The 72089-nt window shown below is 33.9% G+C and overlaps 1 protein-coding gene across 1 annotated transcript; it reads left to right on the top strand.

The window, feature by feature from the left end:
* The first annotated feature begins 2376 nt into the window (after positions 1–2376).
* On the top strand, positions 2377–54185 carry LOC148949500 (MAPK regulated corepressor interacting protein 2). The gene is made up of 5 exons (XM_089092993.1): positions 2377–2477; positions 11615–11723; positions 36730–36839; positions 37675–37773; positions 53973–54185. Exons 1-5 carry the CDS (start codon positions 2432–2434, stop codon positions 54044–54046), a joined length of 438 nt encoding a protein of 145 aa, XP_088949119.1. The 5' UTR covers positions 2377–2431; the 3' UTR covers positions 54047–54185.
* The last annotated feature ends 17904 nt before the right edge of the window (positions 54186–72089 follow it).

Here is a 72089-nt window from a genome sequence, read left to right on the forward strand (position 1 = left end):
GCGAAACTTTACCCCGGACAATTACCCATAACACCTCCACGCCTAAAATTGAATCGGTAAAGAAAAAGTAAGACATATAAAGACATTTCGTATAGGAATTCTGGCCAAATTTACCAAGTGTAAAATTTCCCCTCAAAAGTTCACCCCTTGGAAACTTCCCTCTCCATAGAAAATTCTCTCCGTGAAAAATCCTCCCAGCAGAAAATTCTTCCTTCCCTCCCCACCTGAAAAATGTATGCATATTCCCAATAACAAATAAAACAATGGGTACATTTTATAGCTTAAAATCCTTTCCCCAGGGGCTCTAGAGGGTCACTTTATCTCTAAAGACATAGTTATTGGGCCTTTCAACTATACTGAAGAAAAAAGCTATTTCACAATTTTGATCGGACGATTTTGGGAAAAAGATAGAGTGGGTGGGGGCCTAGTTGCCCTCCAATTTTTTTGTCACTTAGAAGAGCACTAGAACCTTTCATTTCCAATACAATTAGCCCTCTCTCGACGGTCTTGGCCCACTGGGTCAATACGATCATCCCTGAAAAAAAGCAACAAACAAATAAACACGCATCTGTGATCTTTCTTCTGGCAAATTTTCGTAGGTTAGAGCTTGAAACCTCTACAGTAGGTTTCTTTGATATGCTGAACCTGATGGTGTAATTTTCATTAAAATTATATGACTTCGAGGGGGTCTTTCCCCCTTTTTTTAGAAAATCAGACAAGGGGGACTGCCCCCTTCTCCACACCTTGCTCATTAAACAAAATTGTTTTAAGTGCTTTGAAAAATTTTACCTTTCCAGTTCAAATTATCTGAAAAAAATTGGAAAAAGCAATCCTTCAAAATAAAGAGTAAGAAGCTAAGGAGGAGATAGTCCCCTTCATATAAAGAATAATCGACTCAAATAGCTTTCAAATCTGTTCCTTGCTCTCAGTTGAAAAGCTATTTTTTTTATTTTATTTCTGATTGTTTTCCAAATCGTTCCCAGGTCTACCCAAGACAAAAGTTAAGTTACCTCTCCCTTCAATCCCTGGCTAATTACTTTTAAAATGCGTAAATCACCAAATGTGCGTGCTTTAGTACCGTTCTACATTTAAATTTACAATTTAAATTTGGGATAAAATTTGAATATACTTAAAAAATTGGCGATGAATAGTTTTCGGAAAAAAAAGTCCTTGTTAATATTACTACAAAAGACTTTAGGTTGGATTAAAAGAATTCATATTGTTTGTATGGATGGAAATTCTGTGAAACTTGATCTTCTACATAACCTAAAGCCACCACAACCCCTGCAATAGGATTTTCTTATCAATAAATACATTACATACATTTTGCTTAAATACATTGAAGTACTTCATATAAATAGAAAAAGAAAATAACACCATTTAAAATTTCAGAAAACTAAGTTCCTTGCAGTATTTGCCACCCCAAAGAAATTTCCTGGCGGGGCTGATGATGAACTGCCTTGCCTTTTCCACATTTATCTGAAACCTCCTGAAGAGTAAGCACTTGGTTGAATCCAGTGCTGTCACCGTGTGGCATTACTTCTTTTATAACGAAAAAGCCCAAACTATAATTACTTATACTTTTGAATCAATCAGCTTTTTCATAGTTTTAACTTGGCTGCACATTGATACTCTTCAGGATAGTGTCGCAATTCTGCCCCCTAAAACAGAAAGAAACAAAGATTTTTCCCTAGTTCAATGTGCATGGTCCCTTAGAAAAAAGAGCTTTAAATTTAAGTTTGAATGAGCTCCCTCTCAATTATCCAATTATCTCCCTCCCTTTAGTTTGATATAATCACCCTTGGGAAACAACAAAACAAATAAACATGCGTCGATGATGTTTCTTCTGAAAAAAAAGCGAAATTCCACATTTGGAAGATGAGAGCTTGAAACATCTACGGTCTGGTATGACATATCTAATAAAGAGATTTTCAATAGGATTGCTTGCTTTTTTTGGAGAAGGGGGGGGGGGGGTGTTTTGTTTCATTTTGCATGCAATTTAATTGCTCTTTTTATTGGAGAGTTTTTCGTAAAAGTATTTAATATTATTCCTGCGAAAAAAAACCCTGAAATATATTCCTTGTAACCCAACCAACACTAATATTTTGGCGTTTGCCCCCCCCCCTGGAAAATTTTCTGCCGGTGCCCTTGTTTTGTAGTATATTCCATTATGATTAACCTAGCTTCCTTACTTGAGTCTAGTTGGAAGATTTAACAAGTAGGCCTACCCTGAATCCTGAAAAAAAATTTAAATTTGCTATAAAATGATGTCACTCTAGAATCCATTTCTAAGATTAGAATTTGACGCGATATTTACGCGACATCTATTTTAAACTTACAAGGTGCCGCTATTTTAGGAAAATTACACTGGAAAATTTTTGTTTCAAACCAGTTGTAATTAGGAAACCCGACAAACAACACAGTGCAAATAATGTATTCAATACCTAAAAGACCTTTGATGCGACAAGCCAAGTCAGGTAAGAACAAAAGATAAATATTTACGAAGAATAATTATGGACCAGTCAATCGGCATAGTTCCAAGTTTCTTTTTAGAACAGCGGTAAATCTTGGAAACGTATTACGGACTATAAGAATCCGATGAATTTATCATACAATTTTTAGTTGAATATTGAAACTAGAAATTCATTTGTGCCTTGCAAATAGAAAAATTGCTTTGACCGACAGGTGGTTTTTCTTCAGGCTCTATGTATAAATGATATTATATGTATATACATGTATTTTCATGTGTATCCGCATATAAGTAGCCAGGGGCGTCCCAAGTGGGGGATGGGGGGTAAAATTTTCGCTAGAGGCAAAAATTTCGACATAAATTTTGCAACATCGGCCGATATTTAGCAACATTCCTGATTTCTGCAGAAAATTCGGCATAAATCAGGTAGCGATTCGGTAAAATTTACGAAGATCACACGATGGCTAGAGCAGACTATAATTGACCTTAGGAATTTAGTTTTACATATCTACGCCTATGTTATTTTTTCGTTAGCCGAAGTTTTTGAAGATAACCTAGAACTCACAAATAGGAACCGATCCTATCACATTGGTTTGCTCAGTATCCATAACAATATAAGTGTGGATTTCTTTCTGATTTTTGGATTGTTTTTAGCTGACCAATAAAAGACAGTTTTGCAGTAGTACATCAAGAACCTTATGCTACAGAAAGGAAAATCCAAATCACTATTGTTCTGTGGAAAAGCAAACATCATTATGTAATAGTGTTTACGATTAATATTTTCTAGAGCTATGTCTGTCTATTTATGTTTTATAAAGAGAATCTTGTTATTATATAATTTTAAAACTAACTTTTTTAAAGCAGTAACTGTATTAATTGGATTATGATGCAAGACCAAGTAAATAAACCTTTTCTTGCGTATTTCAACAAGAATGGATCAAATAGTTAATTACGTAACACATTTTGTTGTTTGAATGCGTAAATCCAAAGGCTTGAAAAACCTCCTGAAGATGCAGGCACGTGCGCCATGTGTAGCTGCAGAAACTTTTAGAGGAGATAATTCAGATCCTCACGGGATAATTGATCTCAGAAGCAAGGGCGCACATAGACTTAATTTTAGGGGGGAGCTTACCTGGTCTAATCGGCACCTCCAGTGCTGTATAATTGAAATCTCAAGACAAAATATCATAGGCAGCGCGATAGCGCTGCCTAAGTAAAGAGCAATATGGGCACAATATATTGTTTCTTTTTAGACCAGGGCACTTCTTACAGGAAGAAATGTCATAGGAACTTCAAAAGAACTCATGGAGGGCAACCAGCTCCCCGTCCCCCACGTCAATCACTTCCCCAAACACATCCCATCAAATTTTTGAGATAACCATTTTGTTCAGTGTAGTTTTAAGGTACGAAAACTATGACTTTGAGAATGACAACCCCCCCCCCACAACCCTCAGAGCAAGGGTTGTAATTTATGTCCTGTGGGGATATAAGGTTTTTATAGAAAGGTTGGTTGTATAAACCTCAAAGGGGGCTCATTTTATTGGTAATCAGAAATTATACTGGCCTTTTAACAGTCAAAAGTGATTGGAGGTCATCCAGCCCCCCCCCCCCCCATACACCAATCATTTCCCCAAACACATTCAATCATAATTTTTGAGATAACCAATTTGTTCAGTGTATTTGAAAGGTCCAGAAATTATGTCTTTGAGGATACTCCCCCCCCCCGCCATATAGCCGTCTGGTCAAGGGTTGTAAGTTACACCCTGCAGCATATAAGGTTTTTTTTATACAAAAATGGTGGTCGTATAAACTTCAAAGAGGGCTCAGTGGTTTGGTAATCAGAAGTTGTAGTGCTCTTTTTAACAGTCAAAGTGATCAAAAGGCAAATAGCCCCCCCCCCCATACACACACACGTCGTATTTTCCAGAAACGCATCTGATAGAAATTTTAAGATGGCTATTTGTTGTAGTAGAAACTTCGAAAAGGACTCAGACGGTTGGTAATTGAAGGCGCTAGTGCCTTTTTTAATAGTCAAAAGGGACTGGAGGGCAACGTACCCCCCCCCCCATGCCCATCATTTCCCCAAACACTTCCAGTTAAAATTTTGGGATAGTTATTTTGTTTGTCGTAGTTTAAAAATGTAGAAATTATGTCTGAGGATGAGAATCCCCTCACAGCCCTCAGGGAAAGGATTGTAAAGTATGCCCCGAGGGCATTTACGGTTTTTATGGAAATGGTGGTCGCATAAAATTAGGAGGGGGCTCATTGGATTGGAAATCGGAAGTTGAAGAGCCATTATAAGAGTCAAATTTATCGGAGGGCAGCTATGCCCCCCCCCCGTCGTATTTCCCCCCAATGAATCCGATAGAAATTTTAAGATAGCCATTTGTTCAAAAATAGTCCAATGATCTCATAACACGGCCTTTGGGGTTGAAAGATCCCCCCAAAGTATGGGGATAAGGGTTTTAAGGTATGCCCGGGGGGGGGTGCAAGGTTTTTATGAAGTGGGGGTCTTGTGAGCTTTAGTGGAGGTTCATTTATTTGGAAATGCATACTTCTTGTTCCATTTTAAGATTCAGTCGTTATGGAGTTAATATAGCCCCCCCCCCTCTCCGTGATATCTTCTTTTAGCCAAACACATTCGATCGAAATTGTGAGACAGCCATTTTGTAGCCAATAGTCTAAAGAGAATATAACAATGTCTTCAGTAATCAAATATAAAAAATATTTAGGTTGACGTTGAACTAAATCAAAACAAACTATGAGCATTTGAACTTTCAAAAAGGTGACAAAGCAATATCTCAAGAAAAATTTATATCATTAAGTTAGACCTTTAAGAGGAAGTTGTGGAGGATTTTAAACTAGCCAGAAGGCACTATGTGTTTACTTTTAGTACTACAACTACAGTTGCTGTAACTAATAACGCTTAGAGTATTAAGATGAAACTTCTAGGAAGTGTTTAGGGGGCGTTCCAATTAAAGAAAAAAACTGTATACATGTAGGTTTTCAAAAAGGCATATAAGCAATATCATAGGCAGCACCACTCTAATAGCTAGAAATATGATTGAAACATTTAAGGAAGTTCAATTCAAAATTAAAAGTTATACCATCCTTTCTATGAGTAGAAAGAGACAGAAAGGCTATCAGGTAATCTCTTATGCTGATTATCTTCCCAAACAAACTTATAAACATTTTTAGACAAACGATTTCTCTAGCAAAATGGACTGGCCAAGCAGATAAATCTTTAGGGATATTGGGCATGTCAAACGCTTACAATTATGCCAAACTATGGATTCTTATAGAAAAAAAAACCAAAAAGATAAAATATATTATTTTTTTTTCATGAGAATGACTTTGTCAATAAAAAACGAACAGAAATTCATCTAAAATAACTTTTTCCACAAAACCAGCTTTTCAAAGAAAAATAAAGAGCTCCATTAAGCCAAAAATAGGCAGAAATGAAGTCAAGTAATCATCCAAGCGTAAAACTACTACAAATCACTATCAATAAATAAATGAAACTCAAAATGAACAGAAATTAGAATAAATAGCCGAGTCAAACTCGAAACGAGCAAAAATTAACATTAGTAGGGCTGATAAACCCCTTGTCTTCTCAAGACCAGAACATAAGTTGCGCTTTACGGAAAACAAAATATGTTTGAATGTTTTCACTTTTTACTACTTAAATAAGTAAAAAAAAATTTACTCTCTTTTTTTACCCATTTTGTATTTTAAGGAATGAACATCAGTATAGGTAAATTTAACTGACAATCCACGGTCATTTTTTTTCAGTAAAACCTAAGTTATGTTCTGGTCTTGAGAAGGCATGGGGGTTGTCAGCCCCAGTAATGTTAATTTTTGCTCGTTTTGAGTTTGACTCGGCTATTTATTATAAATTCTGTTTGTTTTGAGTTTCACTTAATTGTTGATAGTGATTTGCGGTAGTTTTACGCTTGGAAGATTATTTGACTTTATTTCTGCCCATTTTCGGCTTAATGGACCTCTTTAATTTTCTTTGAAAAGCTTATTCTGTGGAGAGTTTTTTAAATTAATACAAATATAGGACACCGTCATTCAGCCAGAGGGGGAGGAGTCCGGTGCCCCCTTGCCTCCCTCCCTCCTCTCCCTATGAGCGCCCGTGCTCAGAAGGGCAAGCAGTTGAGAGAGGGACGAACTTGAAAAAATAGACAAGTGAATCATGTAATAAATAGAGGAAAATTGTGAAAATCTGTAGATTTGGAAGGGAGCATGAACTAAAACCCCCCACCTCCTTGCAAAAGTGTCAGTAGAAAAGCACAAATTTTTTTTTTTTTTTGGGGGGGGGAGGGGTGAGGTTTGAATATCACATGTTTTTCGCCTGAAAACGGTCGCGTTTTCTTAAGTTTTACCAAATATACCCTTATATTTTTTTTGGGGGGGGGGGTATAATACCTGTTTGATCCTCTCATCCTTGTAGGTCCCCAAGAAACTCATATGTAGATGAACTGGAACGGGGGAGGGGAGGTAATTTTATAGTAACACCAAAACACTAGATATATGATTATTTTGAGAAAGACAAGCCATTAGATCTCCAAAAAATCATGATTTGTTTGGGAGCTTAGTGTCGTTCCCCTCTTACGCATCATCCTGAAAAGAGGTAATACCCTCTTTTCCAATTTATCTGAAAAACAGCAGTAGGCTAAACATAAAGTAAAAAAAAAAAGAATAAATAAAAATAGAAAAACTCTCGACATTGCTATATGTAGTCGATCTGCATGGGAAACGGAGCTTAACACTAAAATTATTACGTTTGAAAATTAGAAATTGAATTCAGGCAAGTCTGAATATATTATTACTTGCAAAGATTATGGTTAGCTTTCAAAATTGTGGCATGTTCTATATTACTTTAGGTATAGTAAATGGGAACCGGTTGGAAATCTTAGTTCCATGTTTTATGAACAAAACTTGAAAAAAACATGCGTTCTTGAAATAAATTAAATAAAAAAAAACAAGTTTTTTTAACTGAAAGTAAGGAACGACGTTAAAACTTAAAACGAACAGAAATTATTCCGTATATGAAGGGGGCTGTCCCCTCCTCAACGCCTCGCTCTTTACGCTAAAGTTTTTTTATTGTTGAAAAAAATAGAGTTGTGAGAAAGTCAAACTTTAGCGTAAAGAGCGAGACCTTGAGGAGGGGACAGCCCCTTTCATATACGGAATATGTTCTATTTGTTTTAAGTTTTAATGTCGCTACTTACTTTAATTTAAAAAAACTTGTTTTTTTTATTTAATTTTTTAAATTTTTCTAATTAGTTAAGGTTTGTATGTTTTCTCACCGTAAAAGAATAATTAAAAAAAAATTTACATATTATATTTGGTTAAATGGCTTTCTCGAAACTTGTTTAATTTTATTTACGAACGTTTTTATTAGTAATAAATATACATAACTTAGAATTAACTTACGTAACGAACTTCTATATTCATAAATTTTTAACACGTATATTAGGGGGTTCGCCCCCTAGTCAATACCCTGCTCTTTAAACTATAGTTCGAATTTTTTTTCCAGCTCTTTAAAAATGACCTCTTAATCACAATCAGTTGATCAGTTGAAAAACTTGTTTTTTTTTATTTAATTCCTGATCTTTTTCTTTAATAATGCTGGGAAATCCGGCGCCCCCTGCATAGCAATGTCCCGTCCCCCATGAAAACTTCCGGCATGGAAAGATCCTTCCATATAGCCCCCAACCCTCTCCGTCCCCCACCTACCAGAAAAAATCTTCTCTGAAAAAGTCTATATACTTCCCAATAACCAATACTATATGTTAAAATTGAGTAAAGTTCATAACTTTCAGCCCTCCCCCTGGGGACTTTGGGGGATCAAGTCATTCTAAAAGACATAGTTATCATATTTTTGACTATCTTGAACAAAATGGCTACCTCAACATTTGGACTGAGCGACTTTGGGAAAAAAATAAGTGTGGAAGAGGGGCTGGTTGCCCTCCTTTTTTTTGGTCCATTTAAAAGGGCAATGTAACTTGTATTATCCGTTCCAGTGATTATTCCAGCGTCATTCTATGACCTATGGGTCGGCACGATAACCCATGGGAAAAAAAAAAAACAACAACAACAAACAAACAAACAAATAAACAGGCATCCGTGATCTTTCTTCTGGCAAAAAATGCAAAATTCCACATTTTTGTAGATAGAAGCTTGAAGCCTCTACATTATAGTTCTCTGATACGCTGAAGATGATGATGTGATTTTCATTAAGGTTCTATAACTTTTAGGGGGTCTTTCCCCCCTTTTTCGAAAATCAGCCAAATTTTCTCAGGCGCGTAACTTTTGATGGGTAAGATTAAATTTGATGAAACTTATATATTTGAAATCAGCATTAAAATCTGATTCTTTTGATGTATCTATTGGTATCAAAATCCTGTTTTTAGAGTTTCGGTTACTATTGAGCCGGGTCGCTCCTTACTTATAGTTCGTTACCAGGAACTGTTTGATTGAAATGTACTTGTGAATATTTGTCTAAAAAACCGAGAAATTGAGCATTTATGTAGAGAGAAGAGCTGAAAAATAAATTTTTCTACAATTCGTCGAAATTGGTGGTACAACTTTCGTAAGGATCACATCCCTCTTTGGAGGTACCCACCCCTCCTCCCTTTTTCTAAAATTATCCTGTCAATAAATTTGGATGGTTAACTCTAGAATGTTGCATTTTACATATTTAGAGCCAGCATAACAAACCCATGTTTTGACATGCATTTTGGTGATAAATTTCTGTTACTATTGACAAAGGTCACCCTATAGTTACTATTTATAGCCATGAACTATTTGCACCCGAGATTACTGTGAGCAAAATTTTTGCAAGATGGTAGCTTTATCAAACAGAAAGGTCTCATGAGCTAAAGAAGGAGCTTCTATCACCTTTGACTTGTTTGTGAATATTGTTTGTGCCATGAACATTTCCTGAAGTTTTAATTTTGGAAGCGATATGACAACGCTCTTCGACTTAGTGCCTTTAAAAATGTTGATAACAGTCTATAATTGTTTTTGCAAAAGTATCAGAAAAAAGCGCAAAGATGATTTTTTTTAGGGGGGAGGGGGAGGGGAGGTTTGAATATCACATGTTCTTGGCCTGAAAACGGTCGCTTTTTCTTAAGTTTTAAAAGATATTACACTTTTTGCATTTTGATGATCCTTGTTGAGGGGGGGAAGACAAATACCTGGTTTGATACTCTCACTTTTGCTGGTCCCCAAGAAACTCATATGGTAGGTGACCTGGAAGGGAAATGGGTAACTTTATAGTAACACCAAAACACCAAATTAATGATTATTATTAGAAAGACAAGCCATTAGATCTCCAAGAAAATCATGATATTTTTGGGATCTCAGTGTCGTTCCCCTCTTACGCACCTACCTGCAAAGACGGTATACCCTATTTTCCAATTTCTCTGAAAAACAGCAGTATGCTAAACGTATAGTAAAAAAAAAACAAATAAATAAAGCCCTCGGCATCGCTGTATAGTCGATCTATATGGAAAGCAGAGCTTAACACTAAAAGTATTACGTTTAAAACTTAGAAATTGAATTCAGGCAAGTCTGAATATGCTATTACTTGCAAAGATTATGCTTAGCTTTCAAGATTCTGGCATGTTCTATCTTTAGGAATAGTAAATGGGAACCGTAGCAGCTATTGTTTCCATGGAAATCCTAGTTCCATATTCACGAAAAAAACTTGATAATGGCAGCAGCAACAGCGTTTTTAATACAAACACGAAAGTCACAAATGAACAAATAATATCAAATGTGTTTCTAGGGGACGTCGGGGGGTTTAACCCACCCTGCCATAGAAGAACTAAAACATATAACGCGTGCAAACATGTGCATTCCGGAGACATTTGCCACTATTCTGACAAGTTTTTCAAAATTCCTCCTGAAAACGTTTTTGCAGCCCTCTTCCTCATCTATCTATGCCCGGAAAAGAATGGTAATGGGAGGCCTTGAATCATGCTGTCCTTTTTTTTCCAAATGTTTTGCAAATTATTTTTCTTAAGGATTAGATAATGGTTCAGGCTATTGTTCTATTTGTTCTTACCCAAAGGTAAATTTCCTTATTTTGGTTTCTTTTTATTTTTTATTTCCTCTCTTGTTCCAATGAAATAATACAGTCAATTGAAGTGCCCGTCAAATTGACTTAATTCAGTCATTATAGGAAAAACAATTCTGTAATACTTTTTGGACTTCGAGTAAGTGGACATTTTGGAGAGTATTCACATTTTGGACTACAGTTGAACATTCGAGTGTTTTACCCTCCGTAGTCTCAGCACCTCTGATCCTTTTACCTTCGAACTTTAGTTTAATTTTTGTAACTACCGTAACTAAGCCGAGTCAGCGAGCGATCACATAGGGGTGCTAGGAATTTCCTTTGCGGATTTTGGAGTGTTTAAGAAAGATGGCGTTGGAGTATTTAAAATGCTTCATATAAATTCCTTTGGAAATTTGGCTTGAAAATCTGAAAATTGCCTTACTGACTAAGTGAAAATATTCAACGTTAGAGCCTTGTCAAAACTTCAGTTGACTTATCTGTAATTCAGTTAACTAAATCCAACTACCATAGTTAAGGGATAGAAAGTAAGCTTGCTCTTTAACATTTGGGTTTTGCCTTTCAATTGAGAATAGTGAATCGACGCATTTTTTGGCGCTAATTTCAAATTTAGTAATTTTATGCTATCTAAAACTGAATGAAGTAACTTTCAGGTCATATTCAGTCAATTATTTGGTTCTACTGCCCCTTGCCAATCTTGGACGCAAGAAACCATCTTTTTTTTGTACCATCTATCACCTTCTATTTTAAATTTTCCGCTTCAATTTACAGTTCCTGTGTTGACAAGGAAACCACAATTTTTTTTTCAATCTCTGTCGACATGATGTCAAAATTTCACAAGCCAAATGCCCGTTATTTCGACGTAAAATTACATAAAACGGCAAAATTCCTTGCCACCTTGACTGAGATGCTAAATTAAACAAGGCTTAGGGTTCCATTTGAACGGTAGGCTTTGATTTTCCACCATAAAACATTTTAAACTTACTTTTTGAAATTTTATTTGAGATTTGTCTTGGAACTTTTATTTCCTTTTCCTTATCTACGGATTTTTACAGTCATAGAGACGTCCAAGGTTAGTGCAAGCGAAGACAAGGGTAACATCAGAAGTAAGAAACTATCCCATCAGGTAGCTGAACAAGGAATAACTGGGACTGACAACCAAAGGTCTGTTGTTTTTTTGTTCTGTTGATGTACTGTTATCGCAACTGCTCTGTTAATGCGTTTGCCAAAAATGGGCTAAATTCAACCTAATCCTGTCAAAAGATAACCATCGACCTGATAGGGTTTTCATTATTGGAACTGTAGGCTACATACACTGGACAGTCTTACAGGTCCTCACCCCATCAAATTCTCTTGAAATCTCAAGATTAAATGTTTTTCCTGTATTTTTTGTTTTTCAATTTTTTCAATACAGTTGATACATTTTTTTGCGTTCTTGAAATAAATTGAAATGTATTTGTGAATATTGGTTTGAAAAAACCGAGAAATTGAGCATTTATGTAGAGAGAAGAGCTGAAAAATAAATTTTTCTACAATTCGTCGAAATTGGTGGTACAACTTTCGTAAGGATCACATCCCTCTTTGGAGGTACCCACCCCTCCACCCTTTTTCTAAAATTCTCCTGTCAATAACTTTGGATGGTTAACTCTAGAATGTTGCATTTTACATATTTATAGCCAGCATAACAAACCCATGTTTTGACATGCATTTTGGTGATAAATTTCTGTTACTATTGACAAAGGTCACCCTATAGTTACTGTTTACAACCTAATTTTGGCTAGATAGCTTTATCAAACAGAAAGGTCCCATGAGCTAGAAAAGGAGCTTTTATCACCTTTGGCTTGTTTGTGAATATTGTTTGCGCCATGAACATTTCCCGAGGTTCTAATTTTGAAAGAGATGACAACACTCTTGTACTTATCTAATTTCGGAAAAGGACAATTAGTCCCTTCAAAAATTGTGATGTAAGTCCATAATTTTTTTTTTGCATAAAAAGTAAAGTGTTCTTGTCCTGTTATTGCTGAGAATAAACAACAATAAAATTCGCGCTGTTTCTCTGTGTTACTAAATGTTTAATTTATTCTGTCGTTGCCAAGATAAATGGGCGCAGTGGCGTAACTAGGGTGTGCGTAACGTCCTGGGCGGCACTTTCCGGGGGCAGGATGGAGAGAAAAAAAGAGAAGAACGAAAGGAGTGGGGGTCACTTCTAAAGAATATTATTTACCACGGAAGATCGATCTTCGATATATTAAGATCTCGAAACAAAAGTTAGAAATATTGTGATAGATCGTGGTATGGATTCACAAGCGAAAATTGTTCGTGCCAAAGTTCAATATACTACTCTGGAATCCTCAAGTTCTCCTGGTCAACCTTTGTTGTAAAAATATCCACTGAAAATTTAAAAACCGCGGATAAATTCAATATAATTCCAGAGTTTTAAGTTAAAGAAAGTGAAGGATCGTCGAATTTCAAGGACCTGAAGGATGCTAGACGAGGGTTCATAAGAATCTCAGCAGTGATTGATACAACCTAATAAAGAGTGAACCAAGGCTTATGCTAGCCCAAATTTTAAAAGGCGTAAAAACTGTCTTGTGAGAAAGATATGCAAATTGAAGTAAATTCAGGAAACACTCCAGTCGAAACACTAATTCACATCAGTTCACGCCCCCCCCCCAAACCCAACTAAATGCACCCGCCTTCCTACATCTCACACACTCCGCTGGAATATCCATCCCTTCTAAACCATGCCATATCTATTCCTCCAATCACAATTGTCAAGAGACAAGAAGCCACAAACTTGGAGTTCATAGTATGCATTTATTTTCGTAGACGTAACCCAATATTTTATTACACTTTGTTGTTTGTATGTATAATAGTTCCACTCTGTTGTAAGTCTTCTCACCAATAAATCTATAAACAGTTTAATGGTGTCAATGTTGCGCTCATCACTTTCTAAAATAGTCCATTTTAAAGAATAGAAGGGGATGGTTATTCATTAGAATCAGAAAGAGGGTGACACGGGTGGCAACCATGCTAGTTACGCCGCTGAAAGGACGTAGCTTAAAGTATCTTCGATAGCGAGCCGGAAATTAAAAAAAAATCCTATAGTACATCTTTATCCACTAGATGTATTTGCATAGACATGTTCAGTTCATAAAATATATCGGTAAGACTCGTTATGATTGGGTAAAATGTTCCAATACCTCTAGCTAAAAAAACCTGCTTAGTTACATATACTATCTATCAAAAGTAAAGCACAATTCTCAGATATAGATTGTAAATTTTTACAGATTTTGGAGAGAGGGGGCCCGCATGCGTATATTAAACTCGTCCATAGCAAAACAATTGCAATCTTAAGCCTACAGTAACCGCCAAGATTGGGTTCAGGTAAACTCCAGTGTGTGTGGAACCTTTTATTATGTGAAAGTAAGCAAGAATGACGAGGAGGAGGGGAGGATGAAAGACATATTTAGCTACAACAAATATATTCTGTCAAAGATCTTCCCTTAGCTGAAAAAGAAACCCTAGTTTCCAAATAAGAGATAAATATACTCAGATATAATGTAACACTGAGGTCGATTTCATAAGGCAGATAAAAATCTCAGCAACTCAAATTCATTGTGTAGTGGGAAAAGCTATCCAGAAATTTGTTCTTCTTGTTCGCTACCATCGTCTTCAAGGTTTCTGGCAACAACTGTTTCACAGTTAAACATCTTATTCCTTTACAATTTCCAGTTCATGTTCCTTCGCCATACGAAAAATGTGGTTCGATCCTATTTTCCAGGCTGTAATGAAAGAATGGTCATGATGGCTGGAGGCCTCTTTTATTAATAAAGTGTCTCTCCAGTTCGTTACTCAATTTCTATGTTCTATGTTTCAATTTCTATGTTTCTGTGTTTTCCATGTACAATTAAACACCTGATTTGCCGCTAGTCTTTCATCGAGGTTTTTAGATGACTATTAAATCTTCTTTTGAAAGAGTCAACAGAGAAAGTTTTGGGGATAACTTCTTCAGGATGATCATTCCAGATCGAAGTGTCACCTCGGATGAAGCTATTCTTTAATTGCTCTGTTCTTGGCTTGCCAGCCTCAAGATAATCGGAACGAGCTGTGTGCCTTCGTGTCTGGCTTGTTGGTTGGATAATTGGAGACACAATACGAAATAGCTCTAGAGAAGGAGTTGAATTCAAGTACTTGTATAAAACAACCATCGACGCTACATCAAACCTCTCAGTAACAGACTGGAGAGAGTCGTGGGGAATAACTAAACCTGATTGACATTATTTTGGATCTTTTGGAGTGGTGCCAGCAACTTTTTCGGAGCACCAGCATACAGTGGGCCTCCATACTGGGCAACGGGTGTGATGCAAGACTTGTAAAGCGGGAAGATCCAGCTGAGCAGTAGAAGGTTTTTGCGGCGAAGGGTTATCCCCAGCTTTCTTACGCAGGATGTGATTACTTGATCAAGATGGGTGTTCTAAGAAAGATTAATTAAAAAAAACTTTCCGAAAAATAAGTTTTTCAAAGAAAAGTAAAGGCCATTTTAAACTTAAGCTCAGGAGATACAAATACCTGTTAAAATTCAAACTCAAAACGACCAAAAATTACTATTAAAGAATAAATGAAACCCAAAACGAACAGAAATTAAATAAACAATCATAGCAAAAAACACACAACAACTAATAATATAAATGAATAAATAGATCTTAAAGCGAGTAATGCTTAGATTGAATATGAAAATCAAGCTTAAAACGAAAAAAAAAATTTTGCTATTAAAGTATAAATGAAACTTAAAACAAACAGAAATTAAATAAACAGTCAATGCGAACAAACACACAATATACATCAATGTAAATGAATAATTCAACCTTAAAACGAGTGAAACTTAAATTGAATATGCAAATCAAGTTTGAATCGAATAAAAATAACTACAAACACGAGTTTGGGTATCGCCTCATTACAGAAGCCTAAAACCCACTGCGTCATTGGCGTTTTACTGAAAACAATTCTTTCATTAATTAAGATTTTAGGGAATAAATATCAGCATATGTATATTAAGTTGACAATGCACATTTTTTTTTCAGTAAACTCATTTGAATTTTTTTTAAGTAAAGTACAAATTATATTCTGGCTGTTAAAAAGCAAAGGGGTTTTGAACCCTAATCATATTAATATATGCTCGTTTTGAGTTTGACTCTAATATTTATTTTAATGTTTGTTCGTTTTAGGTTTCATTTATTTATTGATACTGATTTGGGGTGGTTGTATGCTTGGTAGATTATATGATAGTCCGGACGCCAGGTGTTGAAATTGTGAACCATACCACGACGGAATGGGGCTGCTACGAGAATTAGCCTACCCTCCACCCCTTAAATTGACAATGAGGATTCAAAATTACCAATGACACTTGCTTGCGAGTGGTGAAACACTCCGAAACTTGACATTTTATTATATTTTGGTGTTTCATGCAAGAAAATGCATGTTCCACAAAGTTTGAGGTGCAGTTTTCCGCTCAAATAGAAATGCCTAGAAGCCATAAAATGTTTTCATAACAAACCAACACGATTAGTTACAAAAAATGGCAGAGTTAAAAAAAAACGGCAAAACTTTATGAGTCTTGAACAGTCTTGGAAAGTATAAACCAAATCAAATTGAATATTAGATATATAATGATATTAATTGTTGAAAGATCCATCAGTTCAAGATTTTTTTTCACTGTAATTTGATTTTTATTTTCAATGCTATAAAAGCTGGAAAAGAATAAATATATAATATACGAGTAATTCGTTTTCAGTGAAGCACCAATGACGCAGAAGGCTTTAGGTTTTTACAGTTAAAGAAGGGGGCAGTATCCAAATTTTGTTTGTAGTGAAACTGTATTTGTGTCTAATCTTGAAAAGAACTAATAAATTAAACTGAATATTTGCTGCATAATGATATTAATTGCTAAAAGCTCATCAGTTCTAACTTTTACTGTAATTTTAATATTCATTTTCAATATTAAGTACAAAAGAAGACATTTGTAATATAATTCGTTTTCAGTAAAGCGCCAATGACGCAGTAGGTTTTAGGCTTCTGCAGTGAGACGATTCACAAACTCTTGTTTGTAGTTATTTTTATTCGATTCAAACTTGATTTGCATATTCAATTTAAGTTTCACTCGTTTTAAGATTTATTTATTCATTTACATTAAAATATATTGTATGATTGTTCATATTGATTGTTTATTTAATTTCTGTTCGTTTTATGTTTCATTTATACTTTAATAGCAAAATATTTGTTTTCGTTTTAAGCTTGATTTTCATATTCAGTCTAAGCATTACTCAATTTAAGATCTATTTGTTCATTTATATTATTACTTGTTGTATGTTTTTTGCTATGATTGTTTATTTAATTTCTGTTTGTTTTGGGTTTTATTTATTCTTTAATAGTAATTTCTGGTCATTTTGAGTTTGAATTTTAACAGGTATTTGTATCTTCTGAGCTTAAGTTTAAAATGGCCTTTACTTTTTTTTGAAAAACTTATTTTTCGGAAAGTCTTTTTTAATTAATTCTTGTTCGTTTTGATTGCAAAAAGTTTCAAGTTTTTATGGCGTGGGGGGGGGGGGTGCTTACTGTCCGATTATTCTTGACTATAAAAAACGGATCTAGAAATTTCAATTTAAAACGAATTAGAGTTTGTTCAAAGTCAGAGCGATAATATCTTTTAGATAAATCTTATATATGAACAATAGACCAATTGCGATATGCGTAAACTGCGATTGACAACAAAAAGAGGGTGTAACACACTGCTACAATAAGGGGATTTAAACTATTTTAGTTGCCGACAAAAAGAGATCACGACTGTTCAGAATTGACCTTAATAGGATTTTGTGTGCCAAGGCAATTTTACATCTATCTCAGAGTATGTATTTTAACCTTATAATTGGATAATTATAATAGATTTCCTATGTTTTCTTCCCATACAAAACCCCTTCCCATAAGTTATAAACCCCCTTTAATAAGTGGTGCCCCAGGGCATAACTTACAACGCCTACCCCTGGGTCCTGGTGGGCTGTGTCGACACCGGAGTTTTTTGTTATCAGAACTTTGAATTATTTTAACAAAATGTCTATCTCAAAATTTTTATCTGATGCATTTAGAGCGTGGAGGAGGGGGGGGGAGCTAGTCATCCTCTAATCTCTTTTGACTCTTAAAAAGTGAACAAGAACTTTCAATTTTCAGTCAAATGAGACCTCTCCAAAGTTTATACGAGCATCCCCTCCATAAGAAATAATGGGAAGTATTCGGAGAATCCTTAAATTACAACTTTTGCTTTGAGGGCTGTGGGGGAGTTTTCATCCTCAAAGACCTAATTTCCAGAACTTAAAACTACGTTTAATAAAATGGCTGACTCAAAATTTTTATTGGATGTGTTTGGGGAAAAGGTGGGCGTGGGAGGGGGGTTAGTTGCCCTACAATCACTTTCGACTATTAAAAAGGGCACTAACCCTTTGAATTTCCAATCGAATGAGCCTTTTTTGAAGTTTCTACGACACCGCCTTCTATAAAAACCTTATATGCCCCCAGGGCATAACTTAAAACCCTTGCCCTGAGGGTTGTGGGGGATTGTCCTCCTCAAAAATATATTTTCTATCTGGAAATCAACTATGCTGAACAAAATGGCTATCTCAAAATTTTGATTGGATGTGTTTGGGGGAATGATGGGCGTGGGGGGGGGGGGGCTAGTTGCCCCCCAATTATTTTCAACTATTAAAAAGGGCACTAGAACTCTTTATTTCCAATCGAATGAGCCCCCTTTGAAGTTTCTACGACGACCCCTTCCATATGAAGTGCCTCTGGAAAAAAAAAATAAAAAATAATAAAACATTGGAGCCGTATGGCCTTTACTATAGGCAACGCTACAGCGTTGCCTCTGAAAAGATATGTGAAAAAGTAGATTCCAAAGAGATAGCTTCGTTCAAGAAGGTGAAGCTGGGGTGTATTCGTGATACTTTTTATCAGCTCTTTTGTTTTCGATGCGTCGAATCTGATGTTATCGTTAGCTAGAGAGGAATCGGCAGACTTTTACGTTCTACTAGGGATTGATTCTTTCCCTGTCCAATCAAATTGAGGAACGATAAAACTTTTTACTGGAGCAAGTTCTTCCCATTCCTTAACTTGATTAAACAGAGAAGGATTATTTGCTTATCATGTTTTAATAAAAGAAGAAAAGTTTGCCCTTTTCTCCTTAGTTAACTGAAGTTAACATCACTCGTTAATAAAATGTAGAAAGTGGGGAATAAATTAGAATGATTTTTTCTTAGTAAAGCAGCCTTTAGGTTAAGTTTTCTGGGCACTAGAAGTAGTAGTAAGTACATATTGAATTTGCGTACTGCCCTAGCAATTTCTATGTTATTTGCGTACTGCCATAGCAATTTCTACATTATTCTATAGAAGTTCTACACCTTTTCAAAGAGAGTGATTATCCCCATGCATATAGGTAATACTTCTACAGGGCTTCTAAACCGGTATTTCCTATAACTTAATAAAGGGTTAAGGTTATTAGCGATTACGAGCGAGGATAGTACGAATTGCTTGTGAAAAACCCGGATGAATTAGTTGAAAATAAAGTTTTAAGAAGAAATGTCTGAAAAGTAACGATAGAATGACATTGTGACTTGACCTCGCTTTACCACTCCGATGTGGTCTGTATAATACATATGTAACGTTTGAAAAGTATTGTCAATTTAAAAAGAAATGGCTGAAAAGTGTTTTGAGGGAGATGGGTTGCATGGAGGGTTGAGTTGCACGAGGGTTCAGTTAAAGGGGGTACACTTACACGGGGGTTTAGTTAAATTGGGTTGAGTTGCACGAGGGTTCAGTTAAAGGGGGTATAGTTACACAGGGGTTTAGTTAAATTGGGTCGAGTTGCACGAGGGTTCAGGAGCACGAGGGTTCAGTAACATGGGGATTCAGTTGTACAGGGTTTCGGTTATACAGGGGTTCAGTTACATGGAGGGTTCAGTTGCACGAGGGGGGATTTGCAAATTGGAGGAGATGGGATGATACTGTACTGTATAATACACAAGTGATGTTTTGGATATACATGAAAAAATACATTGGAATTGGGCAAGGAAAACCCATGCGTGGGACACTGTATTTACGCGTGAACATTTTAAAGGTTGGCCCACTGAAGTCGAGGTTTTTTTTTTAAACTTGGCAAAGTATATTGTAGTCAAGCATGTTTTGCTCGTAATAATATAGTTTAAAGCAAACAGGTAATGGTACTTATTTAATATCCCGGTAAACATACGACTAGAAATGCTTCAGGAGAAATAGACTACTGCTTCTTTCTGAACTAATCAATATTCCTTGACAAATATTTTTTTTATTTTTACTGCATTGCTATTATTCAAAACATTGCATTGTCTATGCCACATCAAACTAGCGAATAATTATCGTTGCTTTTTAGGTGTTCAATTTTTTTTTTAATTTTAATTAATAAAAAAAAAAAATGATGAAAATTAGATTTGGCTAATCTCTATTTTGACTACTTTATCTGAAGTGAGGGGGGTGCGGGCAAGTATCCAGTTAACATAACGCGCGGCAGCGGCCCAGGAAGTTTTGAGGGATGGGTAACAATTCTACTTATTTAATACCCCTGTAAATACTTGAATTGAAATACATCAAGAAAAATAGACTAGTGCTTCTTTCTGACCTGTCTGGGGAGTGGGCTGGGGCAAATATTTAGTGAAAATAATGCTAAAAAGGGGGAAATTAAGTTTTGACGAGGGTGTAAAAATGGTACTTATTTAATATCCAGGTAAACATACGACTAGAAATGCTTTAGGAGAAATACACTATTGATTCTTTCTGAACTAATCAATATTCCTTGACAAATATTTTATTTTTATTTTTACTGTATTGCTATTATTCAAAACATTGCATTGTCTATGCCACATCAAACTAGCGAATAATTATCGTGGCTTTTTAGGTGTTCAATTTTTTTTCAGTGTAATTAATAACATAAAAAAATGATGAAATTTAGATTTGGCTAGGCTCTATTATGACTACTTTATCTGAAGTGAGGGGGGCGGGCGCAAGTATGCAGATAAAATAAAGCTAGGAAGGGGGAAATTAAGCTTTGAGGGAGTGGTAAAAATGCTACTTATTTAATACCCCGGTAAACATTTGACTTGAAATGCTTCAGGAGAAATAGACTATTGCTTCTTTCAGAACTGTCTGGGGAGTGGGGGGGGCAAGTATTTAGTGAAAATAATGCTAAAAAGGGGGAAATTAAGTTTTGAGGGGAGGTGTAAAAATGGTACTTATTTAATATCCCGGTAAACATACGACTAGAAATGCTTGAGGAGAAATAGACTATTGCTTCGTTCTGAACTAATCGCAAATCTTGACAAATATTCTTTTATTTTTACTTTATTGCTATTAGTCTTCACGATTACATGAATATACAGTGTATTTTCACGACTACAAGCCTGAGGCATGAATATACAGTCTGGTTTGATGATTACATTACAAAAAGCGAGCAATCCTTTTATATTATATACCTATAGAGTGAACAAACACGTTTTGAGAGTATAATTGAGATTATATGACGCAGCCAGATGGGTTTTTGAAGCACTTTCATCATAACATATTTTTTTATTTTTTTTTGGCAATTGACATTTTTTTCTGATAACAAGTACCATTCATTGCGATCGTAGCTCTATGTTGGCTCGTTTTATATGCTTCAGCCTGTCTATTCATTTGTGTTAAATACAAATCTTGAATCTGGAAAATGAAAAAATAAGTATTTAAACAAAATGTACGATGCCGCTAATTAAAGAAACATTTGACTTGAAATTCTTCAGGAGAAATAGACTATTGCTTCTTTCTGAACTGTCTGGGGAGTGGGTGGGGGCAAGTATTTAGTGAAAATAATGCTAAAAAGGGGGAAATTAAGTTTTGAGGGGGGTGTAAAAATGGTACTTATTTAATATCCCGGTAAACATACGACTAGAAATGCTTCAGGAGAAATGGACTATTGCTTCTTTCTGAACTAATCAATATTCCTTGACAAATATTTTTTTATTTTTACTGTATTGCTATTATTCAAAACATTGCATTGTCTATGCCACATCAAACTAGCGAATAATTATCGTGGCTGTTTAGGTGTTCAATTTTTTTTCAGTGTTATTAATAACATAAAAAAAATGATGACATTTAGATTTGGCTAAGCTCTATTTTGACTACTTTATATGAAGTGAGGGGGGTGGGGGCAAGTATTGAGCTAAAATAAAGCTAGGAAGGGGGAAATTAAGTTTTGAGGGAGGTGTAAAAATGCTACTTATTTAATACCCCGGTAAACATTTGACTTGAAATGCTTCAGGAGAAATAAACTATTTCTTCTTTCTGAACTGTCTGGGGAGTGGGTGGGGGCAAGTATTTAGTGAAAATAATGCTAAAAAGGAGGAAATTAAGTTTTGAGGGGAGGTGTAAAAATGGTTCTTATTTAATATCCCGGTAAAAACACGACTAGAAATGCGTGAGGAGAAATAGCCTATTGCTTCGTTCTGAACTATTCGTAATTCCTTTACAAATATTCTTTTATTTTTACTTTATTGCTATTTTTCTTCACGATTACATGAATATATAGTGTATTTTCACGACTACAAGCCAGAGGCATGAATATACAGTCTGGTTTAACGATTACATTGCAAAAAGCGAGCAATCCTTTTATATTATATACCTATAGAGTGAACAAACACGTTTTGAGAGTATAATTGAGATTATATGACGCAGCCAGATAGGTTTTTGAAGCACTTTCATCATAACATGTTTTTTTTTTGTTTTTTTTGGCAATTGACATTTTTTTCTGATAACAAGTACCATTCATTGCGATCATAGCTCTATGTTGGCTTGTTTTATATACTTCAGCTTGTATATTCATTTGTGTTAAATAAAAATCTTGAATCTGGAAATGAAAAAATAAGTATTTAAACAAAATGTACGATGCTGCTAATTAAAGAATAGTAGGCTACACTCAGAATTGTTTGATTGACATATTCTGTTAAATCACTTTACGTAAAAAGCTAACTATATTTACAAAAAAGGAGTAAGGGATTCGTGAATTGGACTATACGAACGATCTTATTTGAATAATAGTGAAAAAACAGAGCTAGCTTAGGTTGGAGTTGCACGGGGGTTGAGTTGCATGAGGGTTCAGTTAAAGAGGGCTCTCTTGCACAAGGGTTCAGATGCATGGGGGTTCAGTTGCTTGGGGTTCTGTTACACGGGGATTCAGTTACAATGGAACCCACACAAAAACAATGGGGCACGCACTAAAGCCAAATTAGGGCAGTGGCCTATGAGAAATCGTAAATTACCCGAGACAATGAACAAGTCCCGATATGGCAAGTATTTAGTTAATATAATGCTTGGAAGAGAAATTAAGTTTTGAGGGGGGGGGTGTAAAAATGGTACTTATTTAATATCCTGGTAAACATAAGACTAGAAATGCTTCAGGAGAAATAGACTATTGCTTCTTTCTGAACTAATCAATATTCCTTGACAAATATTTTTTATTTTTACTGTACTGCTATTAGTCAAAACATTGCATTGTATATGCCACACCAAACTAGCGAATATTTATCGTGGCTTTTTCGGTGTTCAATTTTTTTTCAGTGTAATTAATAACATAAAAAATGATGAAATTTAGAATTGGCTAAGCTCTATTTTGACTACTTTATATGAAGTGAGAGGGGTTGGGGCAAGTATTCAGTTAAAATAAAGCTAGGAAGGGGGAATTAAGTTTTGAGGGAGGTGTAAAAATGCTACTTATTTAATACCCCGGTAAACATTTGACTTGAAATGCTTCAGGAGGAAAAGACTATTGCTTCTTTCTGAACTGTCTGGGGAGTGGGTGGGGGCAAGTATTTAGTGAAAATAATGCTAAAAAGGGGGGAAAATAGAAGCTGTTTCCAAAAGATTTAGGATTCATTAACATTTTTCAGCTTTATTTATTTTTTTCTTGTTGTACATATCTTAAAATGTCAAAATATGCTTATGGTTCTAATAATTGTGCTCCATGATTGGTCAGAGACACGATGTGGCTTTCCCACTGGAGGTTTTATGACTCCTCTCCACAATGAATTCAGATGGTTTTAGGACTCATCTCACTACCCATAACTCCATTCAACCTTGAGCGAAGGTATAAAAGTTTGATGAAGTATTTTTCTACTTAACAGCTACATTAATAGCCTCCAAGATGATAGGACTGTATGACACAGAATTTATTGGATTAAAAAAATAATCTTGTGGTTTTATATTTGAATGTGCTTTTTTATTATTGTCTATGGATTTCGAAGAAATTGACTGTTATCATTGGACATTGAACTATAATCTGTTTGCGTATGATAAAAGCTTGTGGGGTACTACTTTACGTTATATGAATAGACTGGGATTCTATGATAGAGCGATTACACCAATTAATAATACTGGTCAGGAACCGAGAAATGTTCAGGAGAAAGTCAGTGAAATTTGCAGCTTTTTCGGGGTTGAAGCACTCTACGTAAAGGGTAATGTACCTACAGATAAAGTTTTAATTCAAAAGTGTGACCCTAGGATTCCACTTTTCAATCTAGAAGAATTTAAGTGTCCTAAATTTGAAGGGGGTTATCACCGTCCTGAAGACGAGGTTAGGTTCTTCGCGCAGTGTATACCTAAGGACATACCTGATCGTGATAAATCCATAAGACATTGTAAAAAAAAACTATTCTATATCATGGATATCATCTTTTCTGGATGTTTAATTGTTAACTATAAGTACTATTTTTATTTAAATTTTTGTTTTTTTTTGTTTTTTTTTTATCAAAAAAAAAATCTGTTAATACGTTTAAGCAATAAATATATTTAAGCCTAACCCGTCTTTATTCTTTAGAATAGTTTTATTCATTTTATTTAAATTATGAAGAAATTGTAAGTAGGTAACAATGGCTTTCTTGAATTGGCTTCCTGAACACAATACAGATATTTAATTCAAGAAATCATAATAAAATCGCAAGTAAGTAATAAAGTCTTTATTGTTTTCACCTATTGGATACACAATACTGAAATTTCATTCAAGAAATTATGAAGGAATTGTAAATAGGTAACACACCCATTCTTGAAGTCACCTCTTGTATGCACAATTCAGAAATTTCATTTAAGAAATTATCAAAAATTGTAAGTAAGTAGCAAATTCTTTCTTGAATTTGCCTCCTGGATAAATAAAAAAGACATTTCATTCAAGAAATTATGACAAAATTCTAAGTAAGTAACAAACTCTTTCTTGAAGTTACCTCATGGATACACAATGCAGAAATTTCATTTAAGAAATTATCAAAAATTGTAAGTAAATAGCAAATTCTTTCTTGAATTCGCCTCCTTTATCAATAAAAAAGACATTTCATTCAAGAAATTATGAAAAAATTATAAGTAAGTAAAAAACTCTTTCTTGAAGTTACCTCATGGATACACAATCCTGATATTTCATTTAAAAAATTATGAAAAAATTTTAAGCAAGTAACAAAACTCTTTCCTGAAGTCACCTCGTGGATACACAAGGAAGAAATTTCATTAAAGAAATTATGAAAAAATTGAAAGTAAGTAGCAAATTCTTTCTTGAATTCACCTGCTGGATAAACAAAAAGACATTTTGTTCAAAACATTATGACAAAATTCCAAGTAAGTAATAAACTCATTATTGTTTTCACGACTTAGATACACGATGTAGAAATTTAATTCAAGAAATTATGAAAAAATTCTCAGTAAGTAACAATTTCTTTCTTGAAGTCAACTCTTGGATACACAATACCGAAATTTCGTTCAACAAATTATGAAAAAATTGTAAGCAAGTAAAAAACTCTATCCTGAAGTCACCTCTTGGATACACAATGCAGAAACTTCATTTAAGAAATTATCAAAAATTGTAAGTAAGTAGCAAATTCTTTCTTGAATTCGCCTCTTTGATAAACAAAAAAAAGTCATTTCATTCAAGAAAATATAACAAAATTCTAAATCAGTAACAAATCCTTTCTTGAAGTTACCTCATGGATACACAACGCAGAAATTTCATTTAAGAAATTATCAAAAATTGTAAGTAAGTAGCAAATTCTTTCTTGAATTCACCTCCTGGATAAATAAAAAAGATATTTCATTCAAGAAACTATGACAAAATTCTAAGTAAGTAACAAACTGTTTCTTGAATCCTCCTCCTGAATGCACAATACAGATATTTCATTTAAGAAATTACGAAAAAATTGTAAGCAAGTAACAAACTCTTTCTTGAATACACCTCGTGGATACAAAATGCAGAAATTTCATTAAAGAAATTATGAGAAAATTGTAAGTAAGTAGCAAATTCTTTCTTGAATTCACCTGCTGGATAAACAAAAAGACATTTCGTTCAAGAAATTATGAGAAAATTCCAAGTAAGTAACAAATTCTTTATTGTTTTCACGACTTAGATACACGATGTAGAAATTTAATTCAAGAAATTATAAAAAAAAGGAAAATAAGTAACAAACTTTTTATTGATTTCACCTCTTGGATACAAAAAAAAAAAAATTTCATTCAAGAAATTATGACAAAATTCTAAGTAAGTAAAAAACTCATTCTTGAATTCGCCGTTTACATGCACGATACAGAAATTTCATTCTATGGGACCTCTCAACATGATTAAACACGTTTTGAAACTACATGCTATTTGCTTGCCTTTCCTTGGCACCTTTCCAAACGTGCGGGGAGTCCCCACTGGCTCCTACACATTGCAAAAAAGTGACCAGTACGAAAACTCCACGTTTTCAACCAGAATGGGTTTTTAGACAACACCCATTGTCAGATTGACCGAGTGGTTAAGGCGCTAGACTTAAGATCTGGTCCCCATATGGGGTCGTGGGTTCGAGTCCCACACCTGACAATTTCCTCCAAAAGTCGACAGGAATGCCCCCCCCCCTCCAGCGCTTTCTCGGATATGTTGAATAAAATATGCAAAGTCGACATAGCTTTATTTCATTTTTTTAAGGTTAATTTAGACGATGTTACCTGCGTGCACGTAACCTCGTCTAAATTAACCTTAAAAAAATGAAATAAAGCAATGTCGACTTTGCATATTTTATTCAACATATCCGAGAAAGCGCTGGAGGGGGGGGGGCATTCCTGTCGACTTTTGGAGGAAATTGTCAGGTGTGGGACTCGAACCCACGACCCCATATGGGGACCAGATCTAAGTCTAGCGCCTTAACCACTCGGCCAACCTGACAATGGGTGTTGTCTAAAAAACCAGTCTGGTTGAAAACGTGGAGTTTTCGTACTGGTCACTTTTTTGCAATGTGTAGGAACCAGTGGGGAATCCCCGCTCGTTTGGAAAGGTGCCAAGGAAAGGCAAGCAAATAGCATGTAGTTTCAAAACGTGTTTAATCACGTGTAGAGGTCCCATAGACTGAAATTTCTGTATTGTGCATGTAAACGGCGAATTCAAGAATGAGTTTTTTACTTACTTAGAATTTTGTCATAATTTCTTGAATGAAATGTCTTTTTTTTTGTATCCAAGAGGTGAAATCAATAAAGAGTTTGTTACTTACTTTCTTTTTTTTATAATTTCTTGAATTAAATTTGTACATCGTGTATCTAAGTCGTGAAAACAATAAAGAGTTTGTTACTTACTTGGAATTTTCTCATAATTTCTTGAACGAAATGTCTTTTTGTTTATCCAGCAGGTGAATTAAAGAAAGAATTTGCTACTTACTTACAATTTTCTCATAATTTCTTTAATGAAATTTATGCATTGTGTATCCACGAGGTGTATTCAAGAAAGAGTTTGTTACTTGCTTACAATTTTTTCGTAATTTCTTAAATGAAATATCTGTATTGTGCATGCAGGAGGAGGATTCAAGAAACAGTTTGTTACTTACTTAGAATTTTGTCATAATTTCTTGAATGAAATGTCTTTTTTATTTATCCAGGAGGCGAATTCAAGAAAGAATTAGCTACTTACTTACAATTTTTGATAATTTCTTAAATGAAATTTCTGCGTTGTGTATCCATGAGGTAACTTCAAGAAAGGATTTGTTACTTATTTAGAATTTTGTCATAATTTCTTGAATGAAATGATTTTTTTTGTTTATCCAAGAGGCGAATTCAAGAAAGAATTTGCTACTTACTTACAATTTTTGATAATTTCTTAAATGAAGTTTCTGCATTGTGTATCCAAGAGGTGACTTCAGGAAAGAGTTTGTTACTTGCTTACAATTTTTTTCATAATTTATTGAACGAAATTTCCGTATTGTGTATCCAAGAGTTGACTTTAAGAAAGAAATTGTTACTTCCTGAGAATTTTTTCATAATTTCTTGAATTAAATTTCTACATCGTTCATCTAACTCGTGAAAACAATAATGAGTTTGTTACTTACTTGGACTTTTGTCATAATTTCTTGAGCGAAATGTCTTTTTTTTTTTATCCAAGAGGTGAAATCAATAAAGAGTTTGTTACTTACTTTCTTTTTTTTATAATTTCTTGAATTAAATTTGTACATCGTGTATCTAAGTCGTGAAAACAATAAAGAGTTTGTTACTTACTTGGAATTTTCTCATAATTTCTTGGACGAAATGTCTTTTTGTTTATCCAGCAGGTGAATTAAAGAAAGAATTTGCTACTTACTTACAATTTTCTCATAATTTCTTTAATGAAATTTCTGCATTGTGTATCCACGAGGTGTAATAAAGAAAGAGTTTGTTACTTTCTTACAATTTTTTAGTAATTTCTTAAATGAAATATCTGTATTGTGCATTCAGGAGGAGGATTCAAGAAACAGTTTGTTACTTACTTAGAATTTTGTCATAATTTCTTGAATGAAATGTCTTTTTTATTTATCCAGGAGGCGAATTCAAGAAAGAATTTGCTACTTACTTACAATTTTTGATAATTTCTTAAATGAAATTTCTGCGTTGTGTATCCATGAGGTAACTTCAAGAAAGGATTTGTTACTTATTTAGAATTTTGTCATAATTTCTTGAATGAAATGATTTTTTTGTTTATCCAAGAGGCGAATTCAAGAAAGAATTTGCTACTTACTTACAATTTTTGATAATTTCTTAAATGAAGTTTCTGCATTGTGTATCCAAGAGGTGACTTCAGGAAAGAGTTTGTTACTTGCTTACAATTTTTTCATAATTTATTGAATGAAATTTCCGTATTGTGTATCCAAGAGTTGACTTTAAGAAAGAAATTGTTACTTACTGAGAATTTTTTCATAATTTCTTGAATTAAATTTCTACATCGTGTATCTAAGTCGTGAAAACAATAATGAGTTTGTTACTTACTTGGAATTTTTTCATAATTTCTTGAACGAAATGTCTTTTTGTTTATCCAGCAGGTGAATTCAAGAAAGAATTTGCTACTTACTTACAATTTTTTCATAATTTCTTTAATGAAATTTCTGCATTTTGTATCCACGAGTTGACTTCAGGAAAGAGTTTGTTACTTGCTTACAATTTTTTCATAATTTCTTAAATGAAATTTATGCCTTATGTATCCATGAGTTAACTTCAAGAAAGATTTTTGTAGTTACTTAGAATTTCATCATGATGTCTTTAATTAAATTTGTTTTTTATTGATCCAGGAGGTGAACTCTACAAAGAATTTGCTACTTACTTATAATTTTTGATAATTTCTCAAATGAAATTTATGCATTGTGAATCCAAGAGGTCACTTCAAGAAAGAGTTTGTTACTTACTTAGAATTTTGTCACAATTTCTTGAATGAAATGTCTTTTTTATTTATCCAGGAGGCGAATTCAAGAAAGAATTTGCTACTTACTTACAATTTTTGATAATTTCTTAAATGAAATTTCTGCATTGTGCATACAAGAGGTGACTTCAAGAATGGGTGTGTTACCTATTTACAATTCCTTCATAATTTCTTGAATGAAATTTCAGTATTGTGTATCCAATAGGTGAAAACAATAAAGACTTTATTGCTTACTTGCGATTTTATTATGATTACTTGAATTAAATATCTGTATTGTGTCCAGGAAGCGAATTCAAGAAAGCCATTGTTACTTACTTACAATTTCTTCATTATTTAAAGAAATGAATAAAACTATTCTAAAGAATAAAGACGGGTTAGGCTTAAAGATATTTATTGCTTAAACGTATTAACAGATTTTTTTTTTATAAAAAAAATAAAAACAAAAAAAAACAAAAAAAAAACAAAAAAAACACATATTTACATAAAAATAGTACTTAGAGTTCACACGTAAACATCCAGAAACGATGATCCCATGATATAGAATAGTTTTTTTTTTTACAATGTCTTATGGATTTATCACGATCAGGTATGTCCTTAGGTATCCACTGCGCGAAGAACCTAACCTCGTCTTCAGGAAGGTGATAAGCCCCTTCAAATTTAAGACACTTAAATACTTCTAGATTAAAAAGTGGAATCCTAGTGTCACACTTTTAAATTAAAACTTTATATGTAGGTACATTGCCCATTACGTAGAGTGCTTCAATACCGAAAAAGCTGCAAATTTCACTGACTTCCTCCTGAACATTTCTCAATTCCTTACCAGTTTTATTAAGTGGTGTAATCGCTCTATCATAGAATCCCAGTCTGTTTATATAACGTAATGTAGTACTTCACAAGCTTTTATCATACTCAAACAGATTATAGTTCACTATCCAATGATAACAGTCAATTTCTTCGAGATCCATAGACAATAATAAAAAAACACATTCAAATATAACACCACAAGATGATTTTTTTAATCCGATAAATTCTGTGTCATACAGTCCGATCATCTTGGAGGCTATTAATTTAGTTGTTAAGTAGAGAAATACTTCATCAAACTTTTATACCTTCACTCAAGGTTGAATGGAGTTATGGGTAGTGAGATGAGTCCTAAAACCATCTGAATTCATTGTGGGGAGGAGTCATAAAACCTCCAGTGGGAAAGCCACATCGTGTCTCTGACCAATCATAGAGCACAATTGTTAGAACCATAAGTATATTTTGACATTTATAAGATATGTACAAAAAGAAAAAAATAAATAAAGTTGAAAAATGTTAATGAATCCTAAATCTTTTGGAAACAGCTTCTATTTTCCCCCTTTTTAGCATTATTTTTACTAAATACTTGCCCCCACCCACTCCCCAGACAGTTCAGAAAGAAGCAATAGTCTATTTCTCCTGAAGCATTTCAAGTCAAATGTTTACCGGGGTATTAAATAAGTAGCATTTCTACACCTCCCTCAATACTTAATTTCCCCCTTCCTAGCTTTATTTTAACTGAATACTTGCCCCCACCCCTCTCACTTCATATAAAGTAGTCAAAATAGAGCTTAGCCAAATGTAAATTTCATCATTTTTTATGTTATTAATTACACTGAAAAAAAAATTGAACACCTAAAAAGCCACGATAATTATTCGCTAGTTTGATGTGGCATAGACAATGCAATGTTTTGAATAATAGCAATACAATAAAAATAAAAAAATATTTGTCAAGGAATATTGATTAGTTTAGAAAGAAGCAATAGTCTATTTCTCCTGAAGCATTTCTAGTTTTATGTTTACCTGGATATTAAATAAGTACCATTTTTACACCCCCCCCCCTCAAAACTTAATTTCTCTTCCAAGCATTATATTAACTAAATACTTGCCATATCGGGATTGTTCATTGTCTCGGGTATTTTACGATTTCTCATAGGCCACTGGCCTAATTTGGCTTTAGTGTGTGCCCCATTGTTTTTGTGTGGGTTCCATTGTAACTGAATCCCCGTGTAATAGAACCCCAAGCAACTGAACCCCCATGCATCTGAACCCTTGTGCAAGTGAGCCCTCTTTAACTGAACCCTCATGCAACTCACCCCCCGTGCAACTCCAACCTAAGCTAGCTCTGTTTTTTCACTATTGTTCAAATAAGATCGTTCGTACAGTCCAATTCACGAATCCCTTATCCCTTTTTTGCAAATATAGTTAGCATTTTACGTAAAGTGATTTAACAGCATATGTCAATCCAAAAATTCTGAGTGTAGCCTACTATTCTTTAATTAGCAGCATCGTACATTTTGTTTAAATACTTATTTTTTCATTTTCCAGATTCAAGATTTTTATTTAACAAAAATGAATAGACAATCTGAAGTATATAAAACGAGCCAACATAGAGCTACGATCGAAATGAATGGTATTTGTTATCAGAAAAAATTGTCAATTGCCAAAAAAAAAAAAAAACATGTTATGATGAAACTGCTTCAAAAACCCATCTGGCTGCGTCATATAATCTCAATTATACTCTCAAAACGTGTTCGTTCACTCTATATGTATATAAAATAAAAGGATTGCTTACTTTTTGCAATGTAATCGTCAAACCAGACTGTATATTCATGCCTCAGGCTTGTTGTCATGAAAATACACTATATATTCATGTAATCGTAAAGACTAATAACAATAAAGTAAAAATAAAAGAATATTTGTCAAGGAATTGCCATTAGTTCAGAACGAAGCAATAGTCTATTTCTCCTCAAGCATTTCTAGTCGTATGTTTACCGGGATATTAAATAAGTACCATTTTTACACCCCCTCAAAACTTAATTTCCCCCTTTTTAGCATTATTTTCACTAAATACTTGCCCCCTCCCACTCCCCAGACAGTTCAGAAAGAAGCAATAGTCTATTTCTCCTGAAGTATTTCAAGTCAAATGTTTACCGGGGTATTAAATAAGTAGCATTTTTACACCTCCCTCAAAACTTAATTTCCCCCTTCCTAGCTTTATTTTAGCTGAATACTTGCCCCCCCCCCCCTCACTGCATATAAAGTAGTTAAAATAGAGCTTAGCCAAATCTAAATTTCATCATTTTTTATGTTATTAATTACACTGAAAAAAAATTGAACACCTAAAAAGCCACGATAATTATTCGCTAGTTTGATGTGGCATAGACAATGCAATGTTTTGAATAATAGCAATACAGAAAAAATAAAAAAAATATTTGTCAAGGAATATTGATTAGTTCAGAAAGAAGCAATAGTCTATTTCTCCTGAAGCATGTCTAGTCGTATGTTTACCGGGATATTAAATAAGTACCATTTTTACACCCCCCTCAAAACTTAATTTCCCCCTTTTTAGCATTATTTTCACTAAATACCTGCCCCCACCCACTCCCCAGATAATTCAGAAAGAAGCAATAGTCTATTTCTCCTGAAGCATTTCAAGTCAAATGTTTCTTTAATTAGCAGCATCGTACATTTTGTTTAAATACTTATTTTTTCATTTTCCAAATTCAAGATTTTTATTTAACACAAATGAATAGACAAGCTGAAGTATATAAAACAAGCCAACATAGAGCTCCGATCGCAATGAATGGTACTTGTTATCAGAAAAAAATGTCAATTGCCAAAAAAAAAAAAAAAATATGTTATGATGAAAGTGCTTCAAAAACCCATCTGGCTGCGTCATATAATCTCAATTATACTCTCAAAACGTGTTTGTTCACTCTATAGGTATATAATATAAAAGGATTGCTCGCTTTTTGCAATGTAATCATCAAACCAGACTGTATATTCATGCCTCAGGCTTGTAGTCGTGAAAATACACTGTATATTCATGTAATCATGAAGACTAATAGCAATAAAGTAAAAATAAAAGAATATTTGTCAAGAAATTGCGATTAGTTCAGAACGAAGCAATAGTCTATTTCTCCTCAAGCATTTCTAGTCGTATGTTTACCGGGATCTTAAATAAGTACCATTTTTACACCTCCCCTCAAAACTTAATTTCCCCCTTTTTAGCATTATTGTCACTAAATACTTGCCCCCCCCCCCACTCCCCAGACAGTTCAGAAAGAAGCAATAGTCTATTTCTCCTGAAGCATTTCAAGTCAAATGTTTACCGGGGTATTAAATAAGTAGCGTTTTTACACCTCCCTCAAAACTTAATTTCCCCCTTCCTAGCTTTATTTTAACTTAATACTTTCGCACAACCACCTCACTTCAAAAAAATTAGTAAAAATATAGCTTAGCCAAATCTAAATTTAATAATTTTTTTATGTTATTAATTACACTGAAAAAAAATTGAACACCTAAAAAGCCACGATAATTATTCGCTAGTTTGATGTGGCATAGACAATGCAATGTTTTGAATAATAGCAATACAGTAAAAATAAAAAAATATTTGTCAAGGAATATTGATTAGTTCAGAAAGAAGCAATAGTCTATTTCTCCTGAAGCATTTCTAGTCGTATGTTTACCGGGATATTGAATAAGTACCATTTTTACACCCCCTCAAAACTTAATTTCCCCCTTTTTAGCATTATTTTCACTAAATACTTGCCCCCACGCACTGCCCAGACAGTTCAGAAAGAAGCAATAGTCTCTTTCTCCTGAAGCATTTCAAGTCAAATGTTTACCGGGGTATTAAATAAGTATCATTTTTAAAACTCCCTCACAACCTACTGTGCCCCGTCCGAGCTTTATTTTAAGTGACTCCTGGGCGCCCCCCCCCGCACGTCATAGAAAGTAGTGAAAATAGAGCTTAGCCAAATCTAAATATAATAATTTTTTTATTTTATTAATTAAACTGAAAAAAAAAATTTGAACACCTAAAAAGCCACGATAATTATTCGCTAGTTTGATGTGGCATAGACAATGCAATGTTTTGAATAATAGCAATACAGTAAAAATAAAAAAAATATTAGTCAAGGAATATTGATTAGTTCAGAAAGAAGCAATAGTCTAGTTCTCCTGAGGCATTTCTAGTCGTATGTTTACCGGGATATTAAATAAGTACCATTACCTGTTTGCTTTAAATTATATTATTACGAGCAAAACATGCTTGACTACATTAAACTTTGCCAAGTTTAAAAAAAAAACCTCGACTTCAGTGGGCCAACCTTTAAAATGTTCACGCGTAAATACAGTGTCCCACGCATGGGTTTTCCTTGCCCAATTCCAATGTATTTTTTCATGTATATCCAAAACATCACTTGTGTATTATACAGTACAGTATCATCCCATCTCCTCCAATTTGCAAATCCCCCCTCGTGCAACTGAACCCTCCATGTAACTGAACCCCTGTATAACCGAAACCCTGTACAACTGAGTCCCCATGTTACTGAACCCTCGTGCTACTGAACCCTCGTGCAACTCGACCCAATTTAACTAAACCCCTGTGTAACTATACCCCCTTTAACTGAACCCTCGTGCAACTCAACCCAATTTAACTAAACCCCCGTGTAAGTGTACCCCCTTTAACTGAACCCTCGTGCAACTCAACCCTCCATGCAACCCATCCCCCTCAAAACACTTTTCAGCCATTTCTTTTTAAATTGAAAATACTTTTCAAACGTTACTTGTGTATCATACAGACCACATCGGAGAGGTAAAGCGAGGTCAAGTCACAATGTCATTCTATCGTTACTTTTCAGACATTTCTTCTTAAAACTTTATTTTCAACTAATTCATCCGGGTTTTTCACAAGCAATTCGTACTATCCTCGCTCGTAATCGCTAATAACCTTAACCCTTTATTAAGTGTTAGGAAATACCGGTTTAGAAGCCCTGTAGAAGTATTACCTATATGCATGGGGATAATCACTCTCTTTGAAAAGGTGTAGAACTTCTATAGAATAATGTAGAAATTGCTATGGCAGTACGCAAATAACATAGAAATTGCTAGGGCAGTACGCAAATTCAATATGTACTTACTACTACTAGATCGCCATAGATTGTTTTTGGGTATCCGTTGGGTGCCAAACGACAAGCAGGTCGTCCCTTAATGAATTGGGAAGAAGCCATAAGGAGGGGTTGAAAGGAAATTGGAGCTTCATGGGGGCTGGTAAAGAGTGAAACTTTGAATATACCGGGATGGAGGAGAAGCGTGCAAAGCTGCGTGGCCTTTGGTGTCTTACTGCTGCAATAATTGTTTTGTTGCAGCAGTAATATTTTATAATCTAATAAGCTTTTTTTTTAGTCAAAATTAGATTTTACATTTGTTATTGTGATATATGACTAACAAGCATGTATGAAGACACATTCATATGGGTCTTCTCCTTATAATCTCTTATATTTTCTAAATTGTTTCACTTATTCTTGTATTTTTCTTTTTTGATGGGAAAGGACTTAATTAAAACGTTGGTGCCCTTACAAATGAGTTTTGATGCTTGATCATCTATTGACCTTGATTCAAATCGTTAGGTTTCCACCAGCATTGACAAAATTTTGTTACATAAAAATGGTATTCCTTGCTTAGGGCACCCAACAAAAAAAGAAAAAAAAGAAAAATAAAGTGTAAGAAATAACAATCACGAAAAGAGGGAAAAAATCTCAAATATACTCCTTCGCCAAGATCAGAAGAAAACTGTTTTGCCCGTCCTTAACTTCCAAAGAAAAAACTTGAAGTCCTCCCCCCCCCCCCATAAAAAGGGTCATTCAAAGTTCCAACTCGCTCAGCCGTCGGATAAAACAAGGTAGTCTTACTAAAACCATAGCTTTGGATTTGGAAACATTCATCTACGAAGAGAGAAGGTTCCTTCTTCTAATAATTTGAATTTGTCATCCACCTTCAAGCTAAATTAGTCTTATATAGATCTTTCCCCAAAAATGTAATATTTGCAAAAAAAAACATATTTCAAAATTTCATTTCTTACCACTGAACAAAACTAGCGTCGGGTTCAGAACCACAGCCCTGAGATTGGGAGCCTAATGCCCTACCATATGAGCTAGCTGTGCTTGTTATTGGATATTGTGCCTGTTTTCCGTTACTAAATATAGATAAATAGATTTCCATTATCGTTTCTCCTCAAGCCGTATCGAAATAACCAAAAAGATACGTAGATTAGGGTCGAATCGCTCTTAACATTATAAACTAGCAAAGAACTGGCTTTGCCGAATTAAAAAAATAGTATAATTAGTGCGCTGTTATAGTTGCCAAAAAAGGTCTATTGAAAGACTTTACTGAAATTATCACTATAAACTCTGGCTTTTATTTTATTTTTTTCCAATTATTAGCTCAGCATTGGGTTACTAAAGGAAGATGCATGAGTTTCTAGAAAATTTAGGTCTAACAGAAAATTCCTGGAATTTAATTTTACTTTTAATCTTTCTACTTCTTTAGTCTTAGCTAGTGACTTTCCAGCGTTTTCACATATCTATCTTCTAGTGACTCTAAGCCAATATTTCGTCCCGTTAAATCGAGGCCAACCCGTAAGTCAAAACAAGTAGATAAAATTTCTCCGGAGCACGAAGAACTCGTCAAGTTTGTCTCAGAAGGTAAGAAGCCTACATAAGATAAATATCTGTCATATTCTCGACGGTAGCGGTGGTTTGCGATAAAGTGCCGCCTCTCCTTTTTTTTTGTCTTTTTTAATTGCTTGCATATCTATCTTAGACTTCTAGTAGCCCCCATAGCTCTTTATAATTTTTTGTTTCCCAATACTGCTCTTTTACAGTTATTTGATATTTTATAGTATGATTTTTTTTCTCCTTTTAATCTTTTATTCGGTCTTCTTTCATACTTTCATTCTTAAAAATAGCTTTAGCATATCCATAAACGTCATATGTCGCATTAGCGGATAGATTGAATCTATCTTAAAAGTTTGAGTCAATTTACTTGTGGATGAAACATTTGTGTGCGCTCCTCCTGCACCTCACTCTGTTCGTGGCATCACTCTATACCTCCTCCCATAAGCTTACCTACTTCCTTTAAATCTTTATTTAGTGCCTCTTCCAGCCCATTCGAAGATGTCATGCTACTCGTTCTTGTTTTTGTTCCTTGAAATAGAGGCCTTCTGACACTAGCTTATTTAGGCCTCATTTTTTTATACTCAACACAGAGATGCATTTTGTTACATCATTGTAATGTACTTCATTGGGATTGCAGTTATTCATTTATAGTATTCTTAAATCTTCAGTGGAGATTTGGATCTAAGCTTATTTCTATTTCATTTTCGTCTTTACTTATATTTAAAGTTAGTTGCGATACTGATCAATGATTTTGTCCAAAGGGTCCAAACAAAAAGAGTGAGTTATAGTGCGTCTAATAGAGAGCAAGTTAATAGAGAACTCAAAAAGGACTAATTTTCTTTTCTAAGCAACTATTTTCCAGGATGGAGACAATTAGAGGAAAAAAAGAGTGGTGAAACTGATTCATCCAAGTCAGGTGCAGCAGTAAGACACTATAGAAGTACAAATATAAATATATCAGGTAATATATTTAATTGAGTCTGAATGGTACCTCTGTTGAAATCTGGTATTTTCCAATTCTACATTGGCGGTCGTTTGATGGGTAAATTTTGTAATTCCTACAATTAAGCTGTTCAGAAGCAAAATCAACTGCGTTCAATTTTTGAAATTGTATCCTGAGATGCATGGCTTTTAACGATGAAAACGTTAGAAAACGTTTAAAACGTTAGAAAACGGTAGGAACAAGAAAACGTTAGAAAAACTAGAAAACGATGATATCTCATATAAATAAGGATTAATAAAAAATATATAAATCCAATATCTAGTAATTTATTTATGCAACTAATTTCATTATGTGCATAATGAAGAGAACTTGAACGTATTCTTAATTCTAAAATGTGAAATAAATCTTATGTTCTCTATTGCTTCTTCTATAGATGTGGTCGAGTTTGGTTCAGAACATTTCAATTCATAGTGTGACTTGTGATTTTTTATTTCTATTAATCACTGCCTTATTTGGATGAAAACCTCCTACTCGCTCGCCAAACCAATTAGCTTTGTAAAACAAACCACGGAGAGAAGTGGCAAACAGTGAAATTTAGCGGTATTATTGTATAGTGCCAATACTCTTATAGAAAACATATTCGTTTATTCCTTTTTAAGGTTAAGAGCCTTTTCTCATGACTGCAACAATTGATGCTCTGTGTGTTGCTAAAACAGAGTGCTAATAAAATTTAAATTCCCACGGAAAAATTGCGAAAATAATACCTTCAAGATTTGGAGTTTTTAGTTGCAGTGGTAACCACAACATTAATTTCTTCCACTTTTTTCTGTAAAAGCATTGTAACTAAAGTTTTTTTTAAGTGATAGATGTTGTCCTTTAATTTGCACAAATAAGTTAAAAAGGGGGACGTGACACCCCTAGAGCCCCTCCCTAAACGTAAGGGAAAATATAGATCTTAATTTTAAATCTAAAACGTTTTTTTCTGATTTCTTGCATTCTCATCGGTTTTTCATCATTAACAGCTTGTCGAGACTATTCGTTTCTGGAAAACTTGGACCGAAAATTGGGAGTAGGAACATCTTTTCTTTTCTGTTCTAAGTCACATTCAAATTTTGTCTGTCAGTTTTGTTTCCTTTTTCTGACACTTGCCCAGAAAAGGAGGACATACTATCATTTTTTGGCCAATTTTTCCACTTTCTGACTCTTTTATTTACCGGTCTTGAAAACGAAAAAAAGGACAAAAGTAGACATTCCCAGCTCTTGGTTTCATTACCTAAGACAGTGGATAGTCTGGGTATGTTTTGAGAGATGAGAATATTACATTTAAAAACTGTTGCTGCCTCAGCCAATTTGCAAAATATTCTTCCTCAATGCTGTTTTTTTTCTTTTTTGAGTTTTAGACCTTTCGCACCTCAGGAGTAGTTTTTAAACCACTTGATTTCCTCACTAAGTCTTACGGAGGTATATGTACAGAATGATGTAAATTGTAGTGATTGTCTTTTATAATTTTCATAGTTTAACGGGAGTACAGTATTTTCTTGCCCAAAAGACTTATGTGCATGGTTTGTGTTTTATATGTTTCCACACATTCTCACCCCCTTCTACACCAAAAGAAAAACATATGGTGACGCCCATACATGTTTTTTGATGGATTCTCCCCTTCCTCCAAAGACTGACTTGATCACTGTGGGGTCTCAAGTTAAAATGGCTGAATTGCGCACCGAAAGCAATAATGTTGAAGATGTTTGAAGACGTGAGGACTAGGCTTGAAAATATGGGATCTACTTCCACCTCCACCTATTGGGTTTTCTCTGACCCTGTAGACATTCTTTCACATCAAAAGTAATTTTGTCAACCTTTATTGGAGGAATAGTTTGCAAGGGCCCTTAGGTATGGTTTTGTCTTGAAAATGAGACGGGAAAATGGAAAAGGAAATGGCTAGCAAAAACTGTTTCTGTGATCATGATTAAGTTTTGATAAGAGTTATCATATTAAAGGTAATGCAAAAGTTAGAATGGACCATTCAGATGGGTAGACAAAGGTCAATTAGAATCAGTCTGTCATCAGATTTACCAACACCTACGTTTTCCTCTATATAGAATATTTTGATTCAAAATATTGCTGTTATTCGAAGTCAGCGAAAAAGATGACCTTTCAGGCTGCATTTGACTTTTAATGTCGACAAAGAGTTATTCAGCTAAGACGACTTTGCATGTCAGTTTTAACTGCCTTTAATACACCGAAAATGCGCTCGGCGATGATCTTTAAGACAGGCATTTAAAATTTACTGTATCATTTTCAAAATATTTGGAAACATGACGCCTCCTGCAGGAGATTCTATTGTAAGAAAATGGGACGAACAGACCACTATGTCCAAGTTGTCCAAAGTTTCAAGACCCTACTTTCTTATTAGTTTGAATTCTGCTTTTCCGCAACCCTGCCATCTATCATCAGAAATTGAGAGCAAGATTTGTCCCTTTTTCTGTACAGTAACATTACTCGATATAGATGCGGTAATAAAACCGTTTTGTGGTATGAAATTGCGGTATTATACCCCAAAACGCGTGTAAGTGACAAGACAGATACAAGCAAATTTTGTTTATGTATCCCTAGTCAAATGGGAAAATGGTCGCCTACCATAGGCGCGGCTAGCTTTCGATTCCTATTCAGTGCATATTTTTATGTCCTGGATTCTGGGATTATTTTTTTTCTTCCATCGGGTTGAAGGAGATTCGACCTATAGTAACAATTAGTGTATCTATGAAAAGCTTTATTTTCATTCTGTCTGAAACCTGACATCTATTGTAAACTATAAAGTAATTGAAGAGAAAAGTATGAAAAAGTATGGTTATTTACATAAAATCTAAATATACCTATCTATCCTTGTCCCTTAATAACTGGGAAATGGACAAACTTATAGTCAAAACTAGTATATCTATAAAAAGCCCAACTTTCTTTCTATCTAAACCATGAAACTCCGTTGAAAACTGCAAAAACTTGAGGAGGAAAGTAAGAAAAATATGTTTATTCACCAAAAAAAATTGAAATTTCTTGGGACCGTTGGTTCAAACCGTTGACACACTTTCTAAAATCTTTTCAGTGTGCAAATGCACTGGCTAAGAATAGTGAGACTAGGAGGTTATGTAAATAAGACTTGTCATTCACATTCGCCACCCTGAATACGGTCGACTGTAAATAAAGTTTTTGTATTGAGCTCTAAGAGAGTACAAAGTGAGTAAAATTTATTGTTACTTCTGATTAAGAAATATGAGCATTTTTCACTTAGGAAGTGCCCTTAAATTTCTCCATAAGGAAAAAATAGACAATCTTTAAAAAGCACCCTAAGAGGTTTATCACCTTGTTATAAAACCTATCTGAAGCTCATTACATTTTTGTCTTTATAAACACTGAGAAAATTATTTAGTATGTTTTCAAATCACTAGGCGAATATCTGAAAAAAGTAGCGACAATAATTAATGAATAATCCTGCGTAAAAAAGAAGCTTCATACTAAGAAATGTTTTATTACTAAAGAAAAACAAAAACATCTGTACGGAATGTTTCTGAGAATAGCTTTTCTGACAGATTTCCGACCAGACAGATTTGCTATCTTGTAATTTATTTTGGCCATTATTTATTCTTTTCTGATTTAAATGGTCCTGTAAATATCTATTGGATAAAAAGCAGGAATTAGGTAAAACAAACTTTGTTTTCTTGCCCTAAGTTATGCAAGTTGTCTATTGTTTCCATATAGGGTTTGTTATTAGGAAAGGGGGCATGTTTGATCTTGAGTCTCCAAATAGGCTTGGGTTATTAAGAACCTTTAGGGAAAAGTTTAGCAGGATGTTGAAAAAAAAAAAATCTAAATACACTTGATGCATGCTGATTGTCAACAAGAGCACTTGACACTTGCTTATTTTTTCTTTTTTTTTCTTTTTTGACAGTTTTTTTTTTTGACACGTTTTTTGAGGACTTATTTTATTGTATAACGTTTTATGACAAAATTTTTACCTTTAACGTAGGACTTGTTTGATGTTACATTATTCTAGTCACTTTAATATTTTTCTTAATTGTTTAATTCCCATTTGTCTATATTTTGTCGGTTTGTATTCCTTAACGTTTTGTTGTCCGTAAAACTAATTTCATTGAAGTGCTTGTGATGGTTGTTATTTACTTCATTTTTTTGACACGAACTTATATTCGGCGATATATCGCTTGTGAAAAGTTTTAAAATAAAGCATTATTCTATTCTATCTCAGGAACGGATGAGGATATTAAGTTGAAACTTTGAGGGCACGTTGTGAGGAGGGGGTGATGAAAAGTGATCGGAGGGAAATGAGCACCCACCCTTTGCCCTTTTCAGATGTCCTTCTCAAAACTGCTCAAAATTTTTATATGACCATTTTTTGAAAGTAATTAAAAAGTCTAATAACTAAACCTACGGTTATGACACTATTCCCACAATCCCCCGGGCAAGGGTTGTAAATTATACAACTTGCCCTTTATTTACATATAGGATTTATCAGAGGCAACGCTGTAGCGTTGCCTATAGTAAAGGCCATACGGCTCCAATGGTTTATTATTATTTATTTATTTATTAATATTTTTTTCCCAGAGGAACTTCATATGGAAGGGGTCGTCATAGAAACTGCAAAAGGGGCTTATTCGATTGGAAATCGAGAGTTCTAGTGCCATTTTTAATAGTTGAAAGTGATTGGAGGGCAACTAGCCCCCCCCCCTAACGCCCATCATTCCCCAAAACACATCCAATAAAAAATTTGAGATAGCCATTTTGTTCAGCGTAGTTGATTTCCAGATGGAAAATATGTTTTTGAGGAGGACAGTCCCCCACAACCCTCAGGACGTGGGTCTTAAGTTATGCCCTGGGAGCATTTAAGGTTTTTAAGGTTTTATTTAAGGTTTTGTTGTCGTAGAAACTTCAAACCAGGCTCATTCGATTGGAAATTCAAAGGGCTAGTGCCCTTTTTTAATAGTGATTGGAGGGCAACCATCCCCCCTCATGCCCATCATTCCCCTGAACACATCCAATCAAAATTTTGAGATAGCCATTTTGTTCAGCGTAGTTGATTTCCAGATAGAAAATATGTATTTGAGGAGGAGATGGGTCCAGGAGTGCACAAAGGCTCCATTTATATCGGAGGTCCCAAGGACATCGTTCTGTCCGGTTCTAAGCCGGCATAAGCACTTTAGTGTAGACTTTAGAAGATATGTGATCCCCGTCCTGCACTGGTGTCCGGGATGCGGGATCATTGCTTTTCCTGAGGCGAAAATAATTTCAATCATTTAAAAAACATGGAAATTGGAACTTGGAATGTTACAATGTTAAAAAATGACTATTGTATTGACATTTTTACTGACGAATTCAGGCGATTTGAACTGGACCTATTAGGATTTTCAGAAACTCATATCACAAGGGTAGGAAGCCTGAAGATAGGTTATATAGAATTTGTTTACTCAGACATAAAGGATGGGGCATAAAGACAAGGAGTAGGGCTCATGATGAATAAAGAAGCTGCTAAGTCTTGTTTAGGCTGGGAAGGTATTAATAATAGAATACTAATTGCTCATTTTATGACTAGAAAGTTCAGGGTATCAGCTATAGTAGTATACGCCCTTGTAGAACCATAGTGACTCAGATGAATTTTACTTACAGTTACAGGAGCAAATAGACAGGGTCTCAGGTAGAAATATGATTTTATTACTGGGAGATTTTAACGCCCAGGTTGGTAGAAATAGGGATAGATGGTATACCAGCCTAGGTGAATTTGGTGTAGGAAAAGAAAACAGTGATGGATAAAGACTTTTGCAATTTTTTAGGTATAACAATCTAGTTATAACCAATGCGGTGTTTGGTCATAAAATGGCTCATAAGTTAACATGATATTCACATGATGGTAAGACAGCCAACCTTATTGATTATATTATAGTAAACCGAAGACTAGCAGGATCAATACAAGATACTAGGGTATATAGGAGTGCTGTTATTGATGTTAAAAGTAAAGATCACCATCTAGTAGTGTCAAGGGCTAATTTAAAGCTGAAATATCGGAAGGGTAACTACCTCCCGGGAAGTTATGATGTTGGTAGACTCCTGGATGAGAATTTGAGAGAAACTTTCCAGGAACAGTTGAATACTAAACTTAAGAGTTTAAAATTTGATAATGTTGAAGATGGTTGGAATGATTTAAAAAAAATAATTTGTGAAGTTGCTGAAGGCGTATTAGGAAAGAAAGCTAGAACTGCTGCTAAGAATATTAGTGAAAAAGCTTTATGTTTAATAGGAATGAAAAATAACTTTTACAAGAATCATCTGAGTGACAGATCATAAGAAAACAAAAGAAATGTAAAGAAAGTGGAGAAAGCATTAAAATATGAACAAAGGAGGTGTGAAGTGGAGGCCATGGATAAAATTACCGAGGATCTGGAAGATGCAGCTAGACAGCATAATAGTAAAATATTGTACTGGCACATTAACAAATTGAGAGGGAGTAGTCAATCCGGACTTGGCCCAGTTAAAGATAGGAATGGGGTCACAATTAGTGATAAGGAAAAAACTAAAGAGAGATGGGCCGAACATTTTGAGAATTTGCTTAACCGAGATAGAGTTGCAGGAAAAAATATTGAGGAAAATGAAAAAGTTTGTGATACTTTGTATGTGAAGGAAGGTTTGTTTTGCGAGGAGGAATTAGTAACAGTACTAAAATAATTAAAGAATAATAAAGCCCCAGGTGCTGCTAGGGTGGTAAACGATTTTCTTAAATATGGTGGCTCTTATGTTAGAAATAAGTTACTAAAGATTATAAATATGATTTTTGAAAAAGGGAAGTACCTAACGATTTTAGGAAAACCTTAATTAAGCCACTTTATAAGAAAGGTGATAAAATTGAGTGTGGTAATTATCGAGGCATTAGTCTGGTCGTTGTAGGTAATAAATTACTTAGTAATATGATACTTTTTAGACTGAGAGATGCTGTAGACAAAGTTTTAAGAGAAGAACAGTGCGGTTTTAGAAAGGTTAGAGGATGTGTCGAGCAATTTTTCACTCTTAGGCTAGTAATTGAGAAGTGCCTGAGTTTTCAAACACCTTTGGTCCCCAGTTTTATAGATTATGAGCAAGCGTTCGATTCTGTTGATAGAGGAGCTTTAGTAAGATTATATCCTTGTATGGTATACCTGAAAAATACATTAAAGTTATTAACGCTATTTTCGACAATAAAACTGCTGCGGTTAAGGTAGGAAATGAGGTAAGCAGCTGGTTTTGCACTAAATCAGGAGTTAAGCAGGGCTGTGTTCTATCCCCCTTTATATGGATCATTTTGATGGACTTTGTTTTAAGGAGCAAAGGAAAGGCAATAGAAGACCAAGGAATCAAATGGGGAGGAAAAAGTGTCATGGACTTGGATTATGCTGACGACTTAAGCATCCTAGATGAAAGTGTGAGCAAAATGAATGAAGTTTTAGAGGTTTTGCGAGTTCAGGGTGCTAGAACTGGTTTGAAAATTAATGTTAGGAAGACTAAGTCACTAAGTCTAGGAACAAGTGAAGATGAAAAGGTGACGTTGAGTAATGAGAAGATTGATCAGCTGGGCAGCTTCACTTACCTTGGTAGTATTATTAGTAAAGATGGTGGGAGCAGTGAAGATGTTAAATATAGAATAGCCATGGCTCAGGGTGTTTTTTCACAGTTAAAAAAAGTCTGGAAGAATAGGAAGATAAGTGTGCAAACCAAGATTAAAATCTAAGACGCTACAGTGATGACAATGGTAAAATATGGCTCTAAAGCATGGACCCTCCGAAAACCGGATGAAGATTTTCTAGATGTCTTCCATAGAAATTTCTTAAGGATTTTTCTGGGTACCCGGCTGACTGACCGTATTTCAAACAATAGGCTATACGAAAAATGTGGTGTAATACCGCTCTCTAGGGCTATAATGAAAGAAAGGTTGAGGTGGCTTGAGCACGTTGTGCGGATGAAGGATGACAGATTGCCGAAGATTGTCCTTTTTGGCCAACCCTCTAGGGCTAAATGGAAAGCAGTTCGTCCCCGTCTGGGCTGGGAGAATATCATAAAGAAGGATTTAAAGGAAATGGGAACTTCGTGGGAGGGTGTAAAGAGGGAGGCTTTGAATAGATTGGGGTGGAGGAGGAGCGTGCGTAGCTGTGTTGGCCTCAGGCGGCTTGGTGCTGCGGTGAGTTGTTAGTAGTAGTAGTAGTAGGACACTCCCCCACAACCCTCAGGGCAGGGGTTTTAAGTTATGCCCTTTGGGCACATTAGGTTTTTTGTAGAAGGCGCTGTCGTAGAAACTTCTAAAAAAGCTCATTCGATTGTAAATTCAACTGGGTAGTGCCCTTTTTAATAGTTGAAAGTGATTGGAGGGCAACTAGCTCCTCCCCCCACGCCCATCATTCCCCCAAACACATCCAATCAAAATTTTGAGATAGCCATTTTGTTCTTCGTAGTTGATTTCCAGATAGAAAAAATGTTTTTGAGGAGGACACTCCCCCACAACCCTCAAGGCAAGGGTTTTAAGTTATGCCCTGGGGGCATTAAGGTTTTTATAGAAAGTTTTGTCGTAAAAACTTCAAAAAAGACTCATTCGATTGGAAATTCAAAGGGCTAGTGCCCTTTTTAACTGTTGAAAGTGATACTAAGGCAACTGACACCCTTTCCTTTTCCCCAAACACATCCAATCAAAATTTTGAGATAGCCATTTTATTAAACGTAGTTTTAAGTTCTGGAAATTAGGTCTTTGAGGATGACAGCTCCCCCACAGCCCTCAGGGCAAGGGTTGTAAGTTATGCCCTTGGCGCATGTAAGGTTTTTTATAGACAACGTTGTCGTAGAAACTTCAAAAAGGGCTCATTCGATTGAAAACTTAAATGGCTAGTTCCCTTTTTAATAGCCGAGAGTGATTCTAAGGCAACTGACACCCCTTCCACGCCCACGATTTCCTCAAACACATCCAATCAAAATTTTGATATAGCCTTTTTTTTCAACGTAGTTGAAAGTTCTGGAAATTATATGTTTGAGCAGGACACTCCCCCGACAGTCTTCAGGGACAAGGATTTTATGTAATGCCTTCGGGGCATATTTGGTTATTATGGAAGGAATGCTCGTATAAACTTCAGAGAGGGCTCATTTGACTGGAAATTGAAAGTTCTAGTTCACTTTTTAAGATCCAAAAGATATGGGAGGGTAACCAGCTTTGCCCCCCCCCCCCAAGCCCTTTTTTCCCAAATGCATCCAATAAAAATTTTAAGATAGCTATTTTTTTAAAATTAGTTCAAATATCATATAACAAGGATTTTATTGTTGATACAACCCATCACGGTATGGGGGTGTACATTATAGCTTATGCCCTGGGGGCATATATGGATCTTGTAGAACGGATGATCATATTAAAATCAGATAGGACTAAGTCTATTGGAAGCTGAAATTTCTATTTGACTTTTAAGAATCAAAAGAAATTAGAGGGCACCTAGCCCCCCCCCCCTCCGCGCCCTTTTTTCCTCAAACCCATTCCATAAGAACTTTGAGATAGATTTTTTTTTTAATAGTTCAAAGACCATATAACGAAAACTCAGGGGTCAACACAGCCCCCCAGGGCCAGAGGGCAGGTGTTGTAAGTTATGCCCTGGGGGAATGTATGGTTCTTATTGAAGGGATGCTCGCAAAAGAGTCAAACGAGATTAAAGGGCAACTAGCCCCCCCCAAGCCCCTTTTTCCCAAATGCATCCAATAAAAATTTTGAGATAGCCATTAAGTTAAAAAATTGCTCAAAAGTCAGATAACAAAAACTCAGGTGTCGTCAAAACCCCCCAGGGCCCGGGGACAGGTGTTGTAAGTTATGCCCTGGGGCATATATTGTTCGTATGAAAGGGATGCTAGTATAAACTTCAGAGAGGGCTCATTAGACTGGATATTGGAAGTTCGAGCTCACTTTTTAATAGTCAAAAGAGATCCGAGGGCAGCTAGCCCCCCCCCCCGCCTTCTTTTTCAAAACCCAATTGATGAAAATTTTGAGACAGATATTTTGTTAAAAATAGTTCAAAGGCCGGATAAGAAAAATCCGGTGTCGATAGAACCTCCCAGGGCACTGGGGAAGGCATTCTTAAATAATGCCCTATGGGCATGTATGGTTCTTATGAAAGGGATGCTCGTATAAACTTCATAGAGGGCTCTTTTGATTGGAAATTGAAAGTTCTGGTTCACTTTTTAAGAGTCAAGAGAGTTAAACCAGCCCCCCCCCCCCCAACGCTTTTTTCCCCCAAACCCGTCCGCTACAAATTTTGAGATAGCCTGTGTTTTGGAAATTGCTCAAAAATTAGAAAACAAAAACGTCCCCCAGAGCCCGGGGGACAGGCTTTTTAAGTGTTGTCCTGGGGGCGTGTATGGTTCTTATAAAAGGGACGATATTTTAAATTTAAAAGAAGGATGGTTTAATTCGAAATTAAAAAATGTGGTTCGATCTTTAAGAGTCAAAAGATATGCGAAGGCAACTAGCCCCCCCCCATACACCCTTTTTTCCCCACGCCCATCCGATTAAATTTTTTAAATAGTCATTTCATTAAAAATATTTCAAAGGTCAGATAAGAAAAATTCCTGTGTCGACGGAACCCTCCAAGGCCTGGAGGCAGGCGTTATGAGTAATGCTCTAGGGGCATATATAGTTCTTATGGAAAGGATGCTTGTATAAACTTCGGAGAGGGCTCACTTGTTTGGAAATGGAAAGTTCATGTTCACTTTTTAAGAGTCAAAAGAGATCGGAGGGCAACTAGCCCCCTCCTCCACGCCCAAAATGCATCAAATAAAAATTTTGAGATATACATTTTGTTAAAAATAGTTCAAAGTTCTGATAACAAAAAACTCCGGTGTCGACACAGTCCCCCAGGGCCCGGGGGTAGGCGTCGTAAGTTATACCCTTGGGGCATATATGGTTGTTATGGAAGGGATGCTTGTATAAACTTCCCAGAGGGCTCATTTGATTTGAAACTGGAAGTTGTAATTCACTCTTTAAGAGTCAGAAAGGATTAGACGGCAACTAGCCTCCCCCCCATATTAGATTTATTTTTTCCCCAGTGACACATCAACTAGAAAGAGTCTTCTTACAAACTTCAAAGGGGGCTCATTCGAGTGGACATCGAGAGTACTAGTGCCCTATTAAAGAGTCAAAAGTGATCAGAGGGCAATTTCCCCCCCCCCCAAGCCTATTTCCCCAAATACATCTGATAAAAATTTTAGGTAGCCATTTTGTTACAAATAGTTCAAAGATCATATAACAAAAACTCCTTTGCGTATGGTCATTTCGTTAAAAATAGTTCAAAGGTCAGATAAAAAAGACTTCTGTGTCGACACCCCCCCCCCTAGAGCCGGGGCAGGCGCTGTAAGTATTGCTATGGGGGGCATATATGGTTCTTATGGAAGGTATGCTCGTATAAACCTCAGAGAGGGTTCATTTGAATGGAAATTAAAAGTTATAGTTCATTTTCTCAGAGTGAAAAACGATCGGACGGCAACTAGCCCCTCCCGCCCTCCACGCCTTTTGGTGTATTGGATGGATAAACCCATCCGATAAAAATTTAAGGTGAGCATTTTTTTAAAAATAGTTTAACCATCAGATATTAAAACCCCAGGGTCAACACAAACCCCCATGGCCCAGGGACAGGCGTTATAAGTTATACTCTGGGGATATATATGGTTCTTATAGAAGGGATACTCGTATAAACTTCAGACAGGGCTCATTTGATTGAAAATAGAAAGTTCTATTTCACTTATAAAGAGTCGAAAGAGACCGAAGCTTAATCTAGTCCCCCAACGCCCTTTTTCCCCAAACCGATCCGATAAAAATTTTTAGATAGCAATTTTGTTAAAAATAGTTCAAACATCAGATAATAAAAACTCCGAGGTTGACACAAACCCATTTTTTTACTTTGACATTATTACTTTGATACCAGTTTTGATACATTGATAAACATTTGAATTTTTTTTTAATTTTGATTTTGAAATAAGGAATTTATAAAAACTTGAAATTTTTTTAAATAAAAAATGAACAAAAAATAATTAAAAAAAAATTAAGCTCAGCATATACAAATACTTTTTAAAATTAAAACTCAAAACGACCAGAAATTACTATTAGAGAATAAAAGAAACCCAAAACGAACAGAAATTAAATAAACAATCATAGCAAAAACATACAACAAGTAATTGAATAAATAAGTAAATAGATCTTAAAGCTTAAAACGAAAAATAATATTTTCCTATTGAAGTATAAATGAAACTTAAAACGAACAGAAATTAAATAAGCAATCAATGCAAACAAACATACAATAGATATTAATTTAAATTAATAAATAAATCTTAAAACGAGTGAAACTTAAATTGAATATGCAAATAAAGCTTGAAACGAATAAAAATCACCACAAACAAGAGGTTGGGTATGACCTCCTAAAAGTCTAAAACCTACTGGGTCATTCGCGCTTTACTGAAAACTATATGCGACTTGAACAGTCTTGGGAAGTATAAATAACATCAAATTGAATATGTGATGTAGGCCTATAATGATATTAATTGTTGAAAGATCCATCAGGTCAAGAATTTATTTCACTGTAATCATGCTGTAAGAACTGGAAAAGAAAATATTTGTAATATAATCCGTTTTTAGTTAAGCGCCAATGACGCAGTAGGCTTTTGGTTTTTATTTACAGTTAGGAATAGAGGTAGTATCCAAACCTTTGTTTGTAGGGAAACTATATTCGTCTTTAACAACTTTAAAAAGAGCTAATAAATTAAACTGAATATTTGATGTATAATGATATTAATTGCTGAAAGCTCATCAGTTCAAAATGTTACTATAATTTTAATGTTTATTTTCAATATCAAGCACAAAAGAAAATATTTGTCATAAAATTGGTTTCAGTAAAGTGCCAATGACGCAGTAGGCTTTAGACTTTTACAGTGAGAGAAGGAGGTGATACCCAAATCTTGTTTGTGGGTGATTTTTGTTCGTTTCAAGCTTGATTTACATTAATGCCTATTGTATTTTTGTTTGCATTGATTGTTTATTTAATTTCTGTTCGTTTTAAGTTTCTTTTATAATTCAATAGCAAAACTCTTTTTTTCATTTTAAACTTTATATTCATATTCAATCTCAGCATTACTCGCTTTAAGATCTTTTTATTCATTTAAATTATTACTTGTTGTATGTTTTTGCTATGATTGTTTATTTAATTTCTGTTCGTTTTGGGTTTAATTTATTCTTTAATAATAATTTCTGGTCGTTTTGAGTTTGAATTTTAACAGGTATTTGTATCTGCTGAGCTTAAGTTTAAAATGGCCCATACTTTGTTCGTTTTTGATTGTTTTAAGTTCGTTTTAAGTTACATTTAAGCTTCAATAGCAAAATAATTTTTTTTTGTTTTAAGCTTGATTTTCATATTCAATCTAATCATTACTCGCTTTAAGATCTATTTATTCATTTATATTATTACTTGTTGTATGTTTTTTGATATGATTGTTTATTTAATTTCTGTTCGTTTTGGGTTTCATTTATTATTTAATAGTAATTTCTGGTCGTTTTGAGTTTTAATTTCAAAATGCTGAGCTTAAGTTTAAAATAGCCTTTACTTTTCTTTGAAAAACTTATTTTTCGGCAAGTTTTTTTCAAATTAATTATTAGAAAAGGGGAATGTTTGATCCTGTGTGTGTCTGAAAAGGCTAAGGACACTAGGTTGAAACTTTGAGAAATCTTGAGGGGGATGTTGAAATAAATCAAAAGACACTATGTGTAGTAGGTAGTTGACCGCGACTACTTGCGACTGGAACTGTAACTATGTGCGACTGTGACTGTGACTACTTGCAGCTGTGACTCGAGTACTTACGACTGAGACTTCGGATACTTATGACTGAAACTACCACTACTTGTGATTGCGACTACTTGCTGCTGTGACTGCGACTGTGACTACTAGTGTGTGTGATTACGACTACTTGCGACTGTAACTGTCACTTCTTGTGATTGTAATCGACGATGTGAGACTGCAACTTTGACTACTTGTAACTGCAACTACGTCTACTTGCTACTGTGATCACTATTGACAGGGACTACTTGCGTCTGCGACCACGGCTAGTTATGGTTGCGGCTGCGACTGCTTGCGAATGCGATTACGATTGCTTGCGACTGCTACTACCACTAATCCGACTGTGACTACAACTATGACTGGTATTACTACTAATACTACTACAACTGTTAGGGGTGGGGGGAGGCAATAGCCAAAATCCTGTTTGTAGTAATTTCCGTTCGTTTTAAGTTGTCTAACTTTAAAATATCAGTAAATTCATCCAGTCTGCCATTCCGAAAATTTCGTAAATTCTTTATTGTGCAGTCAAGTTTTTTGTTTTTTTCCATCATTGAACTACTCAATTTGAGTTTGGTCTTTTGAGTTTCATCTATTTTCTCAACCATTAAGAAAGCCGTGTAACTTCTGTTCAGATTCTACAAACAGAAATTCAAAAGAGCTATTAACATTAATGAGCAATTATGAAAAATTACAAACCTTTGGACGCTCGGTTTTATAAATTATGAAAACGAAGTTCCAAGGAAAAACAATTCGCTGAATATAATTGGCAGTTTAGTTCCTTATCATTTTTTTTTTGTATAAGCGCTCAATCTAATAATCCAGGATTAAAAAGTACTTTATCTTTCTCGTCTCAAGGTTTACAAAAACAGCGTCCATCAGTAGATAAGGAGTCATTATATCAACACTGCAACCCCACAATAAATACAGTATTTACTACTATGAAAAGAGGAACTTTACGGATGTGTAGATGCACCAAAAAGTAAAGACTGCTTTTACATGGTGATGTTTCTGACAAAATAGGAACTATTTAGGGATGGAATGGCTGATGATTCTTGGTTTGCCATAATATGGAATTCCTTAAATAGCGAACACAAAAATCCTTACTATTCTCAGTTTTAATGGGTGGAGGGGGAGGACAATATATATATATATATATATATATATATATATATATATATATATATATATATATATATATATATATATATATTTAAGGCAAAAAAAAATCAATATTTTATATATATACATATTTATCAAGCTTGCACTCAAGTAAATCAGCACACTCAAAAATAATTAAACTTGAAAAAAACTTAATGACTTCGTATGGGGGGGGGGGATATATTCATAACCAAACTTTATAGGACTGATGTAGCAGACAAAAGTTATGGGAAGCTAACTGATTTGAATTGTGATAATATGACGTTGCCATAAATGTTAGAATGAATACCAGGTAATCTAGAATTTACGATTTTGAAGTAAAAACATGAGCTTTCGCCCAGAAAGGCAATACCACAACAATGGACGTTGCCAGAATCTTATGTTAGAGAAGATTAAATTGTTTTTCATTGTGAGGCCTCCAAGTATGCAGAGGCTCAACAGTCCAATATGTGACGCCTCTGCCTAAACTTGATCTCATAATTTAAAATTTGAACTGTCCACAGAAAATTGTCTCTCATCATTGTGTAGAATTTCAAATTCTTGGCAGGTTTTCCTTCTGCAGTTTACAATCCAGTTCTGCTTTGTAAGTGGGGAATAGATTTTAGGGATCAGATTTTCTTCATTCCGTTTCCTGTTTTGTAATATTTAAGTTTTAGTCTTTGAATCCTTGATTGCTAAGAGTGTCATCTAGCTTAGATTTCAATTTCTAAGAAGTTTAAAAATGCAACTAGTTTTTCTTTTTGTCTGTTCTTTTAAAATGGTTTCTTCAGAGCTTGTGGGCCAAAATCAGACATGCATTAATTCAAAAACGTTCAAAAATTAAAATTAAAAAACAAGTTTTTTTTAACTGAAAGTAAGGAACGACGTTAAAACTTATAATGAACAGAAATTATTCCGTATATAAAAGGGGCTGTCCCCTCCTCAGCGCCTCGCTCTTTACGCTAAAGTTTGACTTTCTCACAACTCTATTTTTTTAAACAGTAAAAAACTTCAGCGTAAAGAACGAGGCGTTGAGGAGGGGACAGACCCTTTCGTATGAGGAATAATTTCTTTTCGTTTTAAGTTTTAACGTCGTTCCTTACTTTCAGTTAAAAAAACTTGTTTTTTTTATTTAATCTCAATATAGAGCTGGGATCTTTAAGGAAGATTTAAATCTTTTTTAATGTATAACACTTTCTGTTTTAGATTTCGAGCCATTTGATCTTGAAGCATGGTGGGGTCGTCGATTGTTAGAAAACATTGAGAAGTCTGCCAGATGAAGGTAATCCAAACTGCAAAACATGCCGCATTTGAAAGGAAATGCCTTGATTCACTATAACGCTCTAGCTCAATTTTTAATCTGTGATACAAGTTATTGTTTAGATTTATGGAAACTTTTAGAATAAAATTCTAAATTTATTATGTCTTCCACTTTTGTCTTTGGGTGTGCAACATAAGGCCTGTTTCTTATCAACAGTAGAGGTGACCCTATAACTCCCACGAGTACCACGTGGTTTATTGTTTTCTCAGTGAGAATGAAAAAACAGTTGAAATTCTCACTTGAAAAACCATGAATTTTGTTGCATTTATGGTTGTTTTCATGGATGGATGTGTGTTGTTCGATTTATTTGATGTTTTTCTCGGATGTCAACATCAAATTATGGATGTTTTATGGTTTTTGTCAGTGAGAATGGAAAAACAGAAACTTTCTCACTTTCATGGGTGTCAACAGCAATTCATATCTGTTTTATGGTTTTTCTCAGTGAGAATGAAAAAACAGGAATTTTGTCACTTGGAAAACCATAAACCACGTGGTCCTGTCACGAGTAGCACCTGTGCTGTCGACCTCAATTCACCTATCGTGAATCAATAATTCCCCTTAGAAACAACAAATTAATTTTCCCTTTCTTGACAGATCAATCAATCAATGACATCATCTGTCAGACTTTAAAAATTTTCTCCTAGAAACATTTCTCCAGGAATAGATCCAAAATCATTAATGTCTTTGCCTCGGGAACAGTTCTACTGGTCGAACTCCAAAGGATATTAATAACCAAAGGCCATGGAAACAATTAGGCAAAAAACATCTTAGCGATGAATTGTTTTAGCGCGTGAGAAGGTTTCATATTAATTTGAAATGCATTAGCACAGAGATGCCAATAACAAAGGAACACGCTGAATTTGCGTTTAGGGATTATTTGGGCGAAACCGTTTTAGACAGGTTATGGAACTATTTCGGCGAAACAGATAGAGACATTTTAAAAGAAGATTTTTGAAGAGATTTTGGAGGAGGTTTTGAGTGTGGTCGTTATAATACACAAGTTTCATTTGAACAGTGTTGTGAGGTCCTCTAACCCAACCCCAAAGGGTCCCAATCCTCCTACCCCAACCCCGAAGGAAGCCCCCTGTCCTCAAAGGTCCCCCAAGCTCCCAGAGCCCCAGCCCCCCCCCCCCCAAACGCCCTCCTCAGACCCTCAAAGACCCTCCTCTGGTCCTCAAAGGGCACCCGGATCCCCAAAGGGCATCCCGGACCCCAAAGGCCCTCCCCCCGGTCCTCAAAGGTCCCCCACGCTCCCAAAGAGCCACCGGCGCCCCCCAAGGCCCCCCCAGACCTCCAAAGGCCAACCCCGGGCCCCCCAACGGCCCCTCGCGCTCCCACAGGCCCAACGGGGTCCCACAGGCCCTCCCAGGCCTCCAAAGGCCCTCCCCGGGCCCCCCACAGGCCCATCGAGCTCCCAAAGGACCAACGGGGTCCCAACGGCCCTCCCCTGGTCCTCAAAGGTCCCCCAAGCTCCCAAAGAGCCAACCGGCCCCCCCAAGGGTCCTCCCAAACACCCTCCCTGGACCCCCCAAAGCGTCCCCTCTCCAATTTTTTTTAATACTTTTTTATGGCTTTATTATATATTTTCTGAACAAGTTCCATTCATAATGTCATTCCTAAACCCATTTTCCAACCTCAAAGAGTCCCCTCCCCAATTCGTAAATACTTTCTTAAATTTTTTAACATGGTATTTTTTTAACTTTTTACTTATCTTAAAATGACATGAAATATGCTTACGGCTCTACCAATCGTACTATGTGTTTGTTCATGGACACGACGCGGCTTTTCCACTGGTACTCTATGGTAGATTATCGACACTACCTAGTTTATTGCATGCATTAAATCAGTATTTTTTACGCAGTGGAAGGATCAACACACAATTCATATCTGTAAAAAGTGAAGATGAATTATTCGACGAAAGTATGTGCACATGAAAAAATCATTGTCGTGTTGAACGCTGACAAGGAGAAATACCTGAACTATGAAACGAGTGCAAGTGGAGATCTTATTGGCAATGTATGCATACGTTGTCATCACAGTGAGGAGTTAAATTCCTTTGGTGTACCCAAGAATTTCATTCGTGTAAACGGTGGATATGCAAGAGTATCATTACCAGAGAAATTAGTGCTCAAAGAGAATGCCAACTTAAAAATAATTGTTGATGATAGGGGACAACTCCTTGCTACGGCTTCTGGTAACACATTACCTGTTGATAAATCCTATCATCCTCTTTCCGGTATTAGCATTTCAAAGAGAACAAGAAAAAGACAAGCATACTCCTGCACCAACATCATAAATCATATCTTGTCAATGTGTCAAAACTGCCATCTATGTAAAAATAATGTGACAATAGACAGTGAAATCGCATGCATAATAAAAAGGACATTAGCAGACAATATACTCAATGAATATAAATATGAATTGACGGAAAGTGTAGCGCAAGTTTACTAATAATGTGTAATAATGTATTTAACGTATTTTTATATTAATATTCTACATGTCATTATTTCATTAAAAATATTTTATTCATTATTTTGTTAAGTGTTCATTATTTTAGGGTATGCTAGAACGTCAAAATTTCAGAATATCTATTAAAAAGGTCAGAGATGAAAGAAAAAGAATTTTTATAGATAAAGATACTACTAGCAGGCTCAATGTTTCATAGAAGATATAAAAGTTCAAGATCTCTTCTGAATTTTACCAAAGAACATATTTCACTTCTAATTTCACCAGAGAAAATAAAAAGCTTTCACTTCAGTTGTTTATTTCACCGAGACATAAAAAATTTAAAGTTCACTTCTAAATTTTTCTGTAGAAGATAGGAAAAGTTATACTATGATTTTGATTATTTTCTATGAAGGTAAAAAGTTCTAGTTCATTTTTAAATTTTCTCAACGAAGTGAAGAAAAGTTCAAGTTCTCTTCTGAATTTTACCATAGAACACACTTTAATTCTAATTTCTCAGAGAAAACAAATATCTTCCGCTTCAGTTGTTTATTTCACAAAGACATAAAGAAATTTAAAGTTCAATTCTAAATTTTTCGGTGGTAGATAGGAAAAGCAATACCGTACTTATGAAATATTTTCACGGAAGATAAAAAGCTCTAGTTCAATTTAAAATTTTCTCAACGAAGTCAAGGAAAGTTCAAGTTCTCTTCTGAATTTTACCAAAGAACACGCTACAATTCTCATTTCTCCAGAGAAAACAAAAATCTTCCACTTCAGTTCTTTATTTCACAAACACATAAAGAAATTTAAAGCTCAATTCTCATTTTTCGATGGAAGATAGAAAAAGTAATACCATACTTGTGAATATTTTCACGGAAGATAAAAATTACTAGTTCAATTTAAAATTTTCTCAACGAAGTGAAGAAAAAGTTCAAGTTCTCTTCTGAATTTTACCAAAGAACACGCTACAATTCTAATTTCTCCAGAGAAAGCTAAAATCTTCTACTTCAGTTGTTTATTTCACAAAGAGATAAAGAAATTTAAAGTTCAATTCTAAATTTTTCGGTGGTAGATATGAAAAGCAATACCTTACTTGTGAAATATTTTCACGGAATATAAAAAGATCTAGTTAATTTTAAAATTTTCTCAACGATGTCAATGATATTTCAAGTTCTCTTCTGAATTTTACCAAAGAACACGCTACAATTCTCATTTCTCCAGAGAAAAAAAAAATCTTCCACTTCAGTTCTTTATTTCACAAAGACATAAAGAAATTTAAAGTTCAATTCTAATTTTTCGGTGGAAGATAGAAAAAGCAATACCTTACTTGTGAATATTTTCATTGAAGATAAAAAGTTCTAGTTCAATTTAAAATTATCTCAAAGAAGTTAAGGAGAGTTCAAGTTCTCTTCTGAATTTTACCAAAGAACACGCTACAATTCTAATTTCTCAGAGAAAACAAAAATATTCCACTTCAGTTATTTATTTCAAAAAGACATAAATAAATTTAAATCTCAAGTATAATTTATAGGTTGGAAGATAGAAAAAGTAATACCATACTTGTGAATATTTTCATGGAAGATAAAAAGTTCTAGTTCAATTTTAAATTTTCTCAAAGAAGTTAAGGAGAGTTCAAGTTCTCTTCTGAATTTTACCAAAGAACACGCTACTATTCTAATTTCTCAAGAGAAAGCTAAAATCACCAACGTCAGTTATTTATTTCACAAAGACATAACTAAATTTAATTTTCATTTCTAATTTTTCGGTTGGAAGATAGAAAAAGCAATACCTTACTTGTGAATATTTTCATGGAAGATAAACAGCTCTAATTCATTTTAAAATTTTCTCAACGAAGTTAAGTATAGTTCAAGTTCTCTTCTGAATTTTACCAAAGAACACGCTTCAATTCTAATTTCTCCAGAGAAAACAAAAATCTTCAACTTCAGTTCTTTATTTCACAATGACATAAAGAAATTTAAAGTTCAATTCTAATTTTTCGGTTGGAAGATAGAAAAAGTAATACCATACTTGTGAATATTTTCATTGAAGATAAAAAGTTCTAGTTCAATTTAAAATTTTCTAAACAAAGTGAAGAAAAATTCAAGTTCTCTTCTGAATTTTACCAAAGAACACGCTACAATTCTAATTTCTCCAGAGAAAACAAAAATCTTCCACTTCAGTTCTTTATTTCACAAAGACATAAAGAAATTTAAAGTTCATTTCTAATTTTTCGATTGGTAGATAGAAAAAGTAATAACATACTGGTGAATATTTTCATGGACGATAAAAAGTTCTAGTTCATTTTAAAATTTTCTCAACAAAGTGAATAAAAATTCAAGTTCTCTTCTTAATTTTACCAAAGAACACGCTACACTTCTAATTTCTCCAGAGAAAACAAAAATCTTCCACTTCATTTCTTTATTTCACAAAGAGATAAAGAAATTTAAAGTTCATTTCTAATTTTTCGGTTGGAAGATAGAAAAAGAAATACCAAACTTGTGAATATTTTCATGGAAGATAAAAAGTTCTAATTCAATTTAAAATTTTATCAACAAAGTGAAGAAAAATTAAAGTTCTCTTATGAATTTTACCAAAGAACACGCTACAATTCTAATTTCTCCAAAGAAAAAAAAAATCCCCAACTTCAGTTCTTTATTTCACAAAGACATAAAGAAATTTAAAGTTCATTTATAATTTTTCGGTTGGAAGATAGAAAAAGCAATACCATACTTGTGAATATTTTAATGGAAGATAAAAAAGTTCTAATTCATTTTAAAATTTTCTCAACAAAGTTAAGTAGAGTTCAAGTTCTCTTCTGAATTTTAACAAACAACACGCTACAATTCTAATTTCTCCAGAGAAAACAAAAATCTTCCAATTCAGTTCTTTATTTCACGAAGAAATAAAGAAATTTAAAGCTCAATTCTAATTTTTCGGTTGGAAGATAGAAAAAGAAATACCATACTTGTGAATATTTTCATTGAAGATACAAAGTTCTAGTTCAATTTAAAATTTTCTCAACAAAGTTAAGAAAAATTCAAGTTCTCTTCTGAATTTTACCAAAGCACACGCTACAATTCTAATTTCTCCCGAGAAATCAAAAATCTTACACTTCAGTTCTTTATTTCACAAAGACATAAAGAAATTTAAAGTTCATTTCTAATTTTTAGATTGGAAGATAGAAAAAGTAATACCATACTGGTGAATATTTTCATGGAAGATAAAAAGTTCTAGTTCATTTTTAAATTTTCTAAAAAAAGTGAAGTATAATTCAAGTTCTCTTCTGAATTTTAACAAAGAACACTCTACAATTCTAATTTATCCAGAGAAAACAAAAATCTTACAATTCAGTTATTTATTTCACAAAGACATAAATAAATTTAAAGTTCATTTCTAATTTTTCAGTTGGAAGATAGAAAAAGAAATACCATACTTGTGAATATTTTCATGGAAGATATAAAGTTCTAATTCAATTTAATATTTTCTCAAAAAAGTGAAGAAAAATTCATGTTCTCTTCTGAATTTTACCAAAGAACACGCTACAATTCTAATTTCTCCAGAGAAAGCTAAAATCCCCTACTTCAGTTGTTTATTTCACAAAGACATAAAGAAATTTAAAGTTCATTTCTAATTTTTCGGTTGGAAGATAGAAAAAGAAATACCATACTTGTGAATATTTTCATGGAAGATAAAAAGTTCTATTTCAATTTAAAATTTTCTCAAAAAAGTGAAGAAAAATTCAAGTTCTCTTCTGAATTTTACCAAAGAACACGCTACAATTCTAATTTCTCAAGAGAAAACAAAAATCTTCCACTTCATTTCTTTATTTCACAAAGACATAAAGAAATTTAAAGTTCATTTCTAATTTTTCAGTTGGAAGATAGAAAAAGCAATACCGTACTTGTGAATATTTTCATTGAAGATAAAAAGTTCTATTTCAATTTAAAATTTTCTCAACAAAGTGAAGAAAAATTCGAGTTCTCTTCTGAATTTTACCATAGAAAACACTACAATTCTAATTTCGCCAGAGAAAACAAAAATCTTCCACTTGAGTTGTTTATTTCACAAAGAGATAAAGAAATTTAAAGTTCAATTCTAATTTTTCGGTTGGAAGATAGAAAAAGTAATACCTTACTTGTGAATATTTTCATGGAAGATAAAAAGTTCTAGTTCAATTTAAAATTTTCTCAACAAAGTTAAGGAGAGTTCAAGTTCTCTTCTGAATTTTACCAAAGAACACGCTACAATTCTAATTTCTCCATAGAAAGCAATAATCCCCTACTTCAGTTCTTTATTTCACAAAGAGATAACGAAATTTAAAGTTCAATTCTAATTTTTCGGTTGGAAGATAGAAAAATTAATAACAGACTTGTGAATATTTTCATGGAAGATAAAAAGTTCTAGTTCAATTTAAAATTTTCTCAAAAAAGTTAAGTATATTTCAAGTTCTCTTCTGAATTTTACAAAAGAACACGCTACAAGACTAATTTCACCAGAGAAAACAAAATTCTTCCACTTCAATTGTTTATTTCACAAAGACATAACGAAATATAAAGTTCATTTCTAATTTTTCGGTTGGAAGATAGAAAAAGAAATACCATACTTGTGAATATTTTCATGGAAGATAAAAAGTTCTAGTTCATTTTAAAATTTTCTCAACAAAGTGAAGAAAAATTCAAGTTCTCTTCTGAATTTTACATAAGAACACACTACAATTCTATTTTCTACAGAGAAATCAAAAATCTACCACTTCAGTTCTTTATTTCACAAAGAGATAAAGAAATTTAAAGTTCAATTCTAATTTTTCGGTTGGAAGATAGAAAAAGTAATACCATACTTGTGAATATTTTCATGGAAGATAAAAAGTTCTAGTTAATTTTAAAATTTTCTCAAAAAAGTTAAGAAAAATTCAAGTTCTCTTCTGAATTTTACAAAAGAACTCACTTCAATTCTAATTTCAAAAGAGAAATCTAAACTCACCCACTTCAGTTCTTTATTTCAGAAATAGATAAAGAAAGTTAAAGTTCAATTCTAATTTTTAGATTGGAAGATAGAAAAAGTAATACCTTACTTGTGAATATTTTCATGGAAGATAAAAAGTACTAGTTCAATTTAAAATTTTCTCAACAAAGTGAAGAAAAATTCAAGTTCACTTCTGAATTTTACCAAAGAACACACTTCAATTCTAATTTCGTCAGAGAAAACAAAATCTTCCACTTGAGTTCTTTATTTCACAAAGACGTAAAGAAATTTAAAGTTCATTTCTAAATTTTTTTCGATGGAAGATAGAAAAAAGCAATACCATACTTGTGAATATTTTCACGGAAATAAAAAGTTCTAGTTTAATTTTAAATTTTCTCAACGAAGTGAAGAAAAGTTCAAGTTCTCTACTGAATTTTACCAAAGAACACGCTACAATTCTAATTTCTCCAGAGAAAACAAAAATCCCCCACTTAATTTCTATATTTCACAAAGACATAAAGAAATTTAAAGTTAATTTCTAATTTTTCGGTTGGAAGATCGAAAAGTCAATAGCGTACATGTGAAATATTTTCACGGAAGATAAAAAGTTCTAGTTCAATTTTAAATTTTCTCAATGAAGTGAAGAAAAGCTCAAGTTCTCTTCTGAACTTTACCAAAGAACACGCTTAAATTATAATTTCTCAGAGAAAACATAAATCTTCCACTTCACTTCATTATTTCACAAAGACATAAAGAAATTTAAAGTTCAATTCTAATTTTTCGGTGGAAGATAGAAAAATTAATGCCATACTTGTGATTATTTTCACGAAAAATACACAGTTCTCGTTCAATTTAAAATTTTCTTTTCTACATGTGTAAGTTAGGTTAGATTAACTTGTCATGAGCTCTCATGATAAGTTAACCTAACCTTTTCCGGCGAGTCTGGTTAGGTTAGGTTAGGCTAGATTAAGTTAGGTTAGATTAGGTTAGGTTAAGTTAGGTTAGGTTAGCCCACGTACGCGTCACTTAGGTTAGCTTAGGTTAGGTGAGAGACAGGCAAAAAGTTAGGTGTATCATTAGGTTAGGTGAGGTTAGATTAAGTTAGGTTAGATTAAGTTAGGTTAGATTAAGTTAGGTTAGGTTAAGTGAGGTTAGGTTAGGTTAGCCTACGTACGTGCGCGTACGTAGGCTAACCTAGCCTAACCTAACTTAACCTAACCTAACTTAATCTAACCTAACTTAATCTAACCTAACTTAATCTAACCTAACCTAACCTAATGATACACCTAACTTTTTGCCTGTCTCTCACCTAACCTAAGCTAACCTAAGTGACGCGTACGTGGGCTAACCTAAGCTAACTTAACCTAATCTAATCTAACCTAACTTAATCTAGCCTAACCTAACCTAACCATACTCGCCGGAAAAGGTTAGGTTAACTTATCATGAGAGCTCATGACAAGTTAATCTAACCTAACTGAAACATGTTGAAAAGAAAATTTTAAATTGAGCTAGAACTTTGTATCTTCCGTGAAAATATTCACAAGTATGGTATTAATTTTTCTATATTCCAAAGAAAAATTAGAATTGAACTTTAAATTTCTTTATGTCCTTGTGAAATAAAGAACTGAAGTGGGAGAATTATGTTTTCTCTGGAGAAATTAGAATTTAAGCGTGTTCTTTGGTAAAGTTCAAAAGAGAACTTGAACTTTTCTTCACTTCATTGAGAAAATTTTAAATTGAACTAGAACTTTTCATATTCTGTGAAAATATTTCACATGTACGCTATTGCCTTTTCTATATTCCATCTAAAAATTAGAGATTAACTTTAAATTTCTTTATTTCTTTGTGAAATATAGAAATTAAGTGGGTGATTTTTATTTTCTCTGGAGAAATTAGAATTGAATTGTGTTCTTTGGTAAAATTCAGTAGAGAACTTGAACTTTTCTTCACTTCGTTGAGAAAATTTAAAATTAAACTAGAACTTTTTATTTCCGTGAAAATATTCAAAAGTATGGTATTGCTTTTTTCTATCTTCCATCGAAAAAAATTTAGAAATGAACTTTAAATTTCTTTATGTCTTTGTGAAATAAGGAACTCAAGTGGAAGATTTTGTTTTCTCTGACGAAATTAGAATTGAAGTGTGTTCTTTGGTAAAATTCAGAAGAGAACTTGAATTTTTCTTCACTTTGTTGAGAAAATTTTAAATTGAACTAGTACTTTTTATCTTCCATGAAAATATTCACAAGTATGGTATTACTTTTTCTATCTTCCAACCGAAAAATTAGAAATGAACTTTAAATTTCGTTATGTCTTTGTGAAATAAAGAACTGAAGTGGAAGATTTTTGTTTTCTCTGGAGAAATTAGAATTGAAGTGCGTTCTTTGGTAAAATTCAGAAGAGAACTTGAATTTTTCTTCACTTTGTTGAGAAAATTTTAAATTGAACTAGAACTTTTTATCTTCCATGAAAATATTCACAAGTAAGGTATTACTTTTTCTATCTTCCAACCGAAAAATTAGAAATGAACTTTAAATTTCTTTATCTCTTTGTGAAATAAAGAACTGAAGTGGTAGATTTTTGTTTTCTCTGGAGACATTAGAATTGTAGCGTGTTCTTAGGTAAAATTTAGAAGAGAACATGAATTTTTCTTAACTATGTTGATAAAATTTTAAAATTAATTAGAACTTTTTATCTTCAATGAAAATATTAACAAGTATGTTATTTCTTTTTCTATCTTCCAACCGAAAAATTAGAAATGAACTTTAAATTTAGTTATCTCTTTGTTAAATAAAGAACTGAAGTGGAAGATTTTTGATTTCTCTGGAGAAATTAGAATTGTAGCGTGTTCTTTGGTAAAATTCAGAAGAGAACTTGAATTTTTCTTCACTTTGTTGAGAAAATTTTAAATTGAATTAGAACTTTTTATCTTCCATGAAAATATTCACAAGTATTGTATTGCTTTTTCTATCTTCCAACATAAAAATTAGAAATGAACTGTAAATTTCGTTATCTATTTGTGAAATAAAGAACTGAAGTTGGTGATTATAGCTTTCTCTGGAGAAATGAGAATTGTAGCGTGTTCTTTGTTAAAATTCAGAAGATAACTTTAAAAAGCATTCAAGTCTTATATATAATTATAACTTTCATGATAACTTTTTAAAGTAATAGTTATTATACAAATGTCATGTCTTACTATTTATATCATACAACATACAATTACTTATTTTCCTTTATTAATATTAATGAAAGTTTGTAATAAATACATTTCGTATAATTGTGTTTAGTTATCTGGAGTACGTCGAATTGAAGTGTGTTCTTTGGTAAAATTCAGAAGAGAACTTGAATTTTTCTTCAATTTTTTGATAAAAAATTATCTATACCTAGAACTTTTTATCGTAAAATACAAGATACTCAAGGATTGGTGTAAATGTAATCAATAAACCCCTAATATAGATAAAATAACATCCAATTAAGGGAGCAATTTGAGTTAATAAGAAAAGAATTTTAAGTGTTTATAATAAACTGATTCATTATTCGTGTATATAGGGCTGATTTCCTTTAATGTATTGTAAATTTATAATTATTCTCTTTTTTTTGTTAATTAACAATATTAATATTTAATAACATAAAACAATAAAATAATCAAAAGTCTTTTATTAATGTTTCTATCTTCCAACCGAAAAATTAGAAATGAACTTTAAATTTCTTTATCTCTTTGTGAAATAAACAACTGAAGTGGAAGATTTTTGTTTTCTCTGGAGAAATTATAATTGTAGCGTGTTCTTTGGTAAAATTAATAAGAGAACATGAATTTTTCTTCACTTTTTTGAGAAAATTTTAAATTGAATTAGAACTTTTTATCTTCCATGAAAATATTCACAAGTACGGTATTTCTTTTTCTATCTTCCAACTGAAAAATTAGAAATGAACTTTAAATTTCTTTATGTCTTTGTGAAATAAAGAACTGAAGTGGAAGATTTTTGTTTTCTCTGGAGAAATTAGAATTGTAGCGTGTTCTTTGGTAAAATTCAGAAGAGAACTTGAATTATACTTAACTTTGTTGAGAAAATTTTAAAATGAACTAGAACTTTTTATCTTCCATTAAAATATTCACAAGTATGATATTACTTTTTCTATCTTACAACAGAAAAATTAGAAATGAACTTGAAATTTCTTTATTTCTTTGTGAAATAAACAACTGAAGTGGAAGATTTTTGTTTTCTCTGGAGAAATTAGAATTGTAGCGTGTTCTTTGGTAAAATTCAGAAGAGAACTTGAATTATTCTTCACTTCTTTGAGAAAATTTTAAATTGAATTAGAACTTTTTATCTTCAATGAAAATATTCACAAGTATGGTATTTCTTTTTCTATCTTCCAACCGAAAAATTAGAAATGAACTTTAAATTTCTTTATGTCTTTGTGAAATAAAGAACTGAAGTGGAAGATTTTTGTTTTCTCTGGAGAAATTAGAATTGTAGCGTGTTGTTTGGTAAAATTCAGAAGAGAACTTGAACTCTCCTTAACTTCGTTGATAAAATTTTAAATTGAACTAGAACTTTTTATCTTCCATTAAAATATTCACAAGTAAGGTATTGCTTTTTCTATCTTCCAACCGAAAAATTAGAAATGAAGTTTAACTTTCTTTATCTATTTGTGAAATAAATAACTGAAGTAGTGGATTTTTGTTTTCTCTGGAGAAATTAGAATTGTAGCGTGTTCTTTGGTAAAATTCAGAAGAGAACATTAATTTTTCTTCACTTTGTTGAGAAAATTTTAAATTGAATTAGAACTTTTTATCTTCAATGAAAATATTCACAAGTATGGTATTGCTTTTTCTATCTTCCAACTGAAAAATTAGAAATGAACTTTAAATTTCTTTATGTCTTTGTGAAATAAACAACTGAAGTGTAAGATTTTTGTTTTCTCTGGAGAAATGAGAATTGTAGCGTGTTCTTTGGTAAAATTCAGAAGAGAACTTGAATTATTATTAACTTTTTTGAGAAAATTTTAAAATGAAATAGAACTTTTTATCTTCCATGAAAATATTCACCAGAATGATATTACTTTTTCTATCTTCCACCCGAAAAATTAGAAATGAACTTTAAATTTCTTTATGTCTTTGTGAAATAAATAACTGAAGTGGAAGATTTTTGTTTTCTCTGGAGAAATTAGAATTGTAGCGTGTTATTTTGTAAAATTCAGAAGAGAACTTGAATTTTTCTTAACTTTTTTGAGAAAATTTTAAATTGAACTAGAACTTTTTATCTTCCATGAAAATATTCACAAGTATGGTATTACTTTTTCTATCTTCCAACCGAAAAATTAGAAATGAACTTTAAATTTCTTTATGTCTTTTTGAAATAAAGAACTGAAGTGGAAGATTTTTGTTTTCTCTGGAGAAATTAGAATTGTAGCGTGTTGTTTTGTAAAATTCAGAAGAGAAATTGAAATCTAATTAACTTAGTTGAGAAAATTTTAAAATGAACTAGAACTTTTTATCTTCCATGAAAATATTCACAAGTATGGTATTACTTTTTCTATCTTACAACCGAAAAATTAGAAATGAACTTTAAATTTCTTTATCTCTTTGTGAAATAAAGAACTGAAGTAGGGGATTTTAGCTTTCTCTGGAGATCTTAGAATTGTAGCGTGTTCTTTGTTAAAATTCAGAAGAGAACTTGAACTCTCCTTAACTTTGTTGAGAAAATTTTAAAATGAATTAGAACTTTTTATCTTCCATGAAAATATTCACAAGGAAGGTATTGCTTTTTCTATCTTCCAACCGAAAAATTAGAAATGAGCTTTAAATTTACTTATGTCTTTGTGAAATAAATAACTTAAGTGGTATATTTTTGTTTTCTCTGAGAAATTATAATTGTAGTGTGTTCTTTGGTAAAATTCAGAATAGAACTTGAACTCTCCTTAACTTCATTGAGAAAATTTTAAATTGAACTAGAACTTTTTATCTTCCATGAAAATATTCACAAGTATGGTATTACTTTTTCTATCTTCCACCGAAAAATTTATAATTGAACTTTAAATTTCTTTATGTCTTTGTGAAATAAACAACTGAAGTGGAAGATTTTTGTTTTTCTCTGGAGAAATTAGAATTGTAGCGTGTTCTTTGGTAAAATTCAGAAGAGAACTTGAACTCTCATTGACTTCGGTGAGAAAATTTTAAATTGAAATAGAACTTTTTATCTTACGTTAAAATATTTAACAAGTACGGTATTGCTTTTAATATCTACCACCGAAAAATTTAGAATTGAACTTTAAATTTTTTTATGTCTTTGTGAAATAAACAACTGAAGTGGAAGATTTTAGATTTCTCTGGAGAAATTAGAATTGTAGCGTGTTCTTTGGTAAAATTCAGAAGAGAACTTGAACTTTTTCTTCACTTCGTTGAGAAAATTTAAAAATGAACTAGTACTTTTTATCTTCCATGAAAATATTCACAAGTATGGTATTACTTTTTCTATCTTCCATCGAAAAATTAGAATTGAGCTTTAAATTTCTTTATGTCTTTGTGAAATAAAGAACTGAAGTGGAAGATTTTTGTTTTCTCTGGAGAAATTAGAATTGTAGCGTGTTCTTTGGTAAAATTCAGAAGAGAACTTGAACTTTCCTTGACTTCGTTGAGAAAATTTTAAATTGAACTAGAGCTTTTTATCTTCCGTGAAAATATTTCATAAGTACGGTATTGCTTTTCCTATCTAACACCGAAAAATTTAGAATTGAACTTTAAATTTCTTTATGTCTTTGTGAAATAAACAACTGAAGCGGAAGATTTTTTTTTTCTCTGATAAATTAGAATTAAAGTGTGTTCTTTGGTAAAATTCAGAATAGAACTTGAACTTTTCTTCACTTCGTTGAGAAAATTTAAAAATGAACTAGAACTTTTTACCTTCATAGAAAATAATCAAAATCATAGTATAACTTTTCATATCTTCTACAGAAAAATTTAGAAGTGAACTTTAAATTTTTTATGTCTCGGTGAAATAAACAACTGAAGTGAAAGCTTTTTATTTTCTCTGGTGAAATTAGAAGTGAAATGTGTTCTTTGGTAAAATTCAGAAGAGATATTGAACTTTTCTATCTTCTATGAAACATTGAGCCTGCTAGTAGTATCTTTATCTCTAAAAATTCTTTTTCTTTCATCTCTGACCTTTTTAATAGATATTTTGAACGTTTGACGTTCTATCATACCCTAAAATAATGAACACTTAACAAAATAATGCATAAAATATTTTTAATGAAATGATGACATGTAGAATATTAATATAAAAATACGTTAAATACATTATTACACATTATTAGTACACTTGCGCTTCACTTTCCGTCAATTCATCTTTATATTCATTGATGATATTGTCTGCTAATGTCCTTTTTATTCTGCCTGCGATTTCACTGTCTATTGTCACATTATTTTTACATAGATGGCAGTTTTGACACATTGACAAGATATGATTTATGATGTTGGTGCAGGAGTATGCTTGTCTTTTTCTTGTTCTCCTTGAAATGCTAATACCGGAAAGAGGATGATAGGATTTATCAACAGGTAATGTGTTACCAGAAGCCGTAGCAAGGAGTTGTCCCCTATCATCGACAATTATTTTTAAGTTGGCATTCTCTTTGAGCACTAATTTCTCTGGTAATGATACTCTTGCATATCCACCGTTTACACGAATGAAATTCTTGGGTACACCAAAGGAATTTAACTCCTCACTGTGATGACAACGTATGCATACATTGCCAATAAGATCTCCACTTGCACTCGTTTCATAGTTCAGGTATTTCTCCTTGTCAGCGTTCAACACGACAATGATTTTTTCATGTGCACATACTTTCGTCGAATAATTCATCTTCACTTTTTACAGATATGAATTGTGTGTTGATCCTTCCACTGCGTAAAAAATACTGATTTAATGCATGCAATAAACTAGGTAGTGTCGATAATCTACCATAGAGTACCAGTGGAAAAGCCGCGTCGTGTACATGAACAAGCACAGAGTACGATTGGTAGAGCCGTAAGCATATTTCATGTCATTTTAAGATACGTAAAAAGTTAAAAAAATACCATGTTAAAAAATTTAAGATAGTATTTACGATTTGGGGAGGGGACTCTTTGAGGTTTTAAAATGGTTTTGTAAGTCATTTATTAATGTAAATTTTTAATAAAATATATAATAACTCAATAAAACAGTATAAAAAAAAAAATGGCGCGGGGACTCTTTGGGGGGGTCCTGGGAGGGTGTTTGGGAGGACCCTTGGGGGGCCGGTTGGCTCGTTGGGAGCTTGGGGGACCGTTGAGGACCCGGGGAGGGTCTTTGGGACCCCGTTGGTCCTGTGGGAGCTCGTTGGGCCGGTGGGGGGCCCGGGGATGGCCTTGGGAGGTCTGGGAGGGCCTTTGGGACCCCGTTGGTCCTTTGGGAGCTCGATGGGCCTTTGGGGGGCCCGGGGATGGCCTTTGGAGGTCTGGGTGGGCCTTTGGGGGCGCCGGTGGCTCTTTGGGAGCTTGGGGGACCTTTGCGGACCGGGGGGAGGGCCTTTGGGGTCCGGGATGCCCTTTGGGGATCCGGGTGCCCTTTGAGGACCAGAGGAGGGTCTTTGAGGGTCTGAGGAGGGCGTTTGGGGGGGGGGGGCTGGGGCTCTGGGAGCTTGGGGGACCTTTGAGGCCAGGGGGCTTCCTTCGGGGTTGGGGTAGGAGGATTGGGACCCTTTGGGGTTGGGTTAGAGGACCTCACAACACTGTTCAAATGAAACTTGTGTATTATAACGACCACACTCAAAACCTCCTCCAAAATCTCTTCAAAAATCTTCTTTTAAAATGTCTCTATCTGTTTCGCCGAAATAGTTCCATAACCTGTCTAAAACGGTTTCGCCCAAATAATCCCTAAACGCAAATTCAGCGTGTTCCTTTGTTATTGGCATCTCTGTGCTAATGCATTTCAAATTAATATGAAACCTTCTCGCGCGCTAAAACAATTCATCGCTAAGATGTTTCTTGCCTAATTGTTTCCATGGCCTGTGGTTATTAATATCCTTTGGAGTTCGACCAGTAGAACTGTTCCCGAGGCAAAGACATTAATGATTTTGGATCTATTCCTGGAGAAATGTTTCTAGGCGAAAATTTTTAAAGTCTGACAGATGATGTCATTGATTGATTGATCTGTCAAGAAAGGGAAAATTAATTTGTTGTTTCTAAGGGGAATTATTGATTCACGATAGGTGAATTGAGGTCGACAGCACAGGTGCTACTCGTGACAGGACCACGTGGTTTATGGTTTTCCAAGTGAGAAAGTTCCTGTTTTTTCATTCTCACTGACAAAAACCATAAAACAGACATGAATTGCTGTTGACATCCATGAAAGTGAGAAAGTTTCTGTTTTTTCATTCTCACTGACAAAAACCATAAAACATCCATAATTTGATGTTGACATCCGAGAAAAACATCAAATAAATCGAACAACACACATATCCATCCATGAAAACAACCATAAATGCGACAAAATTCATGGTTTTTCAAGTGAGAATTTCAACTGTTTTTTCATTCTCACTGAGAAAACCATAAACCACGTGGTACTCGTGGGAGTTATAGGGTCACCTCTACTATCAACCGTCCCAGCTATTTTAAAGTTTTGGCTACAACCTTTTGTAGATGCCCAGAGGAACTTAGATCATGATCAACCAAATTCATTGCCAACAATTCCTGGAAACGTATAATTTTGTGTGATTTATAACAACAAAGCCTCAAGACATATGAAAAAGATTTTAAAGCAGTATTTACCGGTCCTAAACGAATATAAGACTCACAATCTCCTTAATAAATACATTTACCAGCTTCTTATTTACGGTTCAAATTTGTCAAATCTCACGGTAAAAATTCAGGTACAATTTTCTGGTGCAGCTTTTTATAAATAATTATTTGTCAGAGTAATTCACCAACAACTTCCTGCATGTTTGTCGACATGTAAAAAAAATTCAGGACAGATTAGGTTGTTGAAACTCTTGAAAATAGCTTTTACGGTTCCAGAGTTGTATGGTAAGTGAAATTACGTCAGAAAAAAATATCTTCTTTTTATTTCACAAGTAAGAGGATTTTGAGTTTTCAAATCTAAGCTCTGACATAAGAGTGTAAGTTTGCCAATTAAAAACAACCAAACAACATCACTTTGTAAATCTAGTATATCTGATTGAAAACAAAAGTGTCCAAAGTCGTCTAGAGATAAAACAAAATTTGTTATTCCATTTAAGAGTAATTTAATGGTTTATTTTTCTCCAATGCATTTAACAGAAAGCCTGCCGAAAGAATGAATCTCTCAACTCTGACCCAGACCGAATATTTACTGAATAAAAAGAACTATTACATCGTGCAACATGGAAGCTGAACTCAACTTCGACCACTATGGGAGTTTCGACTAACGCTAGACAATTGGAGAAACATTAACTCAATCTATTAAGAAAAATTCCGCTGCAGTGGATTGTCATTAGATCAGAGTTCCTCTATGGAAAAGTAGATTTTAAAAATGAAAGGTCTTTGAACCACAAAAGAACGTGGCATAGATACTCAAAGTGATCTGTAGAAAATGAAC

Source organism: Artemia sp. Qi Xiang Cuo, chromosome 8 (genome assembly GCF_049724085.1).
Source record: "Artemia sp. Qi Xiang Cuo chromosome 8, ASM4972408v1, whole genome shotgun sequence".
In the NCBI taxonomy this organism is placed as follows: Eukaryota; Metazoa; Arthropoda; class Branchiopoda; order Anostraca; family Artemiidae; genus Artemia; species Artemia sp. Qi Xiang Cuo.

What these genes read in the sequence shown, in the direction of transcription:
- LOC148949500 (XM_089092993.1), top strand. Translation starts at nt 2,432, where the DNA reads ATGTATTCAATACCTAAAAGACCTTTGATGCGACAAGCCAAGTCAG. An exon ending in CGTCAAGTTTGTCTCAGAAG is followed by an intron (nt 36,840 to 37,674) that starts GTAAGAAGCCTA and finishes ACTATTTTCCAG; the next exon opens with GATGGAGACAATTAGAGGAA. An exon ending in TACAAATATAAATATATCAG is followed by an intron (nt 37,774 to 53,972) that starts GTAATATATTTA and finishes TTTCTGTTTTAG; the next exon opens with ATTTCGAGCCATTTGATCTT.